Raw genomic sequence first — 71,225 nt, forward strand, 5'->3', positions numbered from 1 at the left:
TTGCACCGTTTAAAAAATCTCAATGAGATCTATCAAACAAAATCCATATTAGTAGAAAATTATTTGCGTAAACATATGATTTTTGAGCTTGAAATTACCTTCCTTTTCTAAAAGTTCATTTTTAAAGAAACTGAAACGGGGCCTGAGTCCTACTAATTGAGTCAATATTTCCTAGAGATAAATGTATTCTAAAGTAAAATTGGTTGATTTTTTATCGACCAGCATATTTGCGGAAGCTTTTAAATTAAATGATTACATTATATACCAATATAAACAAACCTTAATAGTCCTCACAGTGTGACAAAATTAAAAAAGATGGAGTAACATCGGAAATTATATATGGTGCTCACCCATTTGAAGTGTCAAATGTCAATCCAACAGTGTTCTTGGCCTCCTCAATAACCTCTCTAAACCTAAATAGTTCTTCTGCTGGGCAGCTTCCACGATCCAAAACCCTAAGCTCTGAGGGTTTCATGTCAACGAAAATCGGTATAACCTTCTTCTTCCACTCCATCATCATGTGCAACTCGTGCAAACAAAAATAGGAGCCGCAGTAATTCGGAGAGAACACCGCGATCCCTACCTTTTTAATGGCGAAAAAGGAAAAATTTTGTTGATACACAAAAAACTGAAAAAATGGTGAAAAAAGGAACAAATGTTAGGAGTAAGAATTGTTATGGATCTAGTCCATGCACTGATGGAAATCCAGGGAGTTATCCCCAGAGCACAATCATTAGAGATCCCATGGCACAATGCTCTTTTTTTGTTTTTTTTGCAACAGCAAAAAGATTTTATTATAATCTTTATAAACGATTACAAAAATTAAACGGAATAAGGGCACACCGGCATAAGCCACCCAAGACCACTGAAAATGAGTTGGTTAAGCACCATTTGTGTTTAAATATGCTCTTAAATGAGTTGGTTAAGCACCATCTGTGTTTAAATGAGTTTTGTTATCCTAAATTTTTAGGTTCAAGCCAACGCGATATATACCTGACAATCACGTATCGCCGCATCTATTTTCTCAAACAACTTGTCCCCCGGCTTCATGGACTTGCTATCCAAGAACGGTCTCAAATTCAGCCTGGACAAGTGATCGTACAAAAGCCCCGCAACGTTCCTGTACGTATCGATCCGCCGATGGCTGATAAACACGTCGCAGTGCTTGGAGTACTCCAGTGGTTTCCCGTCCCGGAAAATTTGTCGGCACAAGTTCTTGGCTGTTGATGATGAACGTTGCATGCCTTCTCTCTCTCTCTCTCTCTCTAGAGCCTAGAATGTGTCTGTTGTACTTGAGGAATGTACGACCAATGTTTATACTACTATATATTATATATACTGTATGGTTTTGGATGTCAAACATTGATTTTTCAAGGAATTCAAGTGGCAATGAAGAAGAACGTTGGACCGTAGTAGCTAAGAAAGTACGGGGTAATTGTTTACGGTTGTAGATCAAAGGAGTAATTAAAAGGTTTCGTAATTGCTTACTCCCTAGGTGGTGCTATTGTGTTAAATCCTTTCAAACGCGTAATTAGATGAACATATTCTTATTTTCGTGTGTGTCTATATATATATATATGAGTCCGGTTCCCCTAAGGGATCCTGCACGGGCTTACCGTGCGGGACTCCCTTTTTCCGATCAAATTGCGACGATCCGAGCCGCTCAAAGTGATCAGAACGTGATTTTAAGGGTACCCCTGAGAAATCAGCAAAAAAAATGATCGGGAAGAGCTTGATCCAAACAGTTTTTTATTGAACGGTTCAGTAAAAAACTGCTCGGATCAAGCCCTTCCCAATCATTTTTTTTTTAATTTCTCGCGGGTACCCTTAAAATCACGTTCTGAACATATTGAGCGGCTCGTCGCAATTCGATCGGAAAATGGGAGTCCCGCACGATAAGCCCGTGCGGGATCCCTCATTGGATATAAAGTGTATATATAAATATATATATATATATATATATATATATATTCATATACAGTCAGTCTCAAATGAAGGAGTCCGCATTTTAATTAAAATGCGGACCTCCTCATTTCTTCCATTTCCCGATCGAATTTCGATGATCCGAGCCGCTTAATGTGTTCAGAACGTGATTTTAAGGGTACTCGCGAGAAATCGGCATAAATAATGACTGGGAAGGGCTTCATCTAAGCAATTTTTGTTTAAATCGTTCGATAAAAAACAAACAAAAACTGCTCGGATGAAGCCCTTCCCGATCATTTTTTTTGCTGATTTCTTGCGAGTATCTTTAAAATCACATTTTGAACACATTGAGCGGCTCGGATCATCGAAATTCAATCGGGAAAAGAAGGTCCGCATTTTATTAAAATGAGGTGGTACTTACGGGAGACGAACTAATATATATCAGCAGGGCCGGCCCAGAGATTTGGATGCTCAAGACTAAATTATGGGATGGTGCTCTACGTATTTTTAGAATTAAACAACAATGATATATATAAATGTTTCTTTACATTATAACTACTTTAGACTTTATAATTAATGCATGTTAATTGTTTTGTCACCAACGGTCAAATTGGTTAGCTTGAATTCTACTTGACTTGGTTTCGAAACCTAGTAGTTACAATAGCTTTATTTTTTGGGAAAAATATTTCAAAAGAAAAAGCTACCCAAAAAAACTAAAACTCGGACACTCCACATGGACTAAAATCAATTTAGCACTGCGTCAACAAAGAGATTTGTGTTATAAAACAAACAAATAATATATATACTAATTTACAAATAATATTAGAGTATCCCTAAAATTTAAATTTTTTTGGATACCCGAGGCCCCCTCTTGGGCCTTGGGCTTGGGCAGGGCTGGCCATGGGTAAGCCCCGCAAGCCTGCCGGCTCGGGCAACCCCCGGCAAGGGACAACAAAAAAAAAAATTGTATGTATACAAAAAAAAAAAATAGAAATTCAGCAAAAAATATATTTAGGAGCATCATCCAAAAAAATTTGTACAATTTTTTTAAAAAAAGTAAATATGTATGGTTTCCACCTACTTTAAAAAATTATGATACTTGAGAAAATTAGGAGGGTAAAAGAGAGGTTTTTACATACCTGGGGTAAATAACAGATAAAAAAAATTAGGAAGGCAAATTATTAAGAGAGAAAATTATGAGGGCTATCAGATAAAAAGAAAAAAAGAAAATGGACGCTATAGCCAAAACAAGAAGGGATGGATGATGTAATTCAAGCTAAATGAACAATATAATCTTGTTTTTGTCCTTTTTTTTGTTGTTGCTTGTATGTCTTTTTTTTTTTATACTTAACACTAGTAGACAACGAGCCCTGTTATTCGCAATAAAGATTTACAGACAACCACATAAGGAAAAACTCTTTTGGACCCATTCTAGGTCCCACAAAAATTTAAAAAAATATCCATAAATTTTTTAATATTATTTTATGGGGCCTGTAAAAAATCAGCTCCAACGGACATTAGTAAGTGTTACTTTTGAATTCATATAGGCGAATTGAGCAGTTTCGCCCCAACAAATCCAAAAGTAATACTTACCGATCGATATCCCTTGGAACCGATTTTTTACAGGGCCCCATAAAATAATATTCAAAAAATTTTGGATATTTTTCTAGATTTTTGTGAGACCTGGAATGAGCCCAAACGCATTTTTCCTTGCGTGGTTCTCTGCAAATCTTCCTTGCGATTATAATTTTCGAGTGGGCAACCAAGCGAAAGATCGGGCTTGGGCAACCCAAATGTCGGGGCCGGCACTGGGCTTGGGCCGGCCCCGTATATGAGTCATGGCCACGTATATGTATAGTCACGGCCACGTATATATATAGTCACTAGTAGAGGAGCTCGTGCGATCCATGCACGTGGAATCACAAGTCACTAGTAGAGGAGCTCGTGCGATCCATGCACGTGGAATCACAAGTGACGGACGTCGCATCCGTTCTCTGTCAATATGAACGATCCTTCCATGAAATAGTTGCGAAATTGGAAGCCTGATTTAAGAATAACTATTATTTGTTGACCGAAAGAAAACTTGAATGAATTTCTATGCTGAATCCAAAATGGCTGTTACCGTTGAATAGTCAATTGAAACAACTGCATGGGCCCTCCACTTTTTATGTCCATACATCTAGATCCGATATTAGTAGTGGTGGCTCCACCCGTAGTTAAGGGTGGTCACTTGAACACCCCAAAGTTTTTTTACCCAAAAAAATGTGAGTACTCTATCGAAAATATTTGAACATTCAACCCAAAATTTAGCCAACAAATCAATCCAAAGTATACAACCCAAGTAATAGATAAGTTTTTATGTATATATAGTTGTCATTTCTAGAGGCAGTAGAAATTTATGAACGCCCTTATCAAAACTTTTGGAGCTGCGATTCAGTAGAAATTTTTGAACACCCTTATCAGAATTTCTGGAGCTGCGATGTTAGAACTTGACTACTTTTTTGGCCCAAGCAACAAAACTCTCTAACGGCGGTTATGTTCAGTGGTGTTGGCGTTTGGCACTAGCTCGGTGGTTGGCTGGATGGGGTGGCCGGCGGTGTGGTCGTGGCCAGTTAGAGGGGTGGCGGCATGGCGGATGACTAGTTACGAATTTGTACAGTGTTTAGTGTTAGGGTTTTGGGTTTCTTTGGGCCGGGCAACAATATTTTATCCGGGCTTTTGGTGTTTTGTTTACTAGGGGCTTTATCCCCTTTGGGCAATTTATGGGCTGTCATAATTGTATTTAGGCTTTTTGGCCTTTGGGTGTTATATATGGGCTTGTTCCCATTTGGCTGTATTCTAACTTTTGGTTTGATTCCCCTTCCCCTTTCCTTAATAAAATGTTACTCTTGCCTATCAAAAAAAAAAAAAAGGGCTTGTTAGGGTACGTAGAGTTCATCTTCGATTGGCGGAAGTAAAAAGGGATTTTTATCTCTAGGTCCAGAAAATAGAAAGTCATTCCCCCACTAGGTCTCCTCTAATTAAAGAAATTGTAATAAAGAGCTTACACGTACCCCTGTAATAAATTTCTATGGCCTCTACTAGCTTTTGCTAATCCAAAGGGTTTTTAAGCATGGGTGGCCCCAAGTGTTTTTTCGCAGCGCAATGGAGTTGAACCTAAAATTTCGATAATATTTTGGTAATCATATTTGAGTACCATGTAATGTAATATGTTACCAATGCATTAATATAATGTTCTTCATTTGTCATGAAGTGAAACACATTTTACCAATGTAATAGTGACACACATCACATAGCCGGCATCCAAAATTTAATCTCCAAATATGGTCACCATATCATTGCTGTTATTATTTTAAAATTTACATTCCGAAATTGGACCATTCAGATAGAAATTGGGATTTTTTTTAACACTTCTATAAAAATGTGACCCAGATAAATTTATAGGAATAAACGGATATGGATCAGAGTATTCCTGTCTCATCCCGATATGTCGATATTACCCCTCCCCATAGCGTCCTATCACCTATGTCTGATTATATTTAGGAGTATCTCTCTATTTTTGAAAAAGAGAACATCACCGCATGTATAATGAGATGAGAAAAACTTTATTCCAACAGAGCAGTGAATATACTTTACAGCACTCAATCGCAATCAATGATCATGTGAAAATATTCATCAATAGCCTATGTACTTCTGCTTCCTGCCTATTCTCTCTCCTTCAACTTGTAGCAAGTTTTGCGTAACCGCGTCCGAGGTATTCTTTAGCAGTTCCGACCAATCCCTGCATACACATCACATCACATCACTATCAAATACTAAGTCTTTACAATAATGGGCTTACTATATATTGTTCATTTCTGGAAATTGGGTCCAGCCCGTCTCCAAGAATTCTTTTTAAAATTAATAAAATACACCGGACTAGCTGTGTTGATTTAACTCGTTGGTCTGTTATAGTGTTATGGATGCATTTTGATGACAAAGACCACTCATTTTTTAGAAGTCGTCAAAAAATAAAATTATGTCAAAAAATTAACGTCGATATGAATATCAATCATCCCATGATAAAAACATAGGTATCTTTACGGTAATGGATCCCAAAGAAAGGTTTTATTTCCTCGACGAGCTCTACATCGAACACGGCCCGTATTGAACTCAAAATCTCCAAACTGGACCGTCCAATTTTCATGCGCCGTAGTCAATGCATATTATTGAACTTTCTTACATAGAGATATTTCTAGGTTGTATAGATGTAAGATCGATGAGCGTCTTTTTAGTCCTCCAAATTTCAGCTCTATCAATCTTGTCCCTACCATTGTAATGATAGTGTTGAGAAAAGACAGGGAAGATATATATATATATATATATAATAATCTCCAAACTGGACCGTCCAATTTTCATGCGCCGTAGTCAATGCATATTATTGAACTTTCTTACATAGAGATATTTCTAGGTTGTATAGATGTAAGATCGATGAGCGTCTTTTTAGTCCTCCAAATTTCAGCTCTATCAATCTTGTCCCTACCATTGTAATGATAGTGTTGAGAAAAGACAGGGAAGATATATATATATATATATATATATATATATATATATATATATATATATATATATATAGTAAAGGGAGAAATGACAAAAATAGAAAAAGTGACACCAAATTATATGCTTTCGGGAATAAAGATGGATGCAACATGTCACCGTCATTCGTTTAAATTCATTGTATGCTTTGGGAATAAAGATGGATGGACCATGTCACCGTCATTCGTTTAAATTCATATCGAAAGATCGCTGCTTTCTCCGTCTCGTTTTGTTTGTCTTTTTTTATGTTAATGTCAATTTTCAATCACTTATATTTTTCAATATGAATTTCTAAAAATATATAATATGGATGTTATTTGATATTTATTGATTACCTCTATAATACAATGTTTTTAAAATTATAAAAAATATTATAGATTGAGACATATAAGCGTTTAAAGGACGGCACAAATAACAAAAATGGACAAACAAAATGAGATGGAGGGAGTATTTCACTAATACTTTGGTGATTATATTTGAGTACCACGTAATGTGTTACCAATGCGTTAATAGAATGTTCTTTATTTGTCATGTAATAGTGAAACATATTTTACCAATGTAATAGTGACACACATCACATGGCCGGCATCCAAAATTTAATACCCAAATGTTGTCACCATATTATCGCTTTTATTATTTTAAAATTTGCATTCCGAAATTGGACCATTTAGATAGAAATTGGGACTTTTTTAACACTTCTATAAAAATGTGACCCAGATAATTAAATATATAGGAATAAACGGGTATGGATCAGAGTATTCCTATCTCATCCCGATATGTCGATATTACCCCTCCCCATACCGTCCCATGTCCAATTATATTTATCTCCTTATAGCGGATGCCCATGCCTTGGGGCGGCAATATTGTCCCAACTTAAAAACTACCCGCCATAAAAAGAAACATTTAAATAGAGATAGATTACCTAAAAAGTGAGAAAATAGGGATAGATTTATTAAGAAAATATTCTCTATATCTTTTTAAAAATAAATGATCTAACGGGTACAACTTAACATGAAAACATAATCGGACGATCATAGATGTTACTTTATTTGTATGCATAAACATTTTTTTGAAAAATCGTTCTATTTTATAATATAGATTTTTGAAAAAGAGAGCACATCACATATTCCAATGTATAATGAGAATACAGTTAATAGTACAGCCCCAAGATAAACAGAGTAATTTCTTTATAGAGCTTTCCGTAAACTCGTAAACTAAGTTTACGAAGGTTCAATCGCGCGTGCCCAAAGTGTTTTTGAACGGTCTGGATTGGAAATCAATTTTAACATGTAAAAATTAATTAATTGTTATTGATCGAAATTGAAAAGCAATCTCAACCATTGATTGTACGAATGGACAGACGAGATTGTGCGGAGCTGTGAAAAACTTATTCACTGCTCCACCGTAAATGAGTTTCTCCCCCACATAAAACAATTAAAAGTACATAAATGAAACCAACAAAAACTTGTTAAGTTGTCATTAAAACAGGTGCTTTGAGCCTTTATATCCTTCAGTCTCTAGCCAATATCAAACTGTATGAATCCCCAAAAATGCTGCAAAAGAAACTAAAGATGTAAATTTTTTCAAAAATCAAAACGTTGAGAACTAAAATGACTCAAACGTATTTTTGCGCGCGGATAATAAATTCGTACTTTATGATCATTTGAATGATTACATTATACCTGTATAAAAATAGCTTAAAAGTCCTCACAGTGTGACAAAATTAAAAAAAGACGGAGTAAGATGGGAATTAAATTATGGTGCTCACCCATTTGAAGTGTCAAATGTCAATCCAACAGTGTTCTTGGCCTCCTCAATAGCCTCTCTCAACCTAAATAGTTCTTCTGTTGGGCAGCTTCCACAATCCAAAACCCTAAGCTCTGAGGGTTTCACGTTAACGAAAATCGGTAAAACCTTCTTCCTGCACTCCATCATCATGTGCAACTCGTGCAGGCAAAAATAGGAGTCGCAGTAATTTGGAGAAAACACCACGATTCCTACCTTTTTATTGGGCGAAAAAAGGAAATTTTGTTAAAATAACTGGCCAAATGGTGAAAAAAGGAACAAATTATAGGAATATAGGCATTGTTATAGATCGACTCCATTCACTAATTGAAATCCAGGGAATCATCCTAGAGCACAATCATTAGAGATGCCACTCACTCGAATGGGAACTCGTTTGGCCCATATCTATCGAGAGGCTAACTAATGTGCAGATCACCTTGATCACTTGGGGGCTGATGAACAAAATGATGCACTGATCGTTATAGCGGATGCTTCCATAACCATTAGGGAGTTCTTGATTAGGGACAGCCTCAATATTAGGTAGATTCTAGATTAAGTTTATTGTTTATCTGTAATATGCTCTCGTACTCGTTAGTACTCCTGATGTGGACTCTTCTTGTTTTTTAATCTTTAATGAATTTTCGATTGACCCCAAAAAAAAAAATAATAATAATCCACTCCATTCAGTTGTCAATAACTTTGCGTAAAAAAATTAATGTAATTTAAATGTGCATTACTTTCCTATTGAAGTAAATTAATCTAATGTTTTCCTTATATATCTATAGCTCAGAGCTGTCCATGTGTTCTACTATCGTACATATTACAAAATTTTCAAAAGTGTATTCATTATTATTTTTTAGCTATTTTTTCGTAGTAGAAAAGCATTATTGTATCTGGTAAATTATGGATATGTAGAGCATCTCATAAAATTGAGAATATACTTAAATAATAAAATTATCGCTCTCTTTACAGCTTAAAATTTAAATGAGTTTTTTTATCAGCAAACTTTTAAATGAGTTGGTGATTAACGGTCTTTTCTTCTTCTTTTTTTTGGTGTAGTTGATTACTTGCCAAAGATTTTTAGAAGAAAACTGATATAGTTTTATGAGTCTATGACTATGGATAGAACTAGCTGAGAAATAAGATTTCCAGGAAATGATCTTGTGCTTCAGTGAAGGAAAATTCTGACGACATTAAAAGAACCAAATGAAATAAAGGTATATGGGACAGACTAATAATCCTAGAAAGATAAATAAGGCTATGTGTCGGAGATTCTAAATTTTTCAATGCTCCGATCCACATTTTTTTATTTTCTCGGGCAACTGAACAGGGCCCGCAACAAAAGGTTCAAGCTTTCCTACGACAAAAGGTTCAAGGCCACCGCGATACATACCCGACAATCACGTATCGCCGCATCTATTTTCTCGAACAACTTGTCCCCAGGCTTCATGGACTTGCTATCCAAGAACGGTCTAAAATTTAGCCTGGACAAGTGATCGTACAGAAGCCCTGCAACGTTTCTGTATGTATCGATCCGCCGATGGCTGATAAACACATCGCAATGCTTGGACTCCAGTACTGGTTTCCTGTACCGGAAAATTTGTCCGCACAAGTTCTTGGCTGTTGATGATGAACGTTCCATGCGTTCTCTTTCTCTCTCTCTCTCTCTCTCTCTCTCTCTCTCTCTCTCTCTAGAATGTTGTTTGTTGTACGTGGGGATCCGAATGCACAGGCATATTCGTATTTAAATATGTATGGTTTGGGATATTGACATTGTTTGTCAAGGAAGTTTTCAAGTGGCTAATAAGAAAATACGAAGTACTTGTTTCTGACGGTACAGACCAAAAGAGTAAAAGAGTTTGAAATTGGTCATTCTCTCGACGGTGCTATAGTGTTTAATCCTTCAAACGCGTTAGATGATCATATTCTTTTTTCATGGATATATCAAGAGAGTCATGGCATTATCTATATATACAATCATATATTGGGCGGAGGCAAGCAGCCGAGCCAAGATTATTTTTTTCTCAACCTCACGAAGTAAATTCGTTAGTTGCAGTTAACGAAGTTTAAAAATATCCTTTCGAAAAAACTATTTTGTGTTTATCACTTGACTATCACGCCACTTGTAGCAGAGCCGGAATTTACAACATGCATGGGGTTGCATTGGATCTGGTACATTGGGTAAAGTAAGCGTACGCACAGTAGTGTTTCTTTTATGGTAGTGAAAGTTCGTACCAATTAGATTTGCCGCGTGTTCCGTTGCATGGTGCGTGAATTCCAATACGTGTTGAGCTTGTATTGGGGGCAACCTAGCTTGTTTGGAAAGCAAGAAAATTAGTAGTAAAAGCAAAGTAGTGGAGTAAACACTCTTTCTTTTTTCTTTTTTTTCTGGCTCAGCAATTGCAAAGTAATGATAACACTTCCAAATTACCGTACCCATTAGAGAAAATCTTGTTTATAGAACAGTGATAAACAAGTGTTTATGGAGCTCCATTTCAGCGGTTCAAAAGTATTTTGGATGATTCGAATTAATAACAATCTATTAACGGTAATAGATTTATTTATTAACGGTGTATAGATTGTTTTTAATCTGGACAGTCCAATGCCGAAATGGATGGCTGAGATCGCTCAGCTTCGTAAAGAGCCATTTTGTAGTGGCTCCATAAATAAGTTTCTCTCTACCCATTATAGCAAGTCCATCTATTGGTTCTAAAATAAATTTCATCTTTTGATTTATTTATTTTATTACAGTATATCAAAACCCAGAAATAGTATTATACCGATGTCGGGATTACAATCTCAAAATCAGATCGTTAGATTAAACTTGTTTCATTTTTCGATGCAGATCAGTTAGCCTTAATAGCGTGTGAGTGATTGACTTTTTCATTTTTTTTTTTTTCCAACAAAAGAATAGCAATGAAGTAATTACTTGGAAAATTCGAGGGTGGACTTGCTTGTACTTGGAGAGATATTTGTACCGGCACCGCGTGTTATTGACATTTTAAGAATTTTGACAACCTCAACATTGCCCCCACCCGCTGGAAATTGCAGAGAGAGAGAGAGAGAGAGAGAGAGGGAGTGGTCAATGTTGTAGTATCCGCTACTGGTATCTAGTAAGAGAGGTCTGACTTTACTTCATGAAAGTCAAGCTAATGGATGATTTTGATGTTTCGTTGCTATTTTCTTTTCACTCTGTATTCAATCAAATAATTAATCGATTAAGTTTCTTTGTTCATACTCCCTCCGTCCCTATAAATGTCCATTAGGATTTTGCATGCCATTTTTATTTGCTTATATATCTCAAATTATATTACTAAAAATATGCAATATAAATCAATGATCTTAAAAATATAAAATATAACATACGTCGAGAAATATAAGCCATTCAAAATGACACGCAGAATCGCAATGGACATTTCAATAGGTATGGAGGTTTCTGATACTGGGCTTTCGTTAAAGGTAGAATTACGTATCAATCAAATCAGACCAACCAAAAATGTCAAAGGGTATGGAGGTTTCTGATACTGGACATTTTTTTGACATTTTCTGGGCCATTGACAGTTCTGATACGTGTAGGCAGACTGCCGGCTTTGGGCTAAGGCCCAAGAGGCATGGGCCTTAAGCCCACCAAAAATATCAAAAAAATAGGGTTTCACTTATTTTTAGGACCTAGTATATATGTGTTGTTTTAGATATCAATTTTAAACCCAATAAGATATTTTATACTTAAGCCTCAATGGCCCAGAAAATGGAACACAGAATGCAGGAAAAAACAAACAAAAAAAGGAGTAAAAGGTTACGGGATCGCCAAAAATCTCTGGGGCCCTTCAAAATTATTCAGTGTGGTGGGTGTATGGATGCATGTTTTTGCCCCCTTAAACGCTACTACTCCGGTACTTCTCATTACAAACAAATACTATATCCGAATCAAAATTATTCAATGTGATTGACTTTTTATTTGATTTTCATTTACAATTATTAAGGGCCTCACTTTCGAAAATCGTCTTAGGCCTCCAAAATCGCAGAGCCGGCCCTAACTCACACATTATATTTGTAATATTTCTAATACAATCAGCTTCCTAATTTTCATGTTGGCCTATTTCGTATGATTTCCCTTTTCAAAGAAACGTGCCTTTGATGTGAAATACAGAGAGGAAGTTGCCTTTGATCGTGGGAATTATCTGTGTTCTTTTTTCTTTTTCTTTTTTATCAACGTTATCTTTGTGTTCAATAGTTCAATTTGATGGTTGCATGCGCGTCGTTAGAGTAATCTGTTGGGTTTTTGCTATGTGAAAAATAAGGAAAAAGCAAGAAAGAAAAGTCGGTGGCTTTTTTCTTTGGGGCAAAGGAAAAATCTGGAAAAGCTTTGGACCATTGGTTATTGCATACCATGGTGGGGAAAGCGTGCTGGCATGGAGCATTAGAGCCCGTTCCAGGGTTAAAGTTCTTTTTTTTTTTTTTTAATAATAAGGCTTGTTTTAAAAAATGGTGAATAAGTACTTGTTTTTTAAGAAGATAATTTCAAGTTCAAAAATTATACTTATGTAAATAATTTTCCTATTAATATAGATCTTGTTTGATAGATCTCAGTGAGATCTTTAATACGGTGTAAAAAAAATTAAAAATTTATTTTTCATTTACATTATTTTTGAGTTTAAAATGTGAAATAAGCTGCTTATTTGGGTTTTGTAGAACAAACCTTCTTATTTTCCTTTAAGAAGTTCCAAAATAAGTACTTATTTTTTAAAAAAGTTTCTAAAACCGGCTCTAAATACGGTGATGAACTCTAGAATATTCTCGGCAAATCTAGAGGCTTTTGCTGCAATGTATTTAAGGGATTTGTGCCGTGTGTGTGAAGTGTGGGCTGAGAGACAGCAGAGAAGGCAGAAAGATTGGGAGTCCCTTTAGGGGTCTCCCCCACCGTGAGAGGCTGTGTGAGAGAGAGAATAGTTGAGAGGAAAAATAGAGTAGTGGGGTGAGTGTAAAACATTTTATAGAGCCATGTGTTAGGAGTTCGAGGAGGGTTTTACGTTTCACATTGTAATCTCTATTTAAGAAACCACATACTTTGATTGTGTTGTTCTCTTGTGTGATTTGTTTTTGTTGATTCTGCTTCCATTGCGTATTGGTATCAGATCATGAGAGTGATATCGGAGAGGAGGGAATATTTTTCCCAACATAATCAAAAGCAAGTGTGAAAATATTGTTCGGCAGCAAAGTAGTGCCAATATTTTCTCGTTCGGGAGAAGATCGCTCTAAAAAATTGTTGACGATCGGATGCTGCTTCCGACCAGAATTCAAAATTGTTAATTTGAGAAAGCCAGTTCCTTCGTTCGACATGTAATTTTTTTTTATTTCTGGAAAAAAAAAAAAAAGAAAGAGGAGAGATTACGTCACAGTCGATGATAACCATAGTTATATGCAATTCGAAAAATAAAAAATAAAATGTTCGGCTTCTAAAATAACAGTCATAGCATTACCAACTTATGAAACATACAATAAGCCAAATAGTCCTAACAGTTCCGAATTAAAATAGTTCCAAACAACACCAACTCATAAGATGAGCAAACACCAACCACAACAGTAACCGAATTAAAAGCGTACCAAATTTAAAGTCTACCACACCATAGATAGTAAGAATCCGTAAAAACGAAGTACGACATGCAGTTTTCCGTGGCCGAAATCCCTAATGGTAAGGACCACGAGGGAACGGGGGAGGTTTAATGCCTCTCAGTTGAGTCGGGGGAGCCTTCCAGTACCATTCTTCAGCCAAAGCGTGCTCATCACTGAGCCATTTAATAGTTCGGCTAACGGTGTTTGCTTCGCAGAAGATATCGATTTTATGTTGTTGCCTGACGAAAAGACGACAAGCCCAGCTGTAAAAGTCATCGTTCTCACCCTCGTTTATGAAAAAGGGAAGGGACTGCAGTTTTTTTATTGCGTCGTCGATGCCCCATCGTCCCTGACGACTAATGACTATTCTTGGTTGGGACTTGAAACGGTCAATTAATTGGGCAATGGATGCGGAAATAGTGTCACCACGAACACGCAGTCCATCCGATTCATCGGATCCCTCAGACTCGATGTCCGAAAGCCCATCACCAGGAAATATAGCATTGTTTCCCATGGTGGCAACATCGCCAAAGACACGTTCCATGAGATCCTCATGTTCCAAACCCTGCTCTTTGAACTTTGCGACGTCCTTATTTTGCTGCAGTGAACACATACCAAAAAGAGGCACAACAAAAGCAAGTGTGTAGTTAACAAAGGGGAAAAATGCAGTACCTAAATGGTGCAAATATGAGCCGAATGCAACACACAATGGATCTTCAAACCTTTTCTCCTCAAGAAATCTTTCTACACTCAAAACCTTTATTATACATCAAAAAATCTTTCACGCAGATTCCACGGGGGACAGGATGGAGCAGAGTCTTAAATGTTCAAAAACCACCCACTTTTTTCATTCCATATCGTGAGAAGAAGGCAGAAACAGAGGACCCAAATAGAAGACATTTTCAGCATTTTGGACCACTAAACAGTGGTCAAGCCCTTTCATTACCCCCCACCCCACCCTCCCACACACACAAACACTGACGAAAACGAAAGCAAAAAACAACACACAACTTCTGTGGAATCTAAACTGCCAATACAGAGTGGCATAAAGTAGTAAAGTTCATGCAGTATATATTTTTTTGGTTAAAAAGTTCATGCAGTATATATACACCTATATTTCAGTCAAATGAATGAGTACGGCAGTGTTAGTGATACTTACAGCTATCATATTTGCCCACCAATGATTGGGTCCTGTTATTGCACCCGTTTCGGGATCCCTACCAAGCACAACTATAATCCATGCCTTCCAGTCGTCCTTTAGGCAGTCATGCTGGTTTTTCAATTGATCCTCAGTCCACAATTTACCAGTTTTGCCCAAGAACGCATTGAGGATCCTAAGCCATGCTTGGTGATTGAACCCGTTTAGTGGCCGACCAAAATCCTCAATTTCTTCTGCACATGCTTCGAGGAGGGACTTTGTGAGAGCAGATGTCCACTTGGCTCTATCTACTGTGTTTCTATTTGTTTGTTGTGAAGACTGCGAGAAGGGCTTGCGGGGGCTTGTCCTAATTCCCCTCCCATGTCCGCCTCTCGATGACAGCATGCTTGGAAGGAGAATGAATATTTGTTTTAGTCATAAATGTTTAGATTAGAATGGCGGGCACAAACACATTTCCATAAGAAAAGAAAGATGCATTCATATCCAAAACACAATGCAAGTCCCAAATGTGACATGCATGTCCAAAACATTACAAGGTGTTATGATGCAGTAAAGCGAATATTACATACTAGAGTAGGTACCAAATTACACTACACACGCATTAGGACGATAAGTAGCATAACACATATTACGATCCCAATAACCATTTAAGACACGGATGGCTTTTTCTATGGCTAACATGTGTTGACTTAAGTAGTTGCCGTTGAAGTTGTAAGCATGGGATGTTCTGATGAAATGGCGCGACCTATCATATTAGGTATGGGCTGCATTTGGGCCATGCAGGGCTTACAGGGTCACAAGGGCACTTAAAGTAGTGCCGGCCAGAGTTCTCTGCATGGGGGCCAGATATTTTGGGAATGCAAGGACCAGATCCGCAAACACATAGCCTTGTGGGCCATGTAGTGGTAGCATTCGACGCAACGGAAGCCATGTGGAGTGTGTGTGGAAATTGTTAGGACTCAAATAAGAAAAACGATTATTCTATGGTTAAATATTTGGGGAAAACGTTTAAAGCATTTGTAAAAGTTGTAAAAGAACCAAAGATTTCCGAGATCCCCTTTTCAGACTCCTGGCAATAAACATAATTCAATGCAATGCACAAAGGAATCTACGGTGTTTCAATTTTACACAATAGCGAAAGAATCAGATAGTAGTAAACGCATGGATAAAACCATTTTCATATTCTACTTATTGAAATAAGCCACGGGATGCACAAAATCGTGTAACACCTAAATCTTCTAAACTCCCTCCGTTTCACTCGGAAAAAATAATGGAAGAAGAGTACCAGTTCACCCACAAGAATCAACTTATAGCGTATAAAACAAGCCAATATGGTTTAAACAAGATAGTCCTCATTCTCCCTAATTTAAAACCCGCTGATTTCAAACAAATTATCAGGGAGACGCTCTGGAGCGCTCTAGTTATCGAGCTATGGTCTAGATATGTGGCACGTAAAACAGCCCTAACCCGCACAACAATATAAAGATTTAAAGTATATACAAAAGAGATAATTACCTCGACATTGTTCCCAACCAAATAGGGTAGTTGCTTGTTGGGCTTAATCTTGTCCTTAATTCTCCTTCATCTTTTCCTTCAAGGACTCAAGTTCAAGGTTGGTTCTTTGCGACTCTTCCTGCACTCCAAATGAAATTCACACCATAAATAGAGAAAAACATGCAGACTACTGTGTCCTATACCTGTAATTGTAGGGTACTATCCATGTGCATACCACATTACCCCCCAGAACTTTACTGCATTCAGAAGGGAGAAAAACAAAAAAAAAAAAAAGGGATCTGCTGCAGACTGTAGTTGCACTGTATGGCCCGTGAATCCCATTTTCTACTTTCAAAACAAAATCATCAAAAAATCTTTCAAGCAGATTCGCCAGAGTACAGGACAGAGCAGAGTAAAATTTTCAAAAACCACCCACTTTTTTCAGTCCACTTTCGCATATACCGAAAAGAAGCAGAAACAGAGGACCCAAACAGAAGACATTTTCAGCATTTCGGACACTAAACAGTAGCCAATCCCTTTCATTACCCCCCAAAAACACTGACCAAAACGAAAGGAAAAAAACAACGTAACTTCTGTGGAATCTAAACAGCCAGTACAGAGTGACATAAAGTAGTGAAGTTCATGCAGTATACATACGCCAATATTGCAGTCAAATGTATGAGTACGGCAGTGCTAGTGATACTTACAGCTATCATATTTGCCAACCAGTGATCGGGTCCTGTCATTGCACCCCGTTTCGAGATCCCTACCAAGTCCCGTTTGATTTGTGTCCTCCGCAACTATTATCCATGCCTTCCAGTCGTCCTTTTGGTATGATTAACCTACTTCAAATTCCCCATTTAACTACTCGAATAGGAGATGTAATGACAGCGGTCATGCCGGTTTTTAAATTGATCCTTAGTCCACCATTTACCGAAGAACACATTGACGATCCTAAGCCATGCTGGGTCGTTCAATCCATTTAGTTCCTGACTAGATTCCTCAATTTCTTCCACACATGCTTCGAGGAGGGATTTTGTGAGAGCAGATGTCCACTTGGCTCTATTTACTGTGTTTCTATTTGTTTGTTGTGAAGATTGCAAGAAGGCCTTGCGGGGGCTTGTCCTGATTCCCCTCCCATGTCCGCCTCTTGGTGACCGCATGCTTGGAATAAGAATGAATATTTGTTTTAGTCATAATTGTTTAGATTAGAATATCGGCCACGAACGCATTCCCCAGCATAGCAAGAAGCAGCAGCAACAGCTCTCTTCATTGTAGAAGCAGACCCCAAAATCAAGAGAAGAAGACAGAGAAGTGATAGACTACCTCTCCCAGTCCAAAAACTTCAGGTCTACGAAATTAGTCGAGGTGCGCCCAAACTAGCCATGACATCCATACAACAAAAAATAAATAAAGCACCTTCGAGCTGGTTTCAAATTCTTTCCGTACCCCGAACTATCATATCAATTTTGCTTTTTATTGTTTACAATTGCTCACAGAATACACGGAATACTTAAATGTATTCAGAATTTTCACCTGGTAAATACTCGCTTCCTTGGAAAAATATGTATTGAACCAAAACTGAAATGAAGGTCAGAATACAAGTTTATTTGATAAATTAATTTATTGAAGCAACCAAAAGTACATAAGCTAAGGGGCATGCATACGCCAGAAACAATCCAAACAAGGGAACAAGCTCTAATGAGCACAGAAGAACCCAAATCCTAAATCAAGTAGCTGAAGCTACAACAACCAAAGTTACCAAACTAACTCCCATGCATATCTACTACAACTATGGTACAGTCTCACAGCTGACATGGAGGTCCAAATAGCGATTTGTTTAACAACAATACTAGTGACACAATACACATTTTGCGCACACATTCACCGAGACTGAGGGCCACATTATGTGTGTGTTGGACACTCAGCCTTTGTGAATGCGTGTGCATGTGTGAAATGTGTTTCTTTAAGAGTTTTACTTGGTTTAATCAAACTCAATCTTGACACCATCAATGGAGACATCCCCAACCCCACTTCTTGGTACCAAAGTCACCAACACATTCTCATCATCATCAGCTCCCAAATCCTCCAAAAGCTCACTTATCCCCAACCTCAACTTAGTCTTGATCTTCTTATGATGCTCATGCTTATGTGGCACGTTCACAAAGCTCCCGGCAAACTCCGTCTTGTGGGCCCCACTCGTTGCCTCGTCCTCATCGTTGATAAACACATCAAACTTCACAAATACATCTCTCTCCACCTCAATCCCATCAATCAACAGCACCTCCTCTTCTTCCTCTTTCTCTTCCTTGCTCCTCGACTTTTTTGGCCTCGATACTATCACCTTTACTGTCTTGTCGAGTTTTCCCGGGAAGACCGAGGTGGCAGAGGGTACTTCTACTGCCGCCATCACTATACCAAACCTGGATACGGCTTTTTTGACCTTTTTGAAGATCTTGGAGACATGTGGCGTGGGTTTGGCTAGACAGTCCTTGACCTTTGCTCGTATGAGATTATTAGCATTCTCGTCGTAGAAGAGGAAGCCTGCTTATAGGAAAATACGAATGTTATGTACATTTTATAGGAAACATTTAATTAAAATGATGCATTTTGTAATTAAAAAGTGTTAGATGCATTTTATAGGAAACATTTAACAATTATTTTGTATACGATTTGTAAATTGGACTTTTTGATGCCAGATGACCCCTTCGTAATATCACATTTGATTATGATTACCGATCATCAACTGGATTCAACATAGGAGTCCAGTTGGTACTCAAATAGTCAAATTTGGTCATGATAACAGAAATATAACAGATTACAACTTATAAAATGTAATTGAAATCCTAGAATAAAATGATGCAATGGTGATATTTTTACCATTAGGAGTCAAAGCAATGGGTCTTTTGTTTAGGAGAACATGAGGATAGAATGAGCAACCCTATTGTATCTAGTTACTCATTGTACAACATTAAAATGTAAGTGTTTTTTTATTTCCTCTTACATTTATTGCTTTCATTTTGTCAAAGGAATGCAGAAAAAATATGAGCCGTCCAGATTTTATATTTTGGTTCCCAACTCATTCAGGTTGTGGGCTATGAAGCCCTTGACGATTTGGGATAAAGCCACTATGCTTAGGCATTTGTGGGCTATGAGAAAGAAATCTGAGTCTCTACGGGTAAAATGGGTCCATATGTACATTATCAATCATCAGGAAACTGTTTAAACTTCAATGTTTGGGCCAGCCTCTTATTAGATATATTGTGGGGAATGGCAGGAATGTTTCTGTTTGGCTGGACAATTGGCATCCTCTTGGGCCATTGTTTAAGAGATTTGTTGGTGATTCTATGGTGTCTATAATTCATAATGGTGGTTGGGTGTGGCCTAGCCCCAGGAATCGGATTGGTAGACAAATTATTGATGCCTAAATGGGCTTTTATTGCTTGGCTCGCTTGTTCTAGGTGGCTAGCTGCCAAAGATAGGCTTAGGCGATGGGGTATGATTGTGACTGCCTCTTGTGTTTTATCACTTTATTATGTCAGCGAAGTGATGGGAGTCATGCTCATCTCTTCCTTGACTGCTCCTTCTCTCGACTTGTTTGGGCTGATGTGCTACGGAAGAATTTGATTCTGAGGAGTTCTGGGGATTGGGATTCGAGATTGATTGGGCTTGCATCCATTACAAAGGGAATAGTTTTAGAGCCTCTCCGCAAAACTTGCCTTGGCAGCTGCTCTTTACCATCTCTGGCTGGAAAGGAATTCCAGAATATTTACTCAAAAGTGCTGCTACTGATATTACCTCGGCTATTGTTGCAAATATTAGAGATAGAGTCTGTTATTGGGGGAGATTCCTTTATTCTTTCGAAAATGCTGCAGTTTGCAATAACTGGAGCATCTCTTCTTCTATTCTTGGTAGATCTAGGGGTTGAGGCAGTTTGTATAGGCCTCTTTGGTTTTGTTTTGTTTTGTTGTATAGCGTTTTTTTTCTCTTATGGTATAGCGTTTTTTTCTCTTATGGTTTGGCCATGGAAAGATGGTTTCTTGTGGTTGGTTAATAAAATTTTGACTTACCCAAAAAAAAAAAAAACTCAATAGGTTATATTTATGCTGATTTTCCAGTCAAAAATAATAAATTGTTTGACCCAAAAAAGGAAAATTTTGAAAAGGAAAGGACCCATCCAAGGGAGAACATGATAGTATGCTTGTGCTACAACAAAGAACCACATCTAATTGAAACAAACAAGACAACCATATAAGCTGATTATTTAATCACCTCCTATCAGAATCAAAAATTTCACCGTAGACTACTGCAACCTTGTGAGTCTAAACTCAAATCATTTTTTCAGGAATAAGTCATACTATGCTGCAAATACAGAAGGAAGGAAGAAGAAATGAAAAACTTAAGGAGTATTTTTTGTTTACAGTGTCGTCTTATATGAACTTTTTTCAACTTTGGTCCACATTGTTCCTCTTGTCAAGACGAACGATTAAGGCGAAAACTAAACAAAAATTACCAAAAGTAAATTTCAGTCAGGAAATACCGAAGACAAAAAATATAGCATCATCTACAAGCACTTGCACTACAAGAGAATCTATATACTTGATGTGTGGTGCCAAAAGACGAGGACCAGACCATCGATTCATACCTTGCAATCACAAAACATCAAGAGGATCACAAAAACAGAGCCCTGTTGCACTGAATCAGATCGATAATCAACAGTCTCGAAGCCCCGATTTCCTAGTCACCAAAAAGAAACCCTGTAATCTGTAAATACCCCAAATTCACAAAATAATCAAATAACACAAAACATGTAAGTGCATGAAAGCCACATAAAAATCCCCTATTGCAACACTCAAAAATTAGAGAACTCCACAAGCTCCATCCTCCTGAACTTGTTTGTCTTTTTCGTTTTGTGTGTTTGTTTGTCTTTTCTGATTTTTTATTAGATTTGCATCATATTTTTTAAATTAATTATCTAAAAAGTAAAAACAAGTTCACTAAATATGAAAGAAAAAAAAAAAAAACCAACTAGCTGGATTTTTTTATCTAAAGTATCGTCTCAACCATAGTTGTCAAAAGCGCGCCTAGGCACCAGGCGAGCCCAGCGCACCTCTTGCGCCTTGAGGTAGCCCAGGCGCAGCGACTTCAATAAAGCGCAGGGTAGGCGAGGAAAGGCGACAAGGCGAGAGGCGCAAGAAAAGCGCGCTTCTTTTTAAATTTGATCTCAGCCCAAGGATTTTAAAGATCTTACCCTCGCCGTTGATTTGAACCAAAAAAAACACAAAAGGGTCTCAGCCGACTGCTCTCTCACTCAATCTCTCGCCTCTCTCACTCGATCTCTCACTGTGCCAACTGGTCTGCTGCTGTCGTCGACGGTCGATCTCTCTGCTGCTGTCGCTTGTTGTTGATCTCTGCTGCTGCATCTCTTCTACTCTCTCGTCTCTCTCATCTGACTCCTGAGGCATTCTTCTCTCTCTCTCTCTCTCTCTCTCTCTCTCTCTCTCTCTCTCTCTCTCTCTCTCTCTCTCTCTCTCTCTCTCATACAGTCATACGTGTATATATGTATGAGAAGCAAAAAATAAAAATAAGAGAATAGAACAGATGCCCACCCGAGGGGTTTTAAAAATAAGAATAAGAATAAGCAAATACGTATATATTTGTAGCTGTATATTTGTAGCTGATTTTTACCTAATGTCAGGGGTTTTAAAAATAAAAATAAGTTCTTGGAATTCACTATTTACTATTAGCTAATGTAAATTGAACTTGTTTTTTTTTGCTTTTAGATGTCAAGCGAAGAATCCACGAATAGAACAGATCCCGCATGGAAGTATCACAGTTTGGTAGATCCCGCGAACAATAATAAATTTAAGTGTAATTTTTGTGGCAAAATAACAAATGGCGGGGTTTATCGGGCAAAGAAACACCTTGTGGGAGGTTATAGGGACGTGTTAGGTTGTCCAAGATGCCCACCCGAGGTAAAACTAGAGATTCAAGAGTATATGGGAAAAAAGAGAACATTGAAAGAGCAAATGCAAATGATACCGGATATTGATGATTATGGTATGGAGGATGATGATGAAGATGATGTTATGGAGATTCCAGTTGGGGCTGTTGGGCGAGGTAAATCTATTGGAGGTAAATCCGTTGGAAGCAGTCAAGGCTCTGTTTCTAAACCTATGCCAAAAAAGCCGAAGACTAAAGGGCCTATAGATGTATTCTTCACACCTAATCCAGATGTTGTGGTGAAAAATAGGAAAGGGAAAGAACCAACAATTGATGCGAATGACCCATACAAGAAAGAACTAAGAGATCGTGCAGTGACGAGATTCGCAAGGTGGATGTATGATGCCTGTATTGCTTTTAATGCAATTAAATATCCGAGTTTTGGGTCCACGGTTGAATCTATTGGGCAATATAGCCCAAGCATGAAACCACCAAGTTACCATGAGACACGGGTCACCTATTTGAAGAAGGAGGTGATTAATACTAATAGATTGATGAAGGATCACAAAGAGGATTGGGTGAAATATGAATGCTCTATAATGGTGGACGGATGGAATGATAGAAATCACAGGAGCTTAATCAATATTTTGGTGAATTGTCCAAAGGGAACAACGTTTATCGAGTCCATCGATACCTCAAGCTATTCTAAGGATGGAAAAAGGTTGTTTGAACTTTTTGACAAGTATGTGGAACTCGTCGGTGAACCCAATGTAGTCCAAATTGTCACAGATAGTGCCTCGGCTAATGTATCGGTTGGTAAGAATTTTATTTAATATATTTCATACTGAGTGTTAAACATTTGTAGGTTGTACTTTGTTGTAATACTTTCTTTTTTGTTTCAACATCTAATAGGAAAGTTTTTGCAAGTAAAGCGACCAACTCTTTATTGGACACCATGTGCGGCCCATTGCATTGACTTGATGTTGGAAGATATTTCAAGATACCACATCTTAAGGTGGTTTTTGAAAAGGCCATTAGGTTTAATGGTAATATTTATGCCCATCCAGGCATAATTAATATGATGAGGCGTTTTACCGGAGAAAGGGAAATGGTGAGGCATGCAAAAACAAGATTCGCAACTGCTTTCCTCACTTTATCTAGGATTTATCAACAAAAGAACAATTTGAGGAAGATGTTCATTTCAGAAGAATGGACATCTAGCAAATGGGCAAAGGAGCAATTAGGCAAAGAAGTGGCAAGATATGTTATGTTCGCTTCTTTTTGGAATAATATCGTTTACGCTCTTAAGGTCGTTGGTCCTCTTGTGAAGGTGTTGAGATTGGCTGATAGCGAGAGAAAGCCTCCCATGGGATACATCTATAAAGCTATGGATAGGGCAAAAGAAGCCATAGCCAAATCATTTGGCGAAAAGGTTGAAAAATACCAAGACATCTATGCTATTATTGACAATAGATGGGCAATCCAGTTGCATAGTCCTTTGCATGCTGCGGTTCATTTTTTGAATCTGGAGTTCTTTTACTCAAACCCACAAATTGAGCAAGATGTTGAGGTTATGACAGGGATATACGATTGCATAACAAAGTTGATTGCAAATGAAGAGATACAAAATAAATCACTTCTGCGATGACTGTTTACATGAAAGCTGAGGGACTTTTTGGACCACTACCAATTAGGCAAAGAAATACAAGGGCACCAAGTAATTTACAATTTCACGGTATATTCTATTCATAATTTATTTCACCATAACTTGATGGCCAATTAGTTCAAAACTTCAAATGCATAGCTGATTGGTGGGTTGCATATGGTTCTACGATACCTAATTTGCAAAAGTTTGCGATAAGAGTTCTTAGCCTTACATGTAGTTCTTCCGGTTGTGAACGGAATTGGAGTGTATTTGAAAATGTAAGGACGTACGTCAAATAACATATACAACTATTAATTGTTTTCACCTCCTTGTATAAAATAGAAGTTCTTTTGATTCTTGCAACTCCATAGCAAAAGAAGAAATAGGCTCCAGCAAAAACGCCTCAATGACTTGGTGTTTGTCAAGTATAACAGGGCACTAAAATGTCGATATGATATGCGAGATACAATTGATCCCATTTCTTTGACAAATGTTGATGAAAGCAATGAGTTGTTGCGTGGGAGGATGGATGGAGAATCTGATGAAGACAATGAGCTGGAGTTTGGTGATGATAGTTTAATGTGGGCTGATGTTGCTAGAGCTTCTGGAGTGGGAGAGCGTTCCAATGTAAATAGAGCTACAACGTCAAGAGCACGAGCAAGGAGTGCCACATCCAATCCAATTCATTTGGTAGATGAAGAAGAGGCGGGTTCCAAAGAGACGGAAGAAGAGGAAGATGACGAGGGATACAAATCCGTTGGTGAAGAAGAAGAAGATGACGACGATTTACTTGGTGTTGATACGGACGATGATTAGTAAACTAAATCCTCCTTAGGATGATTGAAGTGCAACTAGGATGAGTACTTGGATGTTTGTCTTTTATTGATTTTGACGCTTTAGTTTTTCTCCATGCAAGATCGGTGGCTATTTGACATTTCATGAATATTTTTATGTATCTTTTGGATGTTCAACTCATTGGCTTAGTGCTTATTACTTGAAATATTAGTGTGTGCTATTTTTTCTATTTTTTTCCGCATAGGTGCGCCTTGGTTCAAAAAGGCATGCGCCTCGCCTTACGCCTCTCGTCTCAGTCCCAACAGGACTTTGCGCCTCAATGCGCTTTTTGCCCGTGACAACTATGGTCTCAACATTGTACAACATTTTTATATTTTTTTGATTTTCTCGTCGAGATGAATGATTAACTCCAAAAATTTACAACGAAAAGTTCAACAAAAAGTGACGAAGATAAAAAAAAATTTACCGGAAAAAAAATTTATAGACAAAAAAATCAGGTATAATGGAGCCTTAATCATCCACAACCGTTCACAGCCGCCACCATCCCTCATCATAATCTTCCTCCTCCTCGCTTCATCACTACCCACCACAGCATCCCCGACCGGACAACTCATCGTCACCGACTCACCGGCCACCCGATTCCTCAGCCTTTACCCACCACCACGACTCCCATCGCGTCTCCCACCGACCCGATTGAGAGACAAGGAAATCATACATCTGTAGAGATAAAAACATGAGAGAGATATTAGGAACTTACCAGAGCGCGAGAGATATCAGGTTGAAGAGGGAGGGGATTCCACTGAAGGGGAGAGTTGAGGCGCAAAGGATATAGGGCACCAATGCGAGAGAGATCAGGTTGAAGAGGGAGGGGATTGATTTTTGGATTTTTTTTCTTTAGGTATTTTTGTCTTTTCTTTACTAAAAAAAAACACATGTCTGTTACTTCCTCGTTTTCATTCATTAGTTCCCATTAACACTTTTTTTTTCCCAAAAAAATTGTCCCATAACAAAACTAAATGGGTAATGAATAAGAAATTTCCTCTTTTACCCTTTTATTTTTTAATTAATAGTACTAAGGGCATGTTCGGTTTAATAAGCCATTTGGCTTTTTTTTTTTATTCAAATACTTCTGGCATTTGTTAATTTTTCATCATTTGTTTTAAGATTATTGTTTTATCATGACGAGAGAGATCTTAAAAATAAAAAATTATGATCGAAACCTTTTTTGTTGAGTAAAGGCAAAAAAAAATTGACTTATTGGCTTATTTTGTCTTTATTTAAACTTTTTACATTTTTCTCATCACAATAAAACAATAATCCTTAAAAAATTGACAAAAAACTAACAAATATAAAAAAATTGAATAAAGACAAAAAAAAAAAAAAACCAAATAGCTTATTAAGCCGAACAAGCCCTAAAAAATAAGAAAATGTAATGATTGAAGGGTAAAATGAGAAAAAAAAAATTCAAAAGTGCAAAGATTTTGTTCCCTTAATTAGTTGAAATCCCCAAAAAGAATTAAAGAATGGAGACAGGGAGAGTAATTTTTTATATTTTCATCTCCAAACTATCATTCATTTTTTTACTTTATTCTTAAACTACCAAAATTATTCATTTCGCCCTCAAACTATTGAAATCCCACTCATTGACTCTAATTAGTCTTTTAATAAAATGATTACTTCTTTAATGAATCGTTTAATAAGTCCAATTAGTCCTTTAATGAGTCCAAATCCCATACTTTGCACTCAATATGTGAGATTAGGATAATTTAAGGACGAAATGAGTGATTTTGATACTTTAAGGACGAAGTAAAAAATGAGTGATAGTTAGAGGAATAAAAATATAAAAAAATTCTTTTTATTTTCGCACCAAATTTTTGTGTACTATTGAATCATCTCAACGAGAGGAATCCAAAAATCCAAAAAAAATTTACTTCTACCCTAAATAGTTTTAGAAATATCCAAGATAAAGCCAAAAAGCCGATTTTTTGGAATTTTTGGGCTTTATCTTGGATGTTTTCAAATATATTTGGGTAAAAGTAAAAAATATTTCTTTTCCTATTCATTTCATCGAGACGAATCAATAATTCGCAAAAGTTTAGCGCAAAACTAACGAACACGAAAAAAAATTTAATGAGAAAAAAACTCTCAAAAAATCCAAAAAACTTAGCGGAACTTAGCCGAAATTAGGAAAGTGAGAGAAAAGAAAAGAAAGAAAAATGAAAGAAAATGAGGAAAATTGTACCATTCACAATTCTATGTCTTTTTCTACTCCTCTTTTTCTCCAAACCAAATAATGGGAGAGAAAATTTTCAGTTCTTCCTTCCATTCTCTTCTTTTCCACAAGTTTCAAACGAAGCTAAAACTATCCTGTAAACAAGTAACAACCTTCTTGCGGCTTGTTCCATTACACGACTGTCACTTTGGCATTACTCACCAAGGCTTGAAATAAACAAAGAGTGAATGCTTTTTTTATAATTCAGGTGGCCGAGCCAATTTTCTCGCACCTCAAAAAACTCAAATGGTCGGGTCAACTTTCCCTCATCTCGGAAATTTGTAAATTTTGGGGGGTGCTATTAAAAATCCCATTCGCTCATTTTTTTTTTTTTTATTTCCCTCCCTGGTAAGTAATGCCGAAGTGACAAATTTTAGCTCTAAAATTGCACTGCGTTACCTTGGCGTATGCTTTAATGCGTGAGTTAGTAGAGTGAACTCTAGCAGACTTTACAAATTCTAATTTTGTACCATTTTACATCTTTAGCAAGTTAAGAACAAATTAACTCCCTTTCATTTAGATACTACAATTTGTTGTTGTCAATTATTTATTAAATGTCACCTCTTGTTTTTCACACCATATCTTTTGCCTATGAATTATCTGCTTGTTGTGATGTGGTTACAGCGTTGAATTATCTTTTGACTGTATAACATCACAGTTTTGCCTACTTAAAAAACTCGGTTTTTGGCTAAGTTTTTTTTTTCTCATATTACGATATATTTTTCATTATAACTCAGGCCACTTTAATTTTTTGCATGAACTGTCAGAACAAGGCTAAATCCAATCGTTTTATTTATATATATATACCAATCTTTGAACAATATTCTGAATTTCATACAAAATTCAATCAAGCATTCGGTAGCCAAATTCAAACTACATACTAAGATAGAAAATTCAACACAATAGCGATTCTAATTTTGTATGGTACGTAAATCCCTTTCCAATGGCATCTAGCGCAACAACATCATCACAACGCAACAACATCAAACCTGCATATGACAATAAATTTAGATACAGACCAAACTAAAAAGTAGTAGTAACTGTAATATACCCTTGTAATAATGGCAAATACACCACCATTCCCACCCATGATGATAAAATGTTACAGCCTAAGAAAATACGACAACACATAGAAGAGTCAGCCTAAGAAAATACGACAACACATAGAAGAGTGGAAGGGTATTTTCATGGCCTTTGAAGAAGCACAACTATCTCACTCATGCCAACACCTCTCACTCTCACTTCACATAATACGTCAAGTTGTTCAGGCATGCTAAAACGAAATTCTTCAGTACAAATAATCTGCAGTTCAGAAAGGTTACAATCCATGGATTTGAGAATTGCAATGGAAAAGTTGAAAAAAAAAATTATATGAAGCAAATAGGTTTTTCCTCCAAGGACCTACAAGGTCGATCGCTACTCCACCTACAGTACTAATATAGCAGATTATTCAACGTAACAGGTCTGACAAAACATATGCACTCGATCAAGGAATCAGATGCACCTGTGATTGTTCTAGCACCTATAAAAAAATTTGTGACTAACATGCATAATCAGTGATACAGGAAAGGGACCCGAAATATTTCAACAATTGTTTCCAATCCTCTCTACCCTCTCTTATATAGATAGATAGACGTGTCAATACAAGGGGACCCTAAATTTGATACACATGGCATATAATCTGAAATAGAGCGTTAAGGTTAGGTACCATAGGAGGCAATTTCTACTGCGGTAGGAACTTATAGATTTGGCCCACATATAGATGAACCATATCATACGATACATAACACAATATTCCAACTGGGGGAGGAAGTTGCATACCTCAAATTTCAAGTTCCCGGACAAAATTCATCCACTCAACTCATACTTCATCGATCTCAACTTTGGTGTAAACCTTTTTTCCATTGAACTAAATGCAATACAAAAGTTGAAAAAAAAACATATTAAGGTATTATAAGTGAACTAATGAAAACTATAAGGAAAAAAAATCAAAGAGAAGTTATCTCACATCTCCTTTACTCAGGATACTCTAATCAGTAATTAACTCTTTCATGAATCTCATTACATAAATCCCATATTCAACACTTGTGGGTTGTTGCGGGTACTACACAAATATTTTGTCACTTATTAGGAAAATCATCTATAACGATCCCTCAAACAAGAAAGAGTAGTACACACCCATACCTGAACTTGCTTCCAATCAAGACTCCTCCTCCTCGTGTTACTTTTCGTAGAATCGTAGATTTTTATTGCACTTCACAAGAAATAATTTCGATAGTCAATAAAATGCATCAAAAAGCTCTAATGGAATCACAAATTGAAGAACTTACACAGTAAATATAATCTTCACATTCAAATTCATGATATCAGGGTTAAGTGAATCGAGGTAGTACGTAAACAGTTGGAGATGATAGATCAATGACTAGTAATATCCAATGAAACCTAAATTAACAAGTCACGGAAATTAGGTTTACTCGGCATTCATTTCAACTTGAAACACAAGGACTAACAAACAAGATTAAGATAGTTACCCGATATTACAAGGAACAAAAATAAGTTGATCATTTTTAGCACCCTTCAATAAATTTGCCATCCACCGAGTTTCTTTTCAAGGTGGTCACATCACAAGTGCCCGTTGTAGAGGCCGCTGAAGATGCATTATGAGATTCAGCCATTGATATTTGATACAACTACCTAGCCTTGCACAGTAACACAGTTAACACTATAACACCACTACACGGACTTTCAAAAAAAATCACTATAACACCAGTACACGGACTTTCAAAAAAAATAACACCACTGCACCAGTACTATGGAGAGTAGAGAGAATGAGCAGAGAGAAAGAAGAGCTGAGAGAGAGAGGAAAGAGAGAGACAAGCTTTCCAAGGTCGAAGAGGAACAGCAGCAACAAGAAAAAGGTTGTAATCGTTGAAGAGAAGTAGTCTAAGAGGAGGGAACAGCAGTAGTCTCTACTATCTTAAACAGATTGATACATGCTGATTGATGTAGGACTAGGTAAGTATATATTGCACTAAGGCCCCTAAAATTATCATATTCTATATTTTGCCCCAATTTTTTCTGTTTATTCTTGATTTTTTTCTAACTTTCCAACACACCGAGTAATCCCAACTAGCACTGAGTAGCGAGTACTTGGTCTAGCAAAGTGATTCCAAGTTTTAGGAACACTGTTTCTTGCAGAGCCTCTTCTGTCATTTCATGGGCCTTGAGTGTATCGAGTTAATGCTTTGTTGAAAAGGAAAAATTCCAATTGAGAGAGGAAGAGGGAGACATAGGGAGAGAGATTACAAAGCTTTCAAGTGGTTTGGGCAATTGAGACCCTCACCTATTTATACACCAATGAAGAAGTCTAGAATACTCTCTAGAAACTCTTCAACTATTTCAATCTAGAATTCTCTAAAAGTATAAGTCTAGAAATTGCACAGTAATCTAAACTTTTATAGGAGATGGTTCCAGACGGCTTCTAGAATTCTCTAGGCTTTTGGTGGGTCATGTTCCAGGGTCTAAGAGGCAGCGTTTGTGTCACATAGACAGGAGAACCACGTGAAAATATCTCTATCTTTTATGTTTTTGAAGATCAAAAATATTTTATTAATTTTTGAAAAAGATTACAAAGGCTAAAAGGGCAAAAAAAAAGGCGACAAGAGCCTATCCGAGAATCAAACCTTTGATTGGTAAAATGTCAACTAAGAAGAAAACTCCAAGGTCCAAAGCCCAACACCTATAAAGCCACAAAGACCAGATAAAATAGTACAGAGCAAATGGGATGAAGCACAACACCGCCAAAAGCCCAAATATAAAGGTACTAACCCAATAGTAAAGCCCAAAAAATTAAACCCTAAGTAGTGAACAGGATACTGAAACCCCAAGCTGCCGCTGCCGCCGCGAAACTAGACCACCGAGAACCCGCCGTATATTGTCTGTCCCAAAAATGATCAGAGAGTTGCCGCCACAAGGACTGTCGTGAGCCTCCATTCTCCACCATTCAACCACCTGCTGCCAAAAAACACCAAAAACCTTCACGGTCCTCAGCCTCGAACGCAAGCTGCCACCAAGCCACCACAAGCAGTCGAAACCCTAAATTCCACCGCAAATATGTGCACTCCCTCAATTGCACCGCTACAAAACCTGCAAACCCAACCCAAAAAACCTAATGCAGAACCCAAAAACCTAAACCTAACCCTAATCCCCCAACCCCGGTCGCCACCGCACGAACACCGACCACCACCCAGCAGGGAAACAAACCACCACCAGATAACCCCTCTTGGCCGAGAAGGAAAACCCACCAGACGCCAGTACGACCAGGCCGTCGCACCATTATCACCCAATAAGCTCCAAACGTTGCAAGAAGGCAACCCCTGCATCAAATGACCACCGCCTGCCACTAGGGACCCGACACCGTTAAGCATGCCCGAAAATTCCCAAGGATAGATCGATTGGGAAACCTAGCGAGCCCTTCTCCATAACCACCAGCTTTACCCTCGCCGTTAAGTCCAAACTGGAATCCCCAAGAGATGGAAACCGGTGGGTGAAGTGGTGGTGCTCAACTGGAGAAAAGAGCAAAGGAAATGTACGGTGGGAGGATCTAGGAGAATGACAAATAATAGGATTAGATCTTGGAACGGGGGGGGGGGGGGGGGGGGGGGGGGAAGAAGAAGGAAAGAAGAGAGAGAAAAATAGTGCCCGGGGGAGGAGGAAGAGGTGTCTGTGTTTCCGGGTCCTTGGAGACCTTAGGTTGGTTGTGATAGGCTGGTGTCCAGTGTAGGTATTGGCTCAAAGTGTGATTGTCGTTATCTGCTTTTCTAAGGTATCGATTTATGATGAATTATTTTACCAAAGGAAAACATAACAGGAGCTTGTTTATTGTCATACATCTGAAGTCTCTTTTACAGAAAGAAAGAAAAAGAGATTGAAAATGCGAAAACAAAAAAAAATGCAGGAATTGAAAAGAAAAAAAGGAGAACAAAACATTACAAACAAAAGGTGTGGAAATCATGGACAAACCATAACTATTTCCGATCAGCTGGTGTGTCCCACTTTTATTCGGTTGTCTTGTTTTTCGACCAGAACTATCGAGTGAAACACCGTCAGGATTTGAAAAGAAAAGAGGTGCGGAGGTCCAAATAACTGTTCTTTATTTATTTTTAATCAAACTCAATCCTGACCCCATCAATGGACACATCCCCAGCCCCAATCTTTGGCACCAAGGTCACCAACACATTCTCATCATCTTCAGCTCCCAACTCCTCCAAGAGCTCACTTATCCCCAGCCTCAACCTAGTCTTGATCTTCGTATGATGCTTGTGCTTGTGCGGCACGTTCACGAAGCTACCCGCGAACTCCGTCCTGTGGGGCCCACTCGTCGTCTCATCCTCGTCATTGATAAAGACGTCGAACTTCACGAAGACGTCTCTAGACACCTCTATCCCTTCGATCACCAGCACCTCCTCCTCGTCCTCCTTCTCCTTCTTGCTCCTCGACTTCCTCGGCCTCGGCACGATCACTTTCACCGTCTTGTCGAGCTTCCCGGGGAACACCACGGCGGCGGAGGGCACTTCTTCCGCCGCCTTCGCCGCTCCGATGGCGGACACGGCGTTCTTGACCTTTTTAAAGATCGAGGAGGTACGGGGTGTGGGCTTGGTGGTGAGCCAGGGGATGTCCACATCTTGGTAAACGTAACCGAGCTTCGTGGTGTCTAGACAGTCTTTGACTTGCACTCTTGTGAGATTAGCATTCTCGTCGTAGAAGACGAAGCCTGTCAATTAGTAGAACGTAACCAAAATGTTGTTATTCTCACGTACTAAGAAATATTTATTCAATAAAAAATTATGCATTTTCCTAGATAGTAGAAATTATTGATAGGCTGTAACGCAATGACCTTATTTTTGGGGCATTTTTAGTCTTGCTATTAAATTATGTGGGCGAGATCTAGTCTTCCCTGGATAGAGTGCTTCAATTTTTTTATAACTTGCCAACTAGGAGTATGCGTCTTAATCAGTTTACGCGTGTCTCGACGAACAATGTACTTCATTAATTATTACCGTGCGTTCCTTGGTTGGATAACAGATTTGTAAATATTAAGTTCTCTAGACTACTACTCCTCCGGCTTTAGGATAACAGGTTCGTAAATATTAAGCCTGTCAAGAGAATTTTATTAATCTTTTGAAATAAATTACAAAGAGTAAATAGTCTCTCCTTTATAAATTATAATAGATAGAACTTTTTTTTATCGGATTCATATACTCCTAATAGATTGAAGTACATATTTATGAAGTCAAATTTAATTAATTGTAGCCAAATTGAATTAACAAGACATGTGACCAATTAGTTTTCCATTTTTCAAAAAAAAATTAAAAAAACTTTTCGAATTGACAAAGCAACACTTACTGGAATTTAACCAATCTGGATCCGTAAAATCCTGCCGTTTTCCTCCAAGGGTTTTCCATATGGACCACATCCGATCCACATTCGAGTGATGGGCAAAGAAAATCGGGTCAAACCCGGCAGAATAGAAATTGCCCATATCCTCCAAATTGGGCTGGTTCGGATCGCCGCACCATATATGAACTGGCCCATGAGGAATATTCTCGAGTGACCCGGCTCCAGGATCCGGGTCATCGCCCGCCCGGTAAGCGCTCCCCATGAAAAGCGAAGGTGTCTTCCCACTGGACACCACTTGCCTGTACATGACATTGAGGTTGCTGCTTATTTTTGCTTGATCCGTTTCGCTCGTGTCCTTCCCGTTGTAGTCGAGGTCGATCACGGTGGGCGGTTGGTGGTTCGCGTCGCGAAGCGCGTCGTAGAAGGGCGATTTCGGGCTGGTGTATAAACCGGGCATTTTCATGCCGGCAGGAGAGTCCCAGTTCCAAAATGGCATAGTGAAAGTCGGGTCATCAATCAATTTTCCCAAAATCCTTTCAAAGAAATAAAGGTACCACCTGTTTCAAAAAACTCATCTTGTGTTATACCTCGGAGCTCAACGGTTTTCAATCGAAACTCGAGTGGTAGCCAAATATGATGAGCAGTTGAGCACAAACAAATACAGTTAAAAAAAAAGAAGAGGCGATATAATAAACTTGTGAAAGGGAAAGGGAAAGAAGAGAAAGTGAATGGAAAGTTTTTTTTTTTTTTTCTCTCTCTTTTTATCTACATAGAAGCAGAAAGGAAAGTGGGAACAAAACTATTTTCTTATGGAAGTCAGCGAACAACTAGAAAAAGCCCGGGCGCACTTTTTTAGTGAAAGTACATAAGGATGATTAATTCAAATCGACATGTGGAATAAAAATGTCTTTTTCGTATATTTTACGCAACTTGGCTCGAAAAGGAAAAGAGAATAAAATCATATGCAGTGTGAAGAGAAAAGAAATTAGAAGAAAATTTGTCTTTCTTCTATTACTTTTCCAAACATGCCTTTTTCATTTCCTTTTCTTTTTAGAACCAAACAAATTAAAGACAATTTTGATATTTTAACTTTAAATCTTAAAAAAATTAAAACGCCAAACTATTTGTTTACTTTTGTGTGGTTTATTATTAGTCCATCTGATCTAACTATTGGCTACCAAAAGGAGAGGTTTAGGTTCAAGTTTATGGAGAAATATAGAACCCTCTTTGGTAAATTGGTAACCTACTAATTTCTCGCTAAATCCAATACCGATGTAATATGTATACAATATTGGAAAAAAATAAAAAAATACTCCAACAATATTTCAAGCGTACAATGGAGAAGCTCAACATTGTTTGACCGCCTTTAAGATAAAATATCGTGATGTCATTTTCACGTTTTAACCAAAAATTCCTCTACAATGGCTGGAATTTTTTATTTATTGAACTTTTCTTGTATCGTGTTTTGATCAAGTATAAGTGAAATTATTTACTAGTATTATTTACTTTAAACCCTCTATCCAGTACTCTATTTCATAAGGCAATATTATAGTCTTGTAATCGGCTTGGTATATATTAAAGGGTTATTAAACTCTCTGTTGAATTTTGATAAGGTTAATAACGAAAAAATTATTTTAAGCTTTATGGCAACTGGCAAGGCCCCACCCAAATGCACTGCCAGCCTAATTCGATCATATTCGAACTAACCTTGTTTTAAATTAATTCAAACCCTACCTAACCCTAATGTAGGCCTGGTCGTCGGTATACCTTCTTGAAGTTTGTAATTTCTTTACTCTCAGCAGGTTTGAAACTCCTAGACATGCTATATTGACTTTTATGAGGTTAGTATACATGGGATCTCACCCGTTTCAATTGGGCACCCCACTATATGGACATTGTTGTAATTGTTTTTCTATGAATTAGTTGAGGTAAACATAAGCAAATTCTGACATCTGAGTTGGTTTTAATTAAAAATAAACCTTACCTATGGAAGGGGAAAAAGAGCCATCCACCATGCACTTGAAGATCCAGATTCGGAAACCCGACTTGATGATAAGCTCCATCGCAATACGCACAGTGGATTGCAGCTTGTTGTTTGAAGCTACGCGGGTCGGAGTCGGGCAAGTCCCTCATGAGTTGAAGGGCTTTGTTGAACTTAGCTACGTAGTTCGCATCGGCTAAATGGGCAGCGGGTCGAACCCTCATAGCATTTGGCAGCGGAGGGAACTTGAAATCGACGATCTGGGTTGACTTGGGCGGGCAACAGTTTGTCTGCCTTGCCCCAGCGGGCAAGTCCGCCGCCCCACATGTGTTGATATTTGGGGCAGAAATCGGAGCAGCAAGTGCTAACGGGTCAGCTACCAAACCCGCGGCACCGTATAGCCCGCCCAACCCGATAAGCACATCCCTCCTATCAAACTTCCCTTGGGAAATCTCTCCATTTGTCTCATTGTCTTTGGTTAATTTGCATGAGACCTTAAAGGAATACTTGTGGTTTCTAGTAATGGTGGGAACTTGCAATGTTTTCTTGATAAAAAGAGAAGAAAAGAGGGTGGAAGAGGTGGTGGCAGTGGCCGAGGAGGCGGCCGTCGTGGTGGGAGGGGGGAGAGAAGCCATGTTTTTGGTTTTGGTTTAACCAAAACATAAGATAGATATGTAGGTTTATATATAGTTAGGGTTTGAGACTTTTCTATGCATGACAATGCAGTTGTCTAAGTTGACAAGATTAAAAAAACTATACTAAGCACGTGGGAAGGGTGAAATTTTTATTTTGCCAGCTCACGAAAACGAAGATTAGGTTAAATTTTTTTTAAAATTTAAGGATAATAATACGTACATAGATTTACGTGTCCAGATCCGTGTTTACATCTTTCCTTAATTTAAGCACCTTGGTTTTCGTCCACACTAAACTAGTAATAAATTATTGCAATGACTTCTTCTTTTTTAACAATTAAGGATATTTCATTCACATAACAACTGAACGACAGTTAGATAATATTTCAACCAAATACAATGGCAGAACTTTTATAAGAATTTTTCATTCAGGATAAGTAGCTTTTCAAGGTGATCATTTCATTTCACTGTAAGACATTGTGATTCTTATTTTCAGCAGTAGAGCCAGGATCTTGATCCAGAAGGGGCCAGATAATAGGCATATATATATTTTTAATGGGAACGCAGGTACCGAACTAGGATTATGTGAACGCGTGGGCCAAACTATGAATAACAAAATTTTGAAATTTCAAAGTTCGAGAATCTAGTAGTTTTATTTGGTTGAGATTTTGAGAGAGGCTTTTTTGGATAATGAGTGGACATAGATAGAACTAATTGAGATCTATCAAATAAGATCTATATTGGATATCAATTTAAAGATATAACTCATTTTTTATTCGGTTAGAATTGAACGAAAGGCTATTAAATCTGGACGGAGGGAGTACTTTTTACCGGGCAAAGTAGAAAACAATGTCGAAGATAGGTACACTACATTTCATCTGGGGCCCACTCCGGGTCCTATAAAAATCTAAAAAAAATATTCATAAATTTTAAAATATTATTTTATGGGGCCTGTAAAAATTAGCTCCAACGAATTAATATCGATAAGTGTTATCTTTTGATCTGTAGTGGCGAAACTGCTCAACTGTGCAGTTACACCCCTACTAATTTAGAAATAATATTTACCAATATTCGTTGGCCCTGATATTTTACAGAGCTCCATAAAAGAATATTTTAAAATTTATAGATATTTTTCTAAATTTTGTGAGACCCAGAATGAACCCCACATAAAATGTAGTGGAACAATGTAGTGTATATAGTACCCCTCTTAATCAAGTGGGTCAATGTTCAAAATAATAAGGTGGTGAGTCTCGTCACGTGTTAACCACTATGTTACTCTACTATTATTTTAAGGGCTGCTACCTATTTAACCTATTAATTATTTAAAACCTAATTAATCTATTATCTAGCTAACTTTCTCCGCTATTATTTTAACAAATAGTCCCATTCCTCAAATACAGCCTAAGGCTTTGTAGCATATAATTTTGCCGGCTTCGCAAGTTAAATCATACCGAGATTGTTACTCCACCTTAAGAGTTAATTAGGGCTCAAATCTCTTAAAAATAGAGGACAATGCTTATGGCTTATGCTAGGTTACAATAAACAAATTTGTCCCCCAAAAATTGTGTCGATCTGATATCAATTTATGGGTCCTTCTAAACCCCAATTTGAAGATCGAAACTTTTTCATTTTTAGAGTTCGTCAAGAATAAAAGCCTTGCCAAGATGGTGTCGATCATATGGCAATTAGTAGATGATCCCAAAATATTTACTTTGAGATAAATGAATTTTGATCTAGTTTGTCCATCTATCTTTCTCGAGATAAATGTGTTCTAAAATAGTAGCTATCGATATCTTATGAATATGGAGTAAATTTTTAATATTGTTAACACTCTCTTCTTTTTTTTTTGGTACTTTGGAATATTATAAATAGTCAACTAAGGAGTTTGCAACATAGGTGCATACATGGTTCAAATATTACAATCCACAAAATGAAACACCAAGAACCCCTAATCAAGAATCTACCTTAAGTTAAGGCGGTTGCGAATCTAAAACCCTCTAAGCTACCGAGGGTGGTTGAGCCAAAGAAACCACCAAGTCTTCATTTTATTCCGCTCCAATTCTAGCAAGATGATCCACACATTGTTTAATTTGCCTCTCGAAATATATGGTTAAGCGTTGATCCCGTCCTAGCGAGGATGGCGTGGGCATCATTGATTAGATTCCTTTGAGAATGATTAGTAGCATTGCCTTCGTTAATCAGTTGCACAACCATGAGAGCATCCGATTCAATGATGATGCCAAACATGTTTTTCTCTAAGATTAAGGTTAAACTTCTGTAGATCCCCCATATTTCAGCTTCCAAACTGGTCTCAGACATAGCCTTTCCAAAATAGCCCAGGATCCATTCTCCACTCGTGTGTCTGAAAATTCCTCCAAAGCCTACATTTCTGTTCGTCGTACACCAGCAGCCATCTGTATTGAGTTTGATCATTCCTGCGCATGGGGGAGTCCATTCGATTAGAATGTGTCGTGACTGTCCTATATGGAGATTAGATTTGAAAGCCTGCACAATCTCCGTAGAGTAAGAAAAAACAGCCTTGGAGCAAACTAAAGCCACACCATCAATGTTATCAAAACTTTTTCTATTTCGATCTTTCCATAATTGCCATAGAGTTGGACAAAAAACAGTGCTCCAAGGTAGTTTTCCCCCATCGAATATGTCCCTTTTAGATTTTAGGTTGTAAGATAAGAAACCCATATATTCAGAGACAGGGCTATCAAACGTATCTCGACAAGCTCGAAAAATAACCAATTTGAACCATCAAAGTGGACAAAAAGATCCATGTTTGGAACTTATTCCCGGTAAACATTCCCGTAATCCCTAACAGCCAGTTTGGAACTTATGAAAAGGAAGAAAAAAGAAGAAGAAATTAAAGATGCATGTTTCTCTTTCATTGTTTTGTTTGGAGAGAGAGATCAAAACAAACTATTTTGCACAGCACTTTTTCCCTACACTTTCCCTTACAATTATCATACTTTTCCTTCGCTTTCTCCTTCCCTAAAAGCCAAACGAAGCCTAAGAGCTAAACTGGAGAGGAACTGGACCGTTATCAATAGAATGAAAGCTGCATTGCTTTAGGAGCACTAATTAACCTAGTGGCGGAGTCATGATTTTTCCTCCGGAAGCGGCCGGCTTAATAGACATATAGTTTTTTTCGAAACATATACTTATTATATCACAAAGTTTTTGATTTTCAATACATCATATTTTATACATTTAAATGATTCCAGCCTAATACAGTTAAAATATACCAATTATTTTTTTTTCCTTTAGGCTACTTCAACTATCACGTGTTTATTTTTTATTCATAAAAAAATGAGAAATAAGAAGGTAAGATAACCAATTTTTTATCAAATCGAACCAAAAATTATTAAAATAATAAGTAACTATACACGAATAATTATCAATAATATTCAAAATCCAAAATGTATGAAACAAAAATTTTAAAATTCGAGAACTCGGGAAGCCGTGGCCCGGGGTCCCTACATAGCTCAGCCCCTGATTGAACCTTGAAAGGTGTTTGACCCGACTCAACTCCTTTCCCTAACACATGTATATACTGTTTCGAATATTTGTGACAAATAAAATTAGAACTATTATCACAAAACAAGAGGGAAAATTTGGAGCATATACATACGCATTTAGGTCTTGTTTGGTATTATTATTTTGTAGTGTTTTATTTGTACTTTTTGGGTAACATAAAGATAATTTACTTGGTTCCATTGCATCAGTCGACACCTCCAAAAAATCAGTCAACACTTTACTTTGAACAAGACAGTGAATCTGATTATGAGATACTCTCGTTTGCCAATCTCCCATATAATCTCTTGTTAGAAAAAAAAAAAAAAACAACTTTTTTTAAAAACTTCAGGTCCCATTCCGGTTTCTGAAAAAAGGAACTTTTAGAAAAGGAAGATAATTTCGATCTCAAAAATTATGTGTTTACGCTAATAATTTTTCTATCAATATGAATATTGTTTGATAGATTGTATTGAGATCTTTTAAACGGTGTAAAAAAAAATTAAAAATTTATTTTTCATTTTCATTATATTTAAGCTTGAAATTACCTTCTTTTTTAAAAATAAAGCGGAACGGCACCACAGTACAAAAATTTACTCCCTCCGTTCTATATTGAGAGTCTCATACTGTCTCTCTCTTTTGCCATTTTTCAAATCAAAAAATCAACTACTTTCATGTATAATTTTTTAAATTTTTCGCACAATATTAAAGATCTCAATTAGTACTTTAATTTGGTGCGAAAAAATTTAAAAATTTATACACGGAAATAGTTGATTTTTTTTATTTGAAAAATGACACGACTTTTCGTAATGAACTCTCAATATAGAACGGAAGAAGTATTATGTTAATTACCATTGCTAATAAAATTGTCGGTTATGGTCAAAATCATTTGTAACTCCCAGTCACTTTTATTGGGGCTTTTAAGGGCATATTATATGAAATGATTAATATCATTCTTGATTGGTTGTACTATAAAAAAAGGTGGCTAGGCGTGGGAGTGGAAGAGATGAGAAAATGGTTGATCATATATACATAGAGTTTATCATACAGATATTTTGATAATATGTTTATAGTCTTTTGAGCATATGACGGTTCTTGGTTCACGGGGAAAGCTTTAGCTGCACACAAAACTTTCCATGATCGATTTATTTTGGGAGTAGAATGTCACACAACTTGGTGCAAGCGGTGACATATCTTCTCTTAGTACAGCACTTTACGCGTGACTCAATCAATAAGTTTCTTCTATTCTCTTACATCTCTAACTAAAATATTACTCCCTCCGTCCCTAAATGTTTGGCACTTTTGGGAGTTCTAACTTTTAAGGAACAAATATTATTGTATTATGCAAAATCAAGTATTCAATCTTACCCTTCTAGTGTACTTTGAATAATACTTGAAAATTTGAATTTGAAAATTGGTGCCCAAAAGAAAAGGATAACATAGGAAATTTACCATATTTTGCTTTTAACTTTTCAAAATGGACAAATAATATAAAACAATAAAAAGCATGAAAATGCCAAACATTTAGGGACGGATGGAGTATTTCAACATGTTATTGTTTTGTAGTTATCTCCCTTTATTTATGTTTGCAGAAATTCTAATGTATATTTCCAACATCTCTTTTGAAAAAGATTTAAATATGCTCCTAGTTGACAATTTGAACCATTCAAACCATTCAATCGAACGTTTCATAACGTCGAATCAAGTTGATTTTTACATGAATTATTTAGACATCGAGATCTACAAAATTAATAAACGGCTCGAATAATACTCGAATGAAACTAGAGCGAATACATATGATGACCTTATCATCATCTCTTGCTCAACTCAACTGCATAATACATATGCTTGTCCATGTTTACGTTATTAAAGATTTCACTAATTTCTAATTTGTTTTATAAGCTCAAGGTCCTTCTGCTGTTAGGCAGGATCCCGAAACACCTATGCCTCAGTGCCGAGGGATTTTTCGGCCGTTGGAATTAAAATATTAAAAAAATCACAAAATTCAATGACCAGAAAATTCCTTGGCACAGAGGCACAAGGATTTTCGAGACAGAGGAAATCAGACCCCTTGCCAACGACTTTGCACAATCTCAAATTATAGTAAAAAATACTGGTGGAAAACCAATATAGGCTTTGGCTCTTTAAAAATATACAGTATATACTACAGAAACTGGAGATCTAACTCCAATTACTACTAGTTAATTTGGTCAAACAATCGACTTTTTGGAAAGACTATTTGGTAGCTAGTGGTTGATTAATTAATATTAATACTCTAAATTAAATTAGACTGGCCAATTCTTTCAAATCTCTAAGCCGACCATTGACGCGGCCCATATTTCATTTTGATGATGTAACCATTGGCTTGATTTGATAGTCATAACCAGATGATTACTTCACATTTGTTTAGAAAAAAAATATTATCTAATTTTTTTATCTCAAAAACCATAGTTGTCGTATTTTGGTGACCGATATATCAACACCGGCCTAAAAATCTACAATATTGTGAACAAATTTAAGTACCATAATGAGACATGTGCTAAAACCAAGTCATTGCAACATGTACGTGCTAGCTAGAACAACAAGATCCGGTGACACTAGTCCTTTCCGCACAGAGTACTTATTATGATTTATATATTTATATATACTTATGTATATCCATTCTCTATTTTATAAGGAGAGAGCACCTTTTTAATGTGGAAAGCAGTTACGAAGCTGGTTCATATTTCGATTTCCGAAATTCTCCATAGCATTTTCATGATTTGCACACGTATTACGTGTGCCCCGAGCTAGCTAGTATATCTTAAAACCATATCCAGACCAATCAAATGGTAAACTAAGTAATAAAGAAAGGACTGGAAATTAATGTTGACAAGGAACCCATTGGCAGCATAATTCTATCTTGGCAACAAGGAAAAATTTAAGAGACGTACTGCATTTGGTCTGTCCATTGTTGGACATTTATTAGTACTAGTCCAAAACACATGTTCCATATTTAATCACTGCATTCTCTTGAACTTAATTTAAATCTGAAAATTTTGTCCTTATTTGAATTTTTTTCGCATTTGTTAGTTTTGCGCCGAACTTTTGTGGGTTAATAATCACTTTTTAGCAAAAAATGACACTTTTTGGCTAAAAAGTGGTTATTTCTCAAAATACTTGGGTAAAAGTAAAAAAAAATTATTTTTCCGATTCCTCTCGTCAAGACGAATCAATAACCCACAAAAGTTTGGCGCAAAACTAACAAATGCGAAAAAAATTCAAATAAAGACAAAACTCGCAGATTTAAGTTAAATTCAAGAGAACGCAGACGTAAAGGTGGTGTTTTAAGAATTCCCACTTCTTGAATTTGAAAATCCAAAAACTTTCCGTAAAGGTGTTGTTTTAGTATTTTTCAACCTCAACAATAACAAAATTCTTTCGAAACAAAAATAACGATATTTTTATCGTTGCGGTGATAAACAAGTTGAATGAGCCGAACAGTCATTATTAAAGCTTGTTCTCTTGAAAACTTAACAAGCTTCAAAACATGTGTAGCTTATTTATGAGACGAACCAATTCTGAACGATTTTTTATCGGCAAATTGAATTTATTAATTCTTGAAGGAAGTTACAATAATCAGAAGGATCACAAAAACTAGGCCTCATCACAAGAAACTGATATCCCAACTATGTTGGCACCTCAAACCCCGCCAATCGTATGCCGCTCGCAACCGAAAGCACGTTGGTGAGAAACCAACAGAAACAAATCAAAAAGCTACAATAGCAAATACAGAAACCAGCAAGCCCATAGAAAGGGAAGTATACCAAACATCTATTGAGCTGACCAAAATAGGAATTAGCACATGAGCCACAGTCATCAAATCGACCATCAACACTACGCAACAGCTGCCCTTCCTTGTCAGCATCCACCAAATCCACCTTAGCTATTACTCCCTCCGTTTCATTTTCATTGTCCATTTTTTAATTATTTATATCTTTCAATCTAAAATATTTTTCATAATTTTGCAAACTTTATATTATAGAACTAATCGAGATCTATCAAATAAGATACATATTGCATATTTTCAAGATTCACACTAAAAGATATAAGCAAAAGGCATAAAAGAGACAAACAGAATAATGGACAATGAAAATTGGACAGAGGGAGTATTATACGGCAACATCTCGAACGAATTTTAACCGAGCCAAACACAAACCGATCTCAAAACTATACTTGATTTTAGATGTTACTAGTAGTTCACGTAAATTTGGATGGGGCCGGACCTTTGCCGACCCGCTGTAGATCAGATCTACTCTTCTTCTTCTTTTTCAAAACGATAACAGATGATATTATAGATTCAAAAAATAATACATCAAGAGGAAACTCTATCCCTAAATAAGGGATCAAGAAACTACACAGGAGGAGACTCAGTCCAAAGATTGCACCCAACTCCAACTAAACCCATTCCATCGCTCCAAACAGTCGGAGCACTGCAGAAAACAACAAAAAACACTCACACATGGGTGATAGAAGACCTAGTTCGGATCTACTCTAGTGACGACTTTTTTCATACCTATAAAAGATGATGATTTGTAAATCAATTTTTTACAAATTGATTTTCTTTGACCAGACCGGGGATGGGATCGCGTAGGCTGGTCTGAACACCCCTTATCGTCGAAACAAAAAACCAAAAAAATAAATAAATAAATCTTTTGCGTAGAAGTTGCTAGGTTATCCAGCACGTGCGTGTAGCCAAATTACAAGGAAAATTCTGTGATGTGTGGATAATTATCCAAAGACTTGAAGCTATGACGAAAGTTAAAAAATGGTTTGCTTGTTGCAAGGGACTTCTGATTTGAATCATGAAAAAGTCAATGAAAAGAACCTGCAATTGGACTGATTAGTAGTATAACAGGTTGCTGTCGTGCACTAAAATCACGTTAGCCTTCCCAAGAATTTGGGGTGCGAAACATGAAACGTAACGGCATTCAATTAATATGATCTCTCTTTTGAGTTTTGACCAACTGAGACAAGTATAAATCCTAGCCCTACCGTTGACAAGGGCAGAAAAGACAAGAGGGGTTAGTTAGTTTGTCCCAAATTATCCCAGTAGTTATACTAATTTTTCAAGTTAGTTTGCAAAGTTTTCATGTGATTGGCCCCTGCAAATCCCTAATCGTACAATTTCAAGTTATCAATGATTTATAGATCATGCGAATGATTAGCGTACATATATATAATCATTGCAAAAAAGAATATATCTTGTCAACATCATTACTTACATCATACTCCATAACACACATATTATTCAAACGTACTAATAATTCTTCCACACACATCAAAACCATCTAAACTTAGCAAGTAGTAATATATATACATGAGCCCTGTGGAATCTGTTTTTTGTCATCCTCTGATATACATGATTTAAAAAAAGTCATTTTTCTTCAAAATAAGTGAGAATTGATAGTATTTAGTAAACTTTATTATCATAAATGATGAATTTTTATAAATGTTATTTTTCGCTCATTCTATCATGTAGGTGGACGACAACCGACGATTTGGGGTATTAACGATACGCACGTAGAAACCACATGGGGTTCATTGTCTTTTCTCTTACGTGAAGGAAGTACTCCCTCCGTCCCTTTTTAAGTGTCCAGCTTCGTAACTCCAACTTATTAAAAAAACATCATCATTACACCTTTCACATCAACTTTTACCTCCACTTTCCCTACTTACCCTCTATGGAAACATCATCATTACACTTTTACTCACTAACTTTTCAAAATGAAATCTACTTTTAGGGGCAAAATGGAAAATGTACCCACTAACTTTACAAAATTGACACTTATTAAGGGACAGCCCAAAATAAAATACTGGACATTAAAAAGGGGACGGAGGGAGTATTCATCATTAGGGAAAACCTGAAATGTGTCTAATGAAATTTGACTTTTTCTTTAAAAAGGGTTGAGCTTGAGGCCCATATGCCATGCACAAAAACTTGCAAAGAAGTCGAAGTGTGAGCCTACATAGGCCCTGATCCAAAACAAGAATACAAAAGCCCATATAGGCCGGAGATGAGTTGCGAATGAGGTGAGCCCAATTCAGTTCCGTTACCCATAGAGCTTAGAAGCAATAATAACCATCACATTTGGAGCCTCTACTTAAGTTCTCATCCTAAGTGATTTGAATTATTAAGTTCCCATCCTTAAAATTGCATAGTTTCCTATAATGCCCTTATTAATTAAATATCTCTCTGTCTCCAAAATTAATTTCTCTCCCCATTCATTAAATTGCAACTCTCTCTCTCTCTCTCTCTCTCTCTCTCTCTCTCTCTCTCTCTCTCTCTCTCTCGGGTCTCTCTCTCTCCCTCTCTCTCTCGCTATTTTTATTTTTTTTTATCCTCTCTCTCTCTCTCTCTCTCTCTCTCTCTCTCGCTATTTTTATTTTATTTTATCCTCTCTCTCTCTCTCTCTCTCTCTCTCTCTCTCTCTCTCTCTCTCTCTCTCTCTCTCTCTCTCTCTCTCTCTCTCTTTATTTATTAGCTCTTATTTATTACGCCCCATTTACTACTTTACCTACCAAGATTCCAAATTTGATAAATTTCAAGAATTGTGATAAACTTATATAATAACTTTATTTTTTTATGGTTGCATTCATAGTCGATTGTAACAAATTCATCATATTTCACAAATTTATCATGTTTTGTATTTATGGTAAATGGCAGTTCAACAACCAGTTGATGAGTATTTTTTACAAATATACCATGCATTATCATGAGAAATTTTTGCACAATCTTATGCATGTACTCAAATCTATCATGCCTATCAAGAGATATTTTTTCAAATTAACTATGTATTCAAATCGATCATATTTTTATGGATTTTTTTGTAATGATATAGTTATTGAATAACTGAATCTGCCATAATCAAATATGATCAATTTAAAAAATATATATGATCAATTTATCACAACACGGGTCTGAAAACCCATGGTGCGCCCATCTCATGGATTTTCCAATTGGAATCAAGTCGAGAGAGAAAAGGGGTTGAAGATAATAAACCAGAAAAAAGGAAACAAAGACACATGTAATGGAATAAATGATAGATGAAAAAACACAAAAACCTTTGAACGGAATCAAGCACAAAAGAGAGATAATGAACACAACTTGAGACTAGGATGAACCTCTTGATCAAATATAACCTGTTCACGGCTGGAGATCGAAAGCAGGGGGCGACTGGAGATCTGAAGGGAAAAGTAACCAACTCCGATCTACTCTCGGCCGCCGATGATGGGAGGCCGGCTAGGGTGTAAAATGGGAGGGGAGAGACACAGTGGGTAACCAATTTCATATCAAGAGAGAGTGTGTGTTATGGGTGTGATTAATTATGTGTGTGATTAATTAGGATTTATAGGGAAATGTGTATAATAAGGGTATTGTTGGATTTTCAAATTTTAGGATGAGAACATAATGATTTGAACCACTAAAGATGGGGACTTAAATATCTCTACGGGACATTACCCTTATTTAACTTCCCCATAGAGCTAACTGGGCTACAAATCCATTTGATTATCTGAAAAACATATCCAAAATTGCAAATGCTGCTGCTTAAGCCCACGATGCCCAAATGATTGGATAAATCATAAATGTGATACAAATACGAGGGCTTGCGGGCCAAAAATAGCCCTCACCCGATAGAGATGGGCTAGGCTTGATATAGAGGTTTAGCTCACATTGGGCTCTCTTGGGACGTGTGACTTGACCTTGGTAGGCTAGGGACGAGCTGGAGCCTAGCAAAACTCCGGGCCGACCCAAACTGAGAACCAAGTTTACATGCCTACCCCATAATCTCCATACAGAAATATAGTCACTTTGATAGAGTCATAGTAATTCAATGCCCGACGGGCAAGAAAACGTGGTGACATTTGTGTGGTCCCCATTACAAATAACGTGACGCCCATCTAAATATGTGGTAAAAAGAGGGTTGGGGCACCATATGTCCTCACCCTAGAGGCACTGAATAATTTTCTGTAGTGTTTTGGCTAAATAAGTTACTTAGCTAATTTTTTTTGTCTTTATTAAAAAAAAATTAGATTTGTTAGTTTCAAGTAATTTTTTTGGATTATTGGTTCGTATTGATATGAGAAGAATCGGAAAATTTAAAAATTATTATTCAAACTCAAATTTTGTCCTTAGTGTCGTACTATGTGAGTTTTTCAACTTCGGTCCAATTTTTTGTTTATATCCCTCGTCAAGACAAATGATTACTTCCAAAAATTAAAACCAAAAGGTAAACAAAAAATTAGTAAAAAAAGCACCAAAAGTAGGTAGGTGGAGATGTGGAGCAAATTCAATAGAGCTGAAAAAACTTTCAAAGCCACTCACCTACTTTTTGGGTGCTCGAAGGCATAGCTAAAACAAGGACTTCGGGGTTGGTGTTGGTGTTGTGCAGTGAGATGCGCAATACCGTGCTACGCACCTCACTACACAACACCATCCCCCAATTCCTAAAACAATAACTAAAATTTAGTTGCCATATTTAACATTTGGTTAGGCCATTTTCAGATATTGATCAAATTTTTCTCACTTTTATCTCTCCGCCACTAGGATCTACAAAATCAACTGTTATGTCTTGATAAGTTGTCAACTAAGGGCCACCACAAGGTTTCTTTTTACAAATTAAAAGACACCAAATTTTAAACTAAGCCACTAAAATATGGCTCATTTTGATGTTGGGTCTAAACCTTTGCAAAACTTTAGTCCATTGATATTGGATAGCGAGTAAAAAAAACTAGCATAGTCTTCCACCATTTTAATTTCCATGTGAAACTACTCAAATATCATAAAATTAAGTAAAAAAGATAAATTAAACGACAAAATATCATAAAATTAAGTAAACAACTAAATTAAACGGCGAAATATCTTAAAATCAAGTACAAAATTAGATTGAAAACTTAAGAGCTATATTACCTTCTTCAATATTTTCCTCTTCATCCATTTGCTCTCTAAGAGACATTTGAGAGAGCACCTTCTTAATGTGGAAAGCAGTTACAAAGCTGGTTCATATTTCAATTTTCAAAATTCTCCATAGCATTTTCATGATTTGCACACGCATTGTGTGTGTCCCGAGCTAGACTAGGATATATCTTAAACCATATCCCAGACCAATCAAATGGGGAAACTAAGTAAAGATAGGACTGGAAAATGTTGACTAGGAACCCATATTGGTAGGCTGGTAGCGTCATTCTATCTTGGCAAGGAAGAATTTAAGATATGTTGCATTTGGTCTATCCATTTAACACACTTATTAGTACTAGTCCAAAACATATGTTTCATATTTAATCATGCCTTCAATTTAGGAGACACCTTTCTAGTCAAAATAAGAATTCCCACTTCTTGAATTTGAAAATCCAAGATGGTGTTGTACACTACTATTTTTCAACCTCAATGACAAATATTCTTTCCAATCAAAAATAAAAACAACAATATTCTTAACGTTATGGTGATAAACAAGTGGAACGAGCCGAACAGTCGTTATTAAAGCTTATTTGAAAACTTAACAAGCTTCAAAAAAAAACCTCAAAGCCCTAGATCCTCTCTCTCTCTCTCTCTCTCTCTCTCTCTCTCTCTGGTATTTTTCAGTTGGTGTTCCTGTGAGTTGCATCGCCCAATATTTTTCAGTTGGTGTTCCCGTGAGTTGCATCGGCGATTTGAGCAAGTGGGTTGCAGCAATCATGGTGGGCTGAGGACATGAGAAGTGGTGGGTGCAGCGGCAGCAACGGGAGCGGCGCATAGGGGTAAGATCGGAAGAAGCTCTCTCACTCACGAAATCTCGCCAATATTGGTGAGAAACGAAATGGGGGTTTTAAGGGGTTCCTGATTCTCACCCTCCCCCTCCTCTCACCGTTTCTCACCATTTTGATCATCCAAACACGAGAGAGAGTACCCTCTCCTTCAATTTCTTTTCTTTTCTCCTGAAATTCTTCAATCCAAACGAGCTGTTAGGAAGACAATCGCTGGCGTCAAGATACTTTTTTTTCATATAGAATGAACATATCTAGCACTCAATGCTTCTACATAGTCTTATTATCTGCAATAAAAATGACAAAGAAAGATGATAAATATAATTTTCAACCTTTAACATATTGTGGACTTCAAGTACTCAATGTACACTTAAAATTCCTCATGAGACAAACATGCCAAACATGGAGGAAACTTCAAAAATAATTAGAAGGAAACATGGCTGTGTGTGGGTAACAACCAGGTGATAGCTTTGGTGAATAAAAGTAGAAGCTATTGGGTACAAGTGATTGAGGAGCAAATATTGGTGAATACAACATTTTGTCATTCCTGCAGCCAGTCTTTTTGCATTTATGTTCTGTCACAAGGGTGGTGATGTCATTTTTGCTACTATATATGCTCTTGGATACTAATGTCATTAGCGAGTGCATTAAAAAATTTCTAACGTTCCAATGTGTCAAACTGACTTTGATCCAAAGGAAAATATTTCTTCAATCAAGTTTTATTTAATCAAATTGAGAGAGACATAAGGAAGTTGTCACGTAAAGTTTGAAGACACGAGGCATAAAAACAGAAAATCAAAAAATACATACCCAAAAGTTCTAGTATTTCATGACTTGCAAAAGATGATATCCTTGATTAGTTCGGGGAGAAGCTTGATCTGGGATGCCACTAGAACCATCTTGAACCCCAAGTCATTCAAGGAAGAATTGACATGAGAATATAAACCATGCAACTGTGCAAGTACATACAAAGTACGTATGGAGATAGCTCCCATGCTTTCATAGACAATCAAGAACAATGGATAATAGCAGACTTAATATAGGTTGCCCTCTCCTAGCCATCAGAATAGGAATCGCCATTGTGGAATCGGGCTTTAAAAAAAGAAGACAGGTTTCAACCTATTCAATTAAACCACCCATTCTATGAAAGAACATCTATTTTTTTAATTGAATAAATAAGTCATTCGTTGGGATTGAATGCTGGATCCTGAAAATTCACTTCAGGTGCTAGCAGTCACCTTAAGGGATCGCCCTTAGTGTCATCCAAAAACGAGATCTAAGGGGAAGACTCTTGAGCCCAACCTATCCTCACTTGGGCAAGAGTCTAGAAAGTGGAGCTCAGCAGCTCAGCTTGCAGCAAAAGCTTTTAGTCATTAGTACTAACGCATGCAGTTGAAGGCTCAGACATGCTGACTAGAAGAGGAATACCCCTTTTAATGCATGGCGCAAGCAAAGGAAAAGCAAACTGATTTTAGCCCAAACTAGCAAAAAATTGCTGCAGCCTCAGCGACAGAAACAGAAACCAGCAACAATAGCGATGCAGAAACCAATAGCAGCAAAAAAAAGTTATCAGTAACTCATCCGAGATACACGTCAACAACCACCCAGCAAACCACATGAAACCAGAATATGACCCAACAGCAGACCACAATATGAATAGAAAGAGTAGGACCAGCATATGACTGAACCATGCCAAAACCAAAACCAACAAGAACCAAAAAGCAGGACCAACAAACTAGAAGTGAATAAGAAACAATAGCAACTAGCAGGTCATTGAATGTCAAGTGGAAAGTGAACACCCATACCACAAGGCTCTAACTGGATGTGAGGGCTGTGAAGATTCTTGTGATAGCGGAGGCAGTAAAGCACTGTGTATGGGTAGGCACTATGTGTAAGAGTACAAAATCACATCTTCACTTTACTTTTATTCACAAAAAAGACAGAGGGCTAGTTAATCAATGATTTCAGTCTGACAAGAATGAAGGTGTTTACTCCCTAAATTCCTATATCTGGATAATCACAACCTAAAGTTGCATTTTTTTTTTTTTTAAATCTAAAGTCAACACAACAAATTTATAGGTTAACACAATTGTGGATTCAAGTATCAACAAAACAACAAGATCTCGGATTTCTTTGAAGCCCAAAATCGGAATTATCAAAGCACAATCGAGTAACACTAACTGTCTGCACCATTACATGTAAAAGGGAAAGTCAATACCCATACCCCAATGTTATATTTCATGACTTACACAAGATGATCCTTGGTGAGTTTGGGAATAAACTTGATCATGAGCGCCACTAACACCGTCTTGAACCTATCAAAGAACAATTGGCTTGAAATAAGAAGCAACAGTCCTTAGTAGCACGAAGCGGGAGCAGGGGCGGGAGCGGGTGCGGGAGAGCGGAGGCACCTAGAAGCTCCTAAGGTTGGGAGCGCCTAAGAAGCATATATAGAATTCATATAACTATGTATATAAAGTATCTTTAAATACTTAACCATTGAAGGAAAAGTGATTACTTATGAGAATTTTCACGATCTTAAAGGGTACTTATGGGAAGTTAGATATTTTCAATTTGCAAAACTTCTTGAGTGATAAGATCTTCATATTTTTATTACCACAATGGCATAACTTCCTTAAGAGTAAGAGAATAGTTGCCTTAACCGCCCAATAAGCATCCATGTTAGTTGGGAGCGAGCTCCCATCTCGAGGGGAACGAGCTCCCGTCAAGCTCCCATCTTAGGAGCGCCGATTCGAGCTCCCGTCTTGGGAGCGCACCTATTTTAGAAGGATCATACTACTAAGAGCAACACAACTCCAAAAAAAGCATAAACAAAATATAATGAACACATAGCAAATATAAATAAAATGTAGTCATTGAACCAAATTGCCTAAAGTAGAGTTCTTCGAAACAACTAGACATCGTAGTCGAAGTCGGAGTTTTCAATCAATTGGTCTTCAAATGTAAGTGCTTCAGTTATGGTAGTTCCGCTTGCATCACTTCTAGACCAATTGGTTGTCATTAATTCCCATCAACATGGATGTCTTCAACTATCACCTCATAAGGCTCATTTGCCGACATCATATTCTTCCCTTTCACCATTACCGACATCTAACACATCCCTAGCTTTTGTTCTAACCGCAACGAGTCATTCTTTATCTCTTGGATCTTTGACATAATAAACTTGTGAAGCTTGAGAAGCCAAAAAAGAACCCAAAATTACAGAATGTATAACAGGTGGAGGGTTTTCCAAACCCAATATTTGAATTCATCTACCATGAATTAAATCCCTGTAATATGAGTTTTCTGGAGTGGGTTTGGTGTTTAAATCTGGTCAACTTTGAAAGGACATAAACAATTGAAGCACCGCTGTAACAATTTGGGGATCTTTTTTGAATGGGGCCCAGGTTCATGCGGTAACGGCTGTAATAACCTGTCTACACGTGCGGCCAAGTTCAATTTTCGCGTCAAAGAGGAAGAGGCGCACCGCGCACGAAAGAGCCGACAGAGTTGGGGCATTTTTGTCCATTTGTAGACTTTAGACTCTTAAAAGAACGCATTAATATCTTTTGGACCTTAACCCAATTTTCCACTGTGAAAGCCTCCAAAACCATCAATCTCTAACCAAAACTGTCGGTTTCTCTCACCCCCTATCTCTATCACACACACACACATTCACACAAGGGCCTCAATATCGACCAAAACAATAGGAATGTCACAAAGATAGTTGATAACGCCTGGATTCTACCACCCTATGCCATCTCCGAGTCCCATTAGAAAACCCCCGCAATTCTCTTCAGTGTCGTTCACGCGAAACAACTCGTGGCCGCCACTGGAGATCTCATTCTTCCCTGCTCCCGGCTATTAGTTGCGTCGCGTGAACGACACTGAAGAGAATCGCAGGGGTTTTTTGATTGGAATCAGAGATGGCATAGGGCGGTAGAATCCAGACATTATCAACAATCTCTGTGACATTTCACCTATCGTTTTGGTCGATATTGACTTGGCGGCGGAAAATTGGGCTAAGGTCCAAAAAAGAGGCCCAACCCAATGAGGCATTTTTCCCAACCTAAGTTTCTGTAAGGTAAGGAGGACATTAATGCATTCTTTTTAGAGTCTAAAGTCCACGAATAGACAAAAATGCCCGACCTGTGTTGGCTCCTTCGCACGCAGTGCGCCTCTCCCTCTCTGACGCTAAATTCTACTTGGACGCACGTGTGGACATGTTACTACCGCTACCACGTGAACCCGGGCCAAATATGATCCCCAAATTTTTACAATCATGCTTCAATTGTTTTTTGTACTGTCCTCTAATTCAAAGTTGACAAAAGAAAATTTTCTTGGCAAATGCTGAAGGGAATAAAAGTTCCCTTGGGGCACTTGGTTAAGCGTAGTTAATGATGTTCTTTAATGCAAAAAGCTTAAGTCAATAAATTGTTTATTACGCGCGCTAAATGTGTTGTAGTTCCTACCTACTTACATTTACAGAGGTAATAACTAAGATATATGTACAAACACTATCCCCGCTCAAAATATTTTTACTCATGATAAATACTGTAAATTTATATAAAAAAAATTTAAAAGCCAAGTGTCATAGACAGCTTACACGCACCACGACTAATCCTAAGGGATGATAAACCCACCGTCCACTAGCGGAGAGCAAATACTCTCTATGGAATGACCCCGAAGGAATTTCTATACACTTACAACCTAATTTCCGTTAGGAATTACAAAGGCTTTAAATATCTTTGCTCAAATTTTATTCAAAATATTTTTTCTCATGAAATATCTTTCTCTTGCTTCTTTACAAGTATCATGAAAGTCATTTCAAAAGTACTCAACACCATACCAAAAGAACCGTCAATGGGACATCATAGACGAGATAACTATCATTTAGCTTCTCTACCACAGAAATTTCCATCTTGATAGACATTAAGAGGCATTAAGCAACAAGTTCTTGTTTTCCAAATCCAAAGAAAGAAACCATGTGCTGAAATCTTGAGAAATCCCTTTCAAGAATAGTATCAAATTAATAATCTTGCTATACATTTATGTGGCTACAGACAACAAGTATGACTAAACCACTACCAGAAACTATGAGATACAATGTTCTAAAACAAGAAATTAATTGGCGATTAATCGCTGGCGGGACCTACCCGATTAGGTCCGACTAACGATTACTCGCCGATTACTAACTAATATGCACCGATTAACAGTTAATCCGATTAATCGCTCGAAGGTGGCCGACTGTCCAACTAGCGCCTAGCAACTTTTAGAACATTGATGAATGATGAGATGTAGAGGTGAGTAGTAGAACCTTCTCAATCTCAATCATAGATCACTTCTGCCAGAAGTAGAGGAGTACTGTAGAGCAATATCTTTGAAGACTTGAATCAAACCCTTTAAGTCATTGCTCCCTAACTCAAGGCAATCCCTTAGCAAGTCACCCTCCACCACCTCTCTCTGCACTGTCTCCACCACTTTCCTCAAAGGCCCCTGCCAAATTGCCCATTCCAAATCAAAATCAAAAGAGTGAGTGAGTGAGACATAACAAAAGCTCTGTATAAATGAAAGTAAAGGACAGAAAAAAGCGACAAGTTTTTTAGTGGGTTAGATCATCTCTAGTTTGCTAAAATATCTGGTAAAGCCAAAATGCAAATGATCGCCTCTAGCTCTTGACAGGCCTGGCCCAAGGGCAAGGCCTGGGCCCAAAGTAGGGCCCCATTCTGTAGGGTGTGTGTGTATATTATTAGTTCATATAATGTCATAAGTACATTTAGTGGTTCAGCGGTAAGTTCGTTCCATGATAAAGGCAGTGCCCGAATTCGAGCCTTGGCAGTGCTTTTTTCTTTTGAAGTGTGTTTATATGCCAAAATTAATTCAAATATACACAATTGGAGCTACCATGGCTATGGGTTGAACCTATGTCAAACAAAATAAAAGGGACAACTTAAACCACTAGAACCACAGCATTCACTGTGTTCAATATGGACAAAAATAATTATATAAATAGATTTTTATTATTATTTTAAATTGTAAAATAAGTAAGGCCCCACTCCATGATTTTGCCTAGGGGCTCCAAATACATTGGGCTGGCCCTGGCTCTTGAGATTGTTAGTCAAGGCATCTAGGAACTGCTTAACACAGAACAGGATATCTCTTCACGATGTACCCGCAAATATGATTTGCAGTATAAACATCTTGCAATGATAATGGAAATATCAAAAATAATTTGGAACATCCTTGAAGCAGAATTAATACATGAATGTGAACAAAATAGCTGATAGCACAATCTCACTTTGATACTACCATATTGACATAGACGCATAATTACACATGCTCTTAAGGAAAATAAGAAGAAATTCATTTTTCTTTTGCTCATCAAGGGTGTCCAAAACATTTTGCTTCGACTAATCCCTCATCTACATGTAGTCCCCCTGTCCCACATGTACTGGGTAATTACCTAGCCTAAGCTCTGGGGATAACCTAAGCGGAGTGAGTTATTGTTGGGATTTGTCCCACATCGGTTAATTATCTCCTCCAAAACTAGTATATGAGCCTGAGCAGCCTCTCCACTCTTAGCCAATTGATTTGGAGTTGGATGCTTTAACATGGTATCAGAGCTAGAGTTTCGGAGGCTTTTCCCTTTTGTCTGTGCCATAGTTGCACTTTCTTTCATTGTGATCCGTGTGTTCCGGATCCTTTGTTTACCTCTCCACGTGCGAGTCAGGGGTCGCACGTGCGGGGGAGTGTTGGGATTTGTCCCACATCGGTTAATTATCTCCTCCAAAACTAGTATATGAGCCTGGGCAGCCTCTCCACTCTTAGCCAATTGGTTTGGAGTTTGATGCTTTAACAGTTATGGAATTTCGGCATAGGTCCACGATTCGAACCTTAGACCTTCCATTTGCAAATTATATAATAATTGAGCCCGAGACCTTCGAAGGGAGACCAAGACCACTTGGCCAACCCCTTTTACACTCTTGAATTTCCTTTCCCCTAATAAATTAACGATCCAATCGTATCATCACATAAAAGGTAGACAACCCAACAACAACAACAAAAATGTAGTTCGTTTACAAAATACGCCATTTATTGCAAAAACAAAGTTTTAAAACAACTTCAAAAATCTTACCGATTGGCTAAAAACCTTGAGGAGTCTATGAAAGAGGGACTTAGAGACCCTAAGGGCGCTTCGGTAATTTCGCATAACCCAATCTACCCTCTGGGCTTCCGATTCCATCTGACTCAAGTCGTTGAGTGAGCTCAGCAACTCGTTCGCGTCCGACACGACTCCGAGCAGGTCAAACGACGCCGCATCCCTCCACGCGTAGTTCCTGACGTAGTCCCAGCCCAGGGACCATGAGGCGGCCCAGAACCCCAGGCCCATGCCCATGCCCGACTCGAGCTTTCGGACGATGAGCCGGGCCCGGTCCGAGCCGGCGAGGTCGCCGCGGGAGGCGCGGAGGTTGGCGACGCGGGTAGTGAGGGAAAGGGCGAGGGAGTGGAGGGTCTGGAGCTGGGTGTAGGAGAGAGAGTGGGATGGCTGTGGGGTGGTGAGGAGAGAGAGAGTGAAGAGGAGGAGGTGGAGACGTGGGGGTCGTGGCTGTGTGGCGGTGGACATTTTTGGTTGGAGATATTTTGAATTCTTATATATTTTGGACCCTTTCGTACATATTTTTTTGTACTGCTGATATTTATGCGTAGTAAAGCAGAAATGATTCGTTCACAACAGCTGTGCACATCGGCCTTTTTCTCCCGCCTCGGATCATGCAAAGATGATCGGAGCCGCTCATTTTGTTCAAAATATGTCGTGCGTTAACAAAACACCCAAAATCACTTCAAAATTAAGGCTAAATTCTGAAGTGATTTTGGGTGTTTTGTTAACGCCTCTAACGATATCGAGGCTAAATTTTGAAGTGATTTTGGGTGTTTTGTTAACGCTTCTAACTATATCGAACGAAGCTCATTTTTTACAGAGACCTTAAACGACATATTTTGAACAAAATGAGCGGTTTCGATCATCTTTGCGCGACCCGAGGTAGGAGAAAAAAACCGTTGTGCACAGTTGCTGTGCACGTAGCACAGCGCTAGCATATACCTTTGGAAGGGTTTTGCTAGAAACCGCCTAATGGGCGACAGGGAAGACAATTGACAACTGCTTTCATAACAATGGTACACGTATAGGGACTTTACTTTCATCCCATAGGCCTTTTGAAACATCTGCAGGGTAGGCTTTATAACTTCATTAAATATCTGTTTTAACCTTCGAACTTCAACCTTTTTTCTCTTTTAGCAAACACCTCATCAGGCCCAGCTACTCTTTAATTTTTCTTTACTCCTATGTCTTTTTGGATCAATTTCTTATGCCTTGTATTTTTTACTCCTGAAATGAGACAGCTAGTAAGGTATACTACGAAAAATTCCTAAATTTTTGGATAAAACATGAAGTCCTTCTGTGCACAATTTTTTAAATTTCTTCAAATTATTATTTTTGAAATATCTAAGATAAAGCAGGCTTTTTGCACTTTTTGGGCTTTATCTTGGATATTCAAAAAATATTTGGGTAAAAATCATATTTTTTTGCTTTTTTGGTTCCTTTTGTCGAGACGAATCAATAATTCAAGAAAGTTTGTTGCAAAATTAACAAATATGAAAAAAATTGAATAAGGACAAAAACGAAAAAAGCCCAATAATCTCTTAGGGGAATGCCACCTTAGGCTTATTTTGGCCAAATAATCCAAATTGATTAATTTTTTTGTCCTTATTCAAATTTTTTCACATTTGTTAGTTTTTTGTCTATTTTTTCGGATTATTGATTCGTCATGACAAGATAAATCTAAAAAGTAAAAGATTACAATTGAAACCCAATTTTTTTTTTAATAAAGACCAGATCAAACCCAAGTTTTTTTTTTAATAAAGACCAAAATATATAAGCCAATAAGCGGCTTATTTCGTCTTCTTTTAAAAAAAATTGAGTTCAAATGTTAATTTTTACTACTTTTAGATTCCTCACGTCATGATGAAGCAATAATTCACAAAAAATTTACACAAAATTAACAAATGCAAAAAAAATTAAATAAGGATAAAAAAAAATCCATTTGGATTATGGCCAAAATAGGCCTAATAAGTACTTACAATTGTCTGGATGAGCTGATTTTTTACAAGGTCACTTGAAAAATTATTTTAAAGTAATTGGAGTTTGGAGTTTGTGGTGAAATTGAAAAAGAAAGTAAAATACTTCATCAGTGAAGGGAAAAAAGAGGAGAGAAGTGTCGCCTGACAAAACGAAGAAGAAAAGATTATAAAGGGGAGGGGAAGAAAGAGAGAGGACAAAGTGCCTCAGTCATTCAGTGTTGATAAAAGAAAAAATTATTCAGTGTTGTTCTATTTCTATTAATTTTTTATTTATCAAGCAAAAATGAATAAAGTAGATACTACGATGAAAACGAGAAAAAATAAATAAGAACCCAAACTTACTGGAAATGGTTCTTCCGTACGGAGGTGCTATTGGCACAGATTTTATGTGCACAGATCGCAATATTGGATTTATTACAGGTTGCACACAAATAATTCAAGCAATTCATTGAAATTTTAATATTTTTTTGAGAATTCACACCAAAAATCACCTCAATACGATACCTATAGATACTCGATCCAATCATCTAATTTTTCATTTATGTTTTAGGATCTTATAATCTGAATGAAAAATCAAATGATTAGATCGAACATTTATAGATATCGGATTAAGCTAATGTTTTGCGAGTGCTCTAAAAAATATTTTAAATTTAATGAACTACTCGAATCAATTTATGTGAGATCCGTAGTGGACTCTGCATCACAATCTGCGAAAGTCTATGGGGACAGACTTTTCGTGGAGAAATCAGAAATGTGTTGCTTTAAGGTGCCCGTTCCAAGAAAAAAAAGGTGCAAATAAGGCAAGTGATAGAAGGGCAAAAGTGTCCAGTTGAAAAAAAAAATGATAGTCAGTGGTATCAATTTTGGTCGTTAGGTAGTACACGTGACAGAAGCAAGTGCAGGCCTTAAAGTTGATTGAAATATATAATAAAATATAAAAGATAGTGATGCCCTTTGGACATTATGTAGCAAGACCCTTCCTTTTCAAAAAAAAGGAAATCTAAAATTGTGATTTCTTTATTTCCAAATAAATGATGGTACAAATCTTTGGCTTATCATTCCTTTTATTGGAAAAGTTTATCATACCTTCTATTTATTCCGTGGCGTAATGAATGGCTGTGATTCAATTTTAATGTTGAGTTGGAGTATTTATCCAATGGCTTTTATTACTTCAAGTCTGAAAATCAAACCCAATGTGCTGAGGATTTTGCTTCTTAGGCTGAGATTGACACAGAGTTAATCCAACGGGTGAGATCAATTCCCTAAACAATGAGATTCTATACATGCGTTTCCAAAATCCACTCACCTTGCAAAGATCCTCTAGCTCCGGCAGCTCTCGCCCCCCTCCAATTTGCTATTGACAAAGTAAGCTTTTTCTGAACCCTAATTTTCTAATTCCCTAATCTCTACTATCATGTTTTGCTAGATCTTTGAAAGAGTTTAAGCACAAAACGAGAAGAAAGAAACCAGAGGTTTGCATACAGTGGGTAAACTATTTTTTTTTTTTCCATGTAGGAGAAGATTGAGATTATCAAAGGAAAACAAGTAACAAAATCATATGTGGTGAGCATATTAAATATTTGCTCCATCTACATTATCATTTGAGTTTTTTTTTTTTTTTTGTGGTCGTGAGTTGTATACAGTTTGTAGAATAAAAATTTCATGGTGGAATTGGGAATTGATCGGGGCAAACCATGGACCCAATCATTAGCGCATAAAGTTTTTTAAAAGCATGATTTTTTTTGAGAAATTCCATGTTAGAAAAGTGTGTTTTTTTTTCAATTTCAAGAAAAAATACTTTTTTCGACGAAATTTAATTTTAACTTCTTTGTGATCTTTGCGAACTTGGTAAATTCTCTCTCTCTCTCTCTAGTTTCTTTTCTTAATGATGACAACATACTTTTTCTAGTAGACCATATAATGTCTCATTATAAGATGACTATACAATTCGACTGAGGATACATGAATTGCGTCTTCTGTAATGTTCTTATCTTATTTTAATCTCTTTTTAGAATAAATTTTTATGCACCGCCGGTGTAAAACCTCATTTTTCCACCACCGCCTATTATGGGCCCCACCGATTGTCTATTATTGTGATCTAACCCATTCATATTTTAAGACCCGCAATATTGTATAGCCATGCAAAAAATCAATTTGATCGGAAGTTGATAGATATATCAAAATTTGAATTTTGGTTTACAAAATGGACGATCTAATTTCTGTCAATAATAATAAAGATAAATTATCCACGGTAGGATAAATGGTTTAAATGGATACACTACTATGTGGGGTTTATAAGATAAATGGTTTAAATCAATAATAAATACACGGTAGGACCAAAAAAGGTGATGGTGTAAAAGTGGAGTTTTCCACCGCCGATGAAAAGAATTAATCTCTTTTTAGTTTCAATGTTTGCTTAATGGAAAAAAACAAGAGTACAATGAGTCAATGAAACTTTTTAGAATCTTACCACTGTAGTTGGTATTGCTTGCAACCATAATGTGTGTTAAAATAAGAACGCCCTAAGTGTAGGACTAGGTCGGTTGAAAGCATAATAATACCCGGAAGTCCGGGATCAAATCCACAGGGAGCACATCCATAACTTGGTTCAGAGATTAGCTTACGTAGAGATTTCGGCATTAGGACCGCCAACCAAAGTTCGGCGTTAAGACGACCAACTAAGATATTTAGAAAGTGGCTACTTAACCTAACTACGGCTTTTTTTACTGGAGGTTAAATTAAAGAGGTAGGTTTAGGGATAATCAACACCCATAACGCAGAGATGAACTTGATTGTTCTCTCTTTAACAAGGGTGTTAAACATGACTAGGGGCTCTTTTGGTTCAGTTTGACAAACACAAAGAGGGACATAGCTCAAAGCATCAAATGTGGCAAATGGCTTAATCCTTGCCTACACTTGATCAAAGAGATTAACACCTCTAAGTTTTGACACATAAAATCAGCCCTAAGTCATGTTTAAGCTAGACAATGGGATTTTACAAGAGAAGACCAAGCCACACCCTTGGTTATGGGATGTTAACCATCCCGCAACCTAACCCTGCTACACTACTCACTTATATGGAAAGAAGACATGAAATGGGCAAGGGTAAAGATAAGGAAAATAGTAAACATGGATTAAATACGAAATAAACACAAGATCCTTGAAGAGAACAAGATTCCTTACAACTTTAATGAAGGCAAAGTGCTTCGAAATTGAACGGATCGTACTGAAAATTACTCCTTAAGACATGAATGAAGAGAGAGGTTGGAGCTCCATTAATGGAGGCAGAGAGAGAGAGTGAAATAGTAAAAGTAACCTACATTTCGGACAAGGGCAGGTATATATACCCCCTTAAAAAAGATTTACAAAAATGCCCTTAAAATGCCCGCGCAAGAGTGAGGGATCGATCCCTGGTCAGAGGGGGATTGATACCAAAGGCCACTGGACTGAAAGCAGAGTTGGGGGATTGATCCCTGGTGAGAGGGGGATTGATCCCTGGTGAGAGGGGGATTGATCCCTGGAGCACTGGACTGGGCAAGCTGCTTTGTTGCTGCTTTCAGCCTTCGTTCTGCTCCAAGTCTTCCTCCATTCCTTTGGACACTAGTTTTAGGACCCGGGATGACCTCTCGAGGCTCCTCACAAACGCCAAGCACGTCCGGACTCCTCCGGGGATTATTGGTAGCCTTGGAAACGACCATTCTTTTCTCTCATTACTTGTCGCTCAACAAAAACACACCTTGCGCGCAATATCAAACAAAAATGGACGAATATGCATGCAAGTGTGACAAAACAGACGGAGATAAGCCTATCAATTTACACTATTCAAGGCTTATCACACCCCCCAACTTGGACTTTGCTAGTCCCGAACGAACAAAAGAAAACTAAATATGTTCTATGCAAACTTCCGAGCCAATCGTAATATACAAAGCATGTGCTCACCACTTTCCAAATCGGCAAAAGTCTAAAGAGTCTCCCAAAAATAAAGATCACAACTCATTCAACAACATGCCATGCACCATGGTTCTCAAACTTTATTAACGAAAATATTTGAGTAAGCTAAACACAAAGAGCTTCGGTTCCAAACCTCACCATGGTAACACTCAGCAAAGGAGTCACTCGAGCGAAGCAACATGTATCCCAAAATCAAGCAAGAAAGGCTTATGCATTAACCGAAACAAAAGGTTATGCAAATCTTGAATGAATTCGCTTGCAACGCAGCATGAGCTACGTATGCACAGATTATAATGACAGAAAATATGACATGACAAAGCCAAGTACCACAAGCTTTCAGAAGTGCATAAACATGGAAAACATAGGCGTACTTGAAATCCACTAAGGACTTTCATCAACTTTTAATGGGAACGGGTTACAAAGAATAGGTTAGACAAAATGGTTGCCGGTCTATGCTAGCTCGGGAATAACTACCCCATGACCGGTGACCATAACCTACCACTACCCTACTCATTAGGCCAACAACCAACAGAAACGAAACTACTAAATGCAAAACGAAACAAAGACTCGATAAGCAAAGACACACTGACTCCACCACCGACTCCAAAAGTAAAAGAAAATATAGTACTACTACTACCACCAATCACCACTACTCATCACCTTGCCTACCACTCGAACTACCAATAACAAACTTTGTACCCTCGCCACGGAACATGCCCGGATCCAACTCCTTGCCTTCCTCATCCTCATCGCTATCCTCAGATTCAACTTCCGGAGGGGCAACATATTCCGCCGCTGCAGGACATTGTTGGACCAACCAATCCACTTTGTGCGCCTGCCTTGCAATCACTTTCCGGTCCACTTTCTTCTCCTATTTCATTTTCCGGTTCTCCTTCACCAACCAAACGGCCATGCAAAAAAATTTCTTCACCCAGGAGTCCTGCTTCTCTTTTGGCCCAGGCATCTCGATCATTTTGGCGACTTTGCCTTTCCTTTTCAAGCTCGGTGGATCATGGGATTGGGATTTGCTTTTGGTTACAAATGAAGCATCAAGAGGTCCGGGTTTGAGTGGTTCAAGATGAGCACACCTCGGTCCCCTCACCTTTTGACCTTTTCAAATTTTACTTATCATGCACGGGAAAGGCATACTGGCTATACATTGGGACTCGGCCTGGAAGTTATGAACTTGGTAGAATATCCATAAAGTGGCATAAAAAACATACTCCCCACTTGCAAACACAAACAACAACTCCGCTCCCCTCTGTCGCGGATGGTGCTCGGAACCCCTCCAGAATAGATTCACATGGATAGCTTTATTTATTTTTTTTGATCCGCCATGGATAGCTTTATTCAAGAGACAATATTCCCCCCTAAAAAGGCGCGGTTTGTGGTGACCATCGTAAAGTCTAACATCAGGGTAAAGAGCATTGATAACAATGGCTAGGTCAATGTACGCTCCACCGGGGAGCGGGTAGTTCACAGTTGAGAATGGGGGTCGAGTGTGCCCCAAGTACTTAGCAATAATGGCGGGGGTCAACACTACACGTACATTGTCAATCATTGACTCAATACGCATTTCATTCACAAGCACATCCAAGATTGACACCATGTTTTGATAAAATTCTATCACACACGCTTTATTATAACCCTTTAACTTCTTAAACCAGAAAGCCAAACCTCTACAGGTGATGTGTGGGATGCCATGAAGCTCAGTACCCAAACTTTTGGTATCGACTTGGCGTTCGCACTTAAACCCCCTTCGGGCCATTCCACTCTTCCAATTCTTGCGGGTGACGTGTTGAGACCCCTCCGGCTCTTCCATTTCCACATCAATCTCCTCCTCCTCTTCTTCGATTGCCCCAGCCCTGTCGGAACCCCCACCACGAGCCCTTTTCGCGGTAACCTTTCGCTTTCCTCCGGCCATTCCGACCACAACCATTGAAAGCATTCTAACACCCATGAGGAACATTAGAACCCAAACAAAAAGGACAGGCAAGTTCGGATTTGGGGTTGAAGGGGTGAGTTTCGAAGAGATTCTTGCCATTTGAAAGGTTCGGGGGTGTTTTTGGCGGGCTTATAAGGAGAGAGGGAGTGAAAACGTGGGTAAGGGGGAGAGAGATGGGATTTTCGGACTAGAGAGAGAGTGGAGTGTGTAGGGGATGAAAACCGTTGATGTTTCGGATCACCTTGGATTGCAACGGCTTATTCGTGCCTCTCCACCGGAACCCTATTTCATCGTCGGAACCCTAATCTGCAAAATAGACAGGGGGTGAGTGCACCTTTGCCTCTCGTGGCAAAGGCCCTCCGATGCAAAAGTTAATATCACGTACTAGCAATCAAAACCCTAATTATCAGTAGGAAAGCAATCAGAAAGCAATGTATTGCGTACCGTTTTCCTCTAGGTTTACCTTGTATTTATAGATTTGTGTATGCTTGTTGCCCAAGCATCTCTGTTGCCATAGGATTTCCATCTCATATAGGAAACCCAGGATATCAAAGATTCTCGTTTTCTTTATCAGTTTATTGGAAAAGAGTCCTCTTTGGATTCTTTTCCATAATGAGCTGAACATCCCATACTCGTTGGGTATCTTTCTCAGATCCTATATTCTTGGGATCTCATTCCTTAACGGAATACCACTGTTTCTGGATCCTTTCAGAGTGTTCTTTTTACTCCAACATTTGATTGGATTTCTTTCTCTGTTCGGCTGTCTCATCGCCGAACAGACTGTCTGGACCAATCACTTCACATGTAACTGGTTCTTTATCAATTATTTGGATCATTGCCTTGCATGATGACTGTCCCGTCATCCCTCGTATCACGTGCTTGGTTCTTACTTCATCTGTTTGGCTGTATCATAACCGAGCAGTCTGCTTGGACCAGCTACTTCACATGTAACTTGGTCCAATGTAATCGGAATGTCTCTAACTGCCGAACAGTCAGTTTATAGCCATGACTTCTCATATCATTGGCCCTTATCGCTGTTTAATGCACTGACCGGCGATCAGTCATGTTCAATTTCTCACGTGTGCTTATACACCACGTGTTCGGCAACTAGATGTACCTGTTTGGGAATACCTCCCTACAATTGCTCCCTAGCTTCACTTATTTACCACTATTCGGGGGTAATATATGAAGCTTAGAAACAAAATTTCGCTAGACCAGATCCTTCTGATCCCGTGCAGTCATAATTTTAATATTCATTTGATGCTTTGGCGCCTTTGCCTTCGTACCATCTCGAGGCAATGATTCCACGTGGCGCATCTCGTACGCCTTACATTAAATGTGAACTGACGCTTTGTCTAAACGACGTCAATACGTCGTTAGTCGTATCCCTTTATCCTGTTACTTTTTAAGTAATAGTGCGAGACGAGACGTTTCGTCTCCGTCTCTGGCGCTTAAACCCCTCAAAAGGGTTTTTTCTTGCTTTTCCAACCTAAGTTTCAAATACTTCGTTTCTCTCTCTAAAACCAGACGAAAATCATCTACCTCTGATCCGCCATCGCTGTCATCTACATTTCGATTGCATCTCAGGTAACAACTGCAATAGTCTCGTAAGACTTCTAATTCTCACCCCTTCTTGCATCTTGTTCTGAGATTTCATCTCTTAGGGTTTTGATTGCACCCAGTTTTCCTGATTTGTCCCACCCTCTTCTTTCATTTCCATGGCGGATGATAGTGAAAACCTTCCAAAACCCAGTAAGTTTAGAAAACTCTGTGAAACCCCAACTGCCATGGCGGCATTTAGGACTGAGTATAACGTCCCTGAGAACGTGGGGCTCGAACTCGTCCCTTTAGGTGCAGACAGAGATGGCGGTTCATGGGATAGGATGTGTATCCCAATTGTAGCCATTGTCGAAGGCGAAGTTCGTTTTCCCCTACACCCATTACTCCGTTAAATCCTAAACTGGTATCGAATCACGCCAATGCAGGTTTCGACCAATTTCTTTAGGTTAGTGATGGGAGTAGTAGCCCTTAATAGGATCTTGGGGACCCAACTGAGAATTTGGGACATCCAGTGGTGGTATAGCATTGTGCTAAACCCCGAATATAACACATATTATTTCAAAGTTAGGAAAGCAGACAAGCGTCTCGTGCTCAATTTGCTAGACTCTGCTCGTGACCACGAGGTTGATTTCCTCTACGTAACGGGAGCGTTCGAGCCAATAGGGGAGGACAGCCAGGTGGTGGGTTTGCACTGCCCCCACATATGGGGTTACCCACGTACGCTCCTAATTTCGCTTTGTAATTCTCGTTTACTTTCTTCTCATAGCCTTTCTTTATGTCTAATTGTAACTTTGAATTTTGCTCTTGCAGCTGAAAATGCGAATAGGCGGCCTAGACAAGAGCCGAGCTACGTCCGGATAGCGGACATCAACAAAATTTTAAAATACACAGGTGAACCTAGTACCCGAACAGCAGGTCGGGGTCGAGACGCTGACGTACTGCTAGGATACGACCCTTCGTACATGGGGAGTTATCGATAGGAGACTTGCCCATCCTAGTACCAGTGCGGCCTCTACTTCTACTGCTCCCCAGCCGAGGAACTCGAGACTCTCATCTTGTGTTACTGTTGCTGGTCAACCAGGTGAAGTTCCTGTTTCAGAAGGCGTCCCATTACCCCACTTGAGACTCCGAAGACCCTCTCAAAGACAGGTCGTTTCTCGTCATCAACCCGAACAGCCAGTATTGAATCGCGACACCAGCCAATCAACTTCTTCTGGATAATCTCCTTCTCCTCCACACTCAGCAAGTATGTCTCGTCAACCATTAAATTTAAGTTCTCTGCTTACCATTCCAGCCAGAGGGCGTGGTGCTGGCCGGGCTCCTCTACTGGGCTTACTCCCCTACCACCCCATCGTACCAAGGGTGGTTCTGCTCGGTCTTCCTCTTCTTCTCGTGAAGTGGACACTACTGTAGAGGCTAGTGACGTACATAAGGACAAACGGCCTAGGTTTGAAGACCCAACTGGCACTGCTTCTCAAGTAGACACTGAGACTCATCACCCTTCTTCACCAATTACCCAAAACCTTCCCCAGACGTGGACTCCTCCATTTACTCGGGGAGACCGTCCCGTTCACGTTGGGGACAGTGCTAGTTCATCTGAAACAGCACTTGCCCTAGCTCAAGGGTTGCTGCTTCGAGTTGACATGCAGAAAGAATCTGGATCTGCTCCTGACCGTCTTGTAGCCACTGGTCTCGTCAGTGGTATTAAGGTGAGTTAGTGTTTTTCTCACAAATTCTAGGCTTTGACCCCCTTTCCTGTGGAATTTGTAGATCTAAACTATTATCGTTTCTCAGTTCATTCAAAAGATGGTCACACTGGGCCAAAAATATCAAGAGGCTGATACTGAAAGAATCAAGCTGATGAATGACAACACTCGGTTGCTTTGGACAATCTCTAGGTTGGAAAAGGAAAGAGACAAAGCCAAGTCTGACTTCGATGGAGTTAAAGGCAAACTCGAAATTGCCGAAGAGGGCCTCAACCAGGCTTTGTCAGAAATTGACAGTACCAAGAAAGCCGCTTATGAAGAAGGGTATCAGAAGGGGTTCGATGCTACAACTGCTAGCTATGTCGAACAGATGCCTGCTATTCAAGATCAAATCTGGATCGCATGCTGGGAGGCATGTTTGACAAAGGCTGGAATTGCTGATGACTCTCCTCTCTGGGTTGAGAATGACTTGCCAAGCACTCGTCTTCAAAACGTTCAAGATCCAGCCGGGCATCCAGAGGACGATATTGAACAGCAGATTGAAGAATTTGCTAATGCTGATGAAGAGACACCCATCGATGTGCACCCTACTCAATCTCCTGCTCGGGGTTTATCCCTTGAGCCCATTAACTTGGAGGAGAATGCAGTCGAAGATGGTGCCGATACTATAATGCCCCAAATTTTGGGTACGTTAAAAAGACAATTTCATTGATAAAACCAAATGGAGTCTGGCTCATTATTACATCATAACTCTCACAAGAGTTCAATATTTACACAAATGAAGAAAGTTCTAGGGTTCCTAACTACAGCTCCACCTATCCTCCATCCTAGCCAGCTCCTCAGCTCCTCAGCTTCCAAGGTGTACTGCTCACCTTGATCATCTACAAAGTCTGACACATTATACCAGCGTTGCCACCGATATAATATGTCAGGGTCACCAAAAAGGTAACACCGTGAGCTACAAAAGCTCAGCAGAACAATCCCATACCCGCTAACCCATAACTTACAAACAACAGGTTATAATAAAATATCGATTTCCACATGATACGTGCATACAGCTAACAATGACACATCCACATTCGTTAATCAACTATCGTTGGTGTCCAAGATTTTAGAGTTTCTCCTACACGACTCATCGTAGACCGTGTCAACATTTTCACATACCAATCCATCTTTCAAAATCATTTGTTTAACACACCCAACCTCGGTTCCGCCGTTCCGGGTTCCCGAGTATGCTCACAATGGTTCCGCCGTTCCTGGGTTCCCATTGGCACACAAAACTTGCATTGGCTCCTCTCCGCGGATAACCAAGCCATATTACCAATGAGGCTACCACGTCCGGCCGCATTGGCAATCTTCACAATGGGCTACCAAGTTCGACCACATTACGAGTTTTCATACAAACAACGGGCTACCAAGTCTGGCCACATTACGAGTTTTCATACACACAACGGGCTATCAAGTCCGGCCACGTTGCGGTTCTCACAATCCACACGATGGGCTACCACGTCCGGCCACATCGCGGGTTTCCATACACACAATGGGCTACCAAGTCCAGCCATATTGCGGTTTCGAAACACATCTCATCATTATCCACACCCTAGGTGTCATGTTTCTACTTTCCCGATTTTTGTATCTCGTATTCATGCATAGACTCCGCGGTAGGACAAAAGTAAGCATGAAACATTCTAACAAGATCATCCAACTCAATACTACTTATCATACTCAATCACCACTTAGAGCATAACGCCACATGTACGGACGCCCTTGGAGTGTATCACTTATGCTTTATTCAAAGCACAACGCCACATGTACGGACGCCTTTGGAGTGAAATCACTTATGCTTTATCACACCACGAGTAATACAAGCAATTCATATATGCATGCTCATAATCATCTTTAAAGATCAAAATACGAATACTTGGATTCACATGGTAAATAACCTACGTATTCATCGAGTAAATATGGTACCTACATTATACTTAGGAATAGGGATAAGGAATTCCTACTTTATACTTGGGGTGGACGATAAGAAGATTCTACTTATACATTGAGTTAGTGGACAAGGGACTCTACCTTACTTCTTGGCGGTAGGGTGGCTACGGAAAGTACGTTGGTGGTCGGACGGAGTAACTTCCTACGGTATGCCTTCGGGAGCTTCGAAAAAGAATGGTTTCTCTCGAAACTTCTTCTTGACTAACACTACTCTACTTTATAGATCGAGAGGGTGGTCGAGTGGCGGTTTAGTGGCGGCTTAGGTTGAGTTTCTTGAAGAACTCAAGAAAAACTAAAGAACATGAAGAACAAGGAAAGAACAAAGGATTTCTAGAGAGAGAAGTTGTAGAATGGGAGGTGTGAGTTGAATGCTTAGAATGGCTTGCTATTTATAGAAATTTTTTTGGCTCCCTCTCCCTCTCTAATGGCCGGCCCCTCTCTCTCTATATCTCCCATGGATTTGCTTCATTAAGTCATCAAATCACCTCACATGTCAAGCCATGCCTTGTCCAATCATATCCTAGGTGTAAGGCTATAGAATCAAGTAAGATCTTAGGCTTTTTAGGTAATTATAATCTAGGTTTACCTTGTAGTCAAAATTTTAGGCAAATAAAGGCTAGGATAATGGCCCATCATAGGTTGTCATTAGGCAAAATAGACTTAGGCCTAATAAGGTAGCTTGCATGGCTAGGTTAGTCCTTGGATTGGACTATGGAAGATTTGAATGCTTAGAATGGCTTGCTATTTATAGAAATTTTTTTGGCTCCCTCTCCCTCTCTAATGGCCGGCCCCTCTCTCTCTATATCTCCCATGGATTTGCTTCATTAAGTCATCAAATCACCTCACATGTCAAGCCATGCCTTGTCCAATCATATCCTAGGTGTAAGGCTATAGAATCAAGTAAGATCTTAGGCTTTTTAGGTAATTATAATCTAGGTTTACCTTGTAGTCAAAATTTTAGGCAAATAAAGGCTAGGATAATGGCCCATCATAGGTTGTCATTAGGCAAAATAGACTTAGGCCTAATAAGGTAGCTTGCATGGCTAGGTTAGTCCTTGGATTGGACTATGGAAGATTTGTTGGAAACAAGGAGACAATGGTACAAGATTTGGTTTTAAACAATTGAAAGATGTACAAAAGAGGACAATGGGGTTTAAGATTTGGCTAGGAAGAATATTTCCCAACGATTTTGGTAGTACATTGGAAGATCAAGGTACACATCAAAATCTCTCTTTCTCTCTCTCTCTCTCTCTCTCTCTCTCTCTCTCTCTCCCCTAGTACACTACATACATATATATGCATGCAATATATAAAAGTACAAAGTACAAGATTCACAAAATCAAATACCCAATAAAGAATTACAATTTAGGCACATGCTGGTTTAAACTAATAAACTAGTGTACTAATGT

General features: G+C 38.2%; 7 protein-coding genes across 17 annotated transcripts; 3 read left to right on the forward strand and 4 right to left on the reverse strand.

The window, feature by feature from the left end:
* Positions 1-5,598: 5,598 nt before the first annotated feature.
* Positions 5,599-9,931, reverse strand: LOC131317284 (probable 2' cyclic ADP-D-ribose synthase BdTIR). Its single transcript, XM_058346843.1, has 3 exons — positions 9,677-9,931; positions 8,267-8,499; positions 5,599-5,704 (listed from the first exon to the last, which is right to left on the reverse strand). The coding sequence occupies exons 1-3, from the start codon at positions 9,923-9,925 to the stop codon at positions 5,599-5,601; spliced, it is 588 nt and encodes a 195-aa protein (XP_058202826.1). The 5' UTR covers positions 9,926-9,931.
* A 3,806-nt stretch (positions 9,932-13,737) lies between these two features.
* Positions 13,738-25,765, reverse strand: LOC131316830 (polyphenol oxidase, chloroplastic-like). 6 transcript variants are annotated; one of them, XM_058346286.1, is made up of 5 exons: positions 25,690-25,765; positions 21,195-21,286; positions 16,571-16,688; positions 15,056-15,440; positions 13,738-14,494 (listed from the first exon to the last, which is right to left on the reverse strand). In XM_058346286.1, the coding sequence occupies exons 3-5, from the start codon at positions 16,576-16,578 to the stop codon at positions 13,970-13,972; spliced, it is 918 nt and encodes a 305-aa protein (XP_058202269.1). In that variant the 5' UTR covers positions 16,579-16,688; positions 21,195-21,286; positions 25,690-25,765; the 3' UTR covers positions 13,738-13,969. The 6 variants fall into 6 exon arrangements, with proteins under 6 accessions (XP_058202269.1, XP_058202271.1, XP_058202270.1 ...); XM_058346288.1 differs by having other exon boundaries at positions 21,195-21,306; positions 25,690-25,762; XM_058346287.1 differs by having other exon boundaries at positions 21,195-21,313; positions 25,690-25,761.
* On the forward strand, positions 22,251-24,001 carry LOC131316829 (uncharacterized). The gene has a single exon (XM_058346285.1). The coding sequence runs from the start codon at positions 22,333-22,335 to the stop codon at positions 23,323-23,325; it is 993 nt and encodes a 330-aa protein (XP_058202268.1). The 5' UTR covers positions 22,251-22,332; the 3' UTR covers positions 23,326-24,001.
* On the forward strand, positions 23,571-24,471 carry LOC131316833 (uncharacterized). The gene has a single exon (XM_058346295.1). It carries the CDS (start codon positions 23,571-23,573, stop codon positions 24,138-24,140), a length of 570 nt encoding a protein of 189 aa, XP_058202278.1. The 3' UTR covers positions 24,141-24,471.
* Positions 24,471-25,103, forward strand: LOC131316834 (uncharacterized). The gene has a single exon (XM_058346296.1). The coding sequence runs from the start codon at positions 24,594-24,596 to the stop codon at positions 24,951-24,953; it is 360 nt and encodes a 119-aa protein (XP_058202279.1). The 5' UTR covers positions 24,471-24,593; the 3' UTR covers positions 24,954-25,103.
* A 6,285-nt stretch (positions 25,766-32,050) lies between the features above and the next one.
* On the reverse strand, positions 32,051-36,251 carry LOC131316828 (polyphenol oxidase, chloroplastic-like). The gene is made up of 3 exons (XM_058346284.1): positions 35,588-36,251; positions 33,610-34,160; positions 32,051-32,977 (listed from the first exon to the last, which is right to left on the reverse strand). The coding sequence occupies exons 1-3, from the start codon at positions 36,217-36,219 to the stop codon at positions 32,367-32,369; spliced, it is 1,794 nt and encodes a 597-aa protein (XP_058202267.1). The 5' UTR covers positions 36,220-36,251; the 3' UTR covers positions 32,051-32,366.
* A 13,313-nt stretch (positions 36,252-49,564) lies between these two features.
* Positions 49,565-57,187, reverse strand: LOC131316832 (uncharacterized). 6 transcript variants are annotated; one of them, XR_009197291.1, is made up of 4 exons: positions 56,657-57,163; positions 54,839-55,017; positions 51,771-51,836; positions 49,565-49,700 (listed from the first exon to the last, which is right to left on the reverse strand). XR_009197291.1 is itself a non-coding variant. In XM_058346292.1 (3 exons), the coding sequence occupies exons 1-2, from the start codon at positions 57,143-57,145 to the stop codon at positions 54,853-54,855; spliced, it is 654 nt and encodes a 217-aa protein (XP_058202275.1). In that variant the 5' UTR covers positions 57,146-57,187; the 3' UTR covers positions 49,815-51,836; positions 54,839-54,852. The 6 variants fall into 6 exon arrangements, 2 of the variants coding, with proteins under 2 accessions (XP_058202275.1, XP_058202277.1); XR_009197289.1 differs by lacking the exon at positions 49,565-49,700 and adding an exon at positions 49,772-49,808; XR_009197288.1 differs by lacking the exon at positions 49,565-49,700 and adding an exon at positions 50,367-50,420.
* Positions 57,188-71,225: the final 14,038 nt, after the last annotated feature.

Source organism: Rhododendron vialii, chromosome 2a, assembly GCF_030253575.1.
Source record: "Rhododendron vialii isolate Sample 1 chromosome 2a, ASM3025357v1".
NCBI classification, from domain to species: Eukaryota; Viridiplantae; Streptophyta; class Magnoliopsida; order Ericales; family Ericaceae; genus Rhododendron; species Rhododendron vialii.

What these genes read in the sequence shown, in the direction of transcription:
- LOC131316833 (XM_058346295.1), top strand. Translation starts at nt 23,571, where the DNA reads ATGATGAGGCGTTTTACCGGAGAAAGGGAAATGGTGAGGCATGCAAAA.
- LOC131316829 (XM_058346285.1), top strand. Translation starts at nt 22,333, where the DNA reads ATGTCAAGCGAAGAATCCACGAATAGAACAGATCCCGCATGGAAGTAT.
- LOC131316834 (XM_058346296.1), top strand. Translation starts at nt 24,594, where the DNA reads ATGCGAGATACAATTGATCCCATTTCTTTGACAAATGTTGATGAAAGC.
- LOC131316830 (XM_058346286.1), bottom strand. An exon ending in GGTGGGCAAATATGATAGCT is followed by an intron (nt 14,495 to 15,055) that starts GTAAGTATCACT and finishes TGTTCACTGCAG; the next exon opens with CAAAATAAGGACGTCGCAAA.
- LOC131317284 (XM_058346843.1), bottom strand. Translation starts at nt 9,925, where the DNA reads ATGGAACGTTCATCATCAACAGCCAAGAACTTGTGCGGACAAATTTTC. An exon ending in CGGCGATACGTGATTGTCGG is followed by an intron (nt 8,500 to 9,676) that starts GTATGTATCGCG and finishes CCCAATAAAAAG; the next exon opens with GTAGGAATCGTGGTGTTTTC. An exon ending in ACATTTGACACTTCAAATGG is followed by an intron (nt 5,705 to 8,266) that starts GTGAGCACCATA and finishes ATGTGTATGCAG; the next exon opens with GGATTGGTCGGAACTGCTAA.
- LOC131316828 (XM_058346284.1), bottom strand. Translation starts at nt 36,219, where the DNA reads ATGGCTTCTCTCCCCCCTCCCACCACGACGGCCGCCTCCTCGGCCACT. An exon ending in CTCTTTTTCCCCTTCCATAG is followed by an intron (nt 34,161 to 35,587) that starts GTAAGGTTTATT and finishes TTTTTGAAACAG; the next exon opens with GTGGTACCTTTATTTCTTTG. An exon ending in TCCAGATTGGTTAAATTCCA is followed by an intron (nt 32,978 to 33,609) that starts GTAAGTGTTGCT and finishes ACTAATTGACAG; the next exon opens with GCTTCGTCTTCTACGACGAG.
- LOC131316832 (XM_058346292.1), bottom strand. Translation starts at nt 57,145, where the DNA reads ATGTCCACCGCCACACAGCCACGACCCCCACGTCTCCACCTCCTCCTC. An exon ending in TCAAGGTTTTTAGCCAATCG is followed by an intron (nt 55,018 to 56,656) that starts GTAAGATTTTTG and finishes GCAATTTGGCAG; the next exon opens with GGGCCTTTGAGGAAAGTGGT.